The 70,551-nt window shown below is 39.9% G+C and overlaps 5 protein-coding genes, 1 long non-coding RNA gene and 1 pseudogene across 9 annotated transcripts; 6 read left to right on the top strand and 1 right to left on the bottom strand.

Moving 5' to 3' along the window:
* Window positions 1-4,390: 4,390 nt before the first annotated feature.
* Window positions 4,391-5,342, top strand: LOC121758515 (probable calcium-binding protein CML18). The gene has a single exon (XM_042153905.1). It carries the CDS (start codon window positions 4,709-4,711, stop codon window positions 5,201-5,203), a length of 495 nt encoding a protein of 164 aa, XP_042009839.1. The 5' UTR covers window positions 4,391-4,708; the 3' UTR covers window positions 5,204-5,342.
* A 1,069-nt stretch (window positions 5,343-6,411) lies between these two features.
* Window positions 6,412-9,440, top strand: LOC121757632. 2 transcript variants are annotated; one of them, XR_006041254.1, is made up of 5 exons: window positions 6,412-6,799; window positions 6,879-6,948; window positions 8,011-8,075; window positions 8,918-9,065; window positions 9,199-9,440. It is a non-coding gene; the product is annotated as an uncharacterized LOC121757632 (long non-coding RNA). The 2 variants fall into 2 exon arrangements; XR_006041253.1 differs by having other exon boundaries at window positions 8,918-9,440.
* A 3,891-nt stretch (window positions 9,441-13,331) lies between these two features.
* On the top strand, window positions 13,332-15,963 carry LOC121759661. The gene is made up of 2 exons (XM_042155322.1): window positions 13,332-13,678; window positions 15,543-15,963. The coding sequence occupies exons 1-2, from the start codon at window positions 13,478-13,480 to the stop codon at window positions 15,771-15,773; spliced, it is 432 nt and encodes a 143-aa protein (XP_042011256.1). The 5' UTR covers window positions 13,332-13,477; the 3' UTR covers window positions 15,774-15,963.
* Window positions 15,964-35,386: 19,423 nt separating this feature from the next.
* On the top strand, window positions 35,387-36,318 carry LOC121758054. The gene is made up of 3 exons (XM_042153492.1): window positions 35,387-35,730; window positions 35,835-35,870; window positions 35,958-36,318. The coding sequence occupies exons 1-3, from the start codon at window positions 35,505-35,507 to the stop codon at window positions 36,083-36,085; spliced, it is 390 nt and encodes a 129-aa protein (XP_042009426.1). The 5' UTR covers window positions 35,387-35,504; the 3' UTR covers window positions 36,086-36,318.
* Window positions 36,319-36,999: 681 nt separating this feature from the next.
* LOC121757316 (binding partner of ACD11 1-like) lies at window positions 37,000-43,283 on the bottom strand. Of its 3 annotated transcripts, XM_042152861.1 has the most exons (5): window positions 43,092-43,283; window positions 38,372-38,475; window positions 38,197-38,272; window positions 37,875-37,958; window positions 37,000-37,797 (listed from the first exon to the last, which is right to left on the bottom strand). In XM_042152861.1, exons 1-5 carry the CDS (start codon window positions 43,095-43,097, stop codon window positions 37,219-37,221), a joined length of 849 nt encoding a protein of 282 aa, XP_042008795.1. In that variant the 5' UTR covers window positions 43,098-43,283; the 3' UTR covers window positions 37,000-37,218. The 3 variants fall into 3 exon arrangements, with proteins under 3 accessions (XP_042008795.1, XP_042008793.1, XP_042008794.1); XM_042152859.1 differs by lacking the exon at window positions 43,092-43,283 and having other exon boundaries at window positions 38,372-38,514; XM_042152860.1 differs by lacking the exon at window positions 43,092-43,283 and having other exon boundaries at window positions 37,000-37,794; window positions 38,372-38,514.
* Window positions 43,284-56,234: 12,951 nt separating this feature from the next.
* LOC121758205 (vacuolar protein-sorting-associated protein 33 homolog) lies at window positions 56,235-65,526 on the top strand. Its single transcript, XM_042153624.1, has 22 exons — window positions 56,235-56,366; window positions 56,457-56,496; window positions 56,606-56,686; window positions 56,990-57,184; window positions 57,268-57,378; window positions 57,475-57,540; window positions 58,289-58,396; window positions 58,488-58,538; window positions 59,229-59,285; window positions 59,691-59,785; window positions 60,247-60,298; window positions 60,416-60,472; window positions 61,366-61,428; window positions 61,513-61,619; window positions 63,007-63,129; window positions 63,217-63,298; window positions 63,390-63,460; window positions 64,107-64,187; window positions 64,626-64,683; window positions 64,771-64,832; window positions 64,964-65,057; window positions 65,137-65,526. The coding sequence occupies exons 1-22, from the start codon at window positions 56,314-56,316 to the stop codon at window positions 65,227-65,229; spliced, it is 1,800 nt and encodes a 599-aa protein (XP_042009558.1). The 5' UTR covers window positions 56,235-56,313; the 3' UTR covers window positions 65,230-65,526.
* Window positions 65,527-65,866: 340 nt separating this feature from the next.
* Window positions 65,867-69,727, top strand: LOC121758206 (annotated as a pseudogene).
* The last annotated feature ends 824 nt before the right edge of the window (window positions 69,728-70,551 follow it).

Raw genomic sequence — 70,551 nt, 5'->3', positions numbered from 1 at the left:
TTGATTGAGGAATTGTTAGAGGAACTTCATGGAGCTGCGGTTTTTTCTAAAATTGATATGAGGGCAGGCTATCATCAAATTCGAATGAGGCCTGAGGATATACATAAAACCGCATTCAAGACACATGATGGGCATTATGAGTTCACCGTGATGCCCTTTGGCCTCACCAATGCTCCAGCTACGTTTCAGAGTTTAATGAATGATATATTCAGACCATACTTGAGGAGATTTGTTCTTGTCTTTTTTGATGACATATTGGTGTATAGCAAGGATGAGTCTTCACATATGGACCATTTGAAGCTGGTATTTGGCAAGCTCAGAGAGAATTCTCTATTTGCAAAGAAGATCAAGTGTGATTTTGCAAGGAATCAAATAGAATATCTGGGGCATATCATATCCAAGGCTGGGGTAGCCACAGATCCTAAGAAACTGAAGGCTATGCAAGATTGGCCAGTGCCTTCTGATGTTTCCAAGCTGAGAGGGTTCTTGGGACTCACTGGCTATTATAGGAGGTTTATCAGAAATTATGGAATTATTTGTAGACCACTTACTGACTTATTGAAAAAGGATGCCTTCAAGTGGAGTGAGAAGGCAGAGGCAGCCTTTCTGGAACTCAAGAAGGTGATGATGAGCCCTCCAGTTTTGGCCTTACCTGACTTTTCTTTGCCTTTTGTTGTAGAAACTGATGCCTCCAGCTATGGCATTGGGGCTGTTTTGATGCAGAATGGGCATCCAATTGCCTTCATCAGCAAGACCTTGTCTCCAAAACACAAACAAATGTCTGTTTATGACAAGGAGCTGCTTGCTGTGGTTTTTGCTGTTACCTATTGGAGCCATTGCTTGAGTAACCAGCCTTTTGAAGTTCATACGGATCACAAAACACTAGCTCATCTGATGAAACAGAAGCTTACCACCCCGGGGCAGCTGCATTGGTTATCTAAACTGATGGCATTTGATTTTGTTATAACTTACAGGAAGGGAGTTGAGAATGTGGTAGCGGATGCCCTCTCCAGGGTCCACTCTTCTGATATCTTATGTATGGCTATCACCTCTGTCTCGACTGATCTCTATCCCTTGATTCAAGCTACATGGCACTCTGACCCTCAGCTCAGTGCAATGATTCTAGAGCTCCAACAGAATCCTCAAAAGAACTCGAAGTTTTCATGGATTGGTGATCAGTTACGAAGGAAGGGAAGGCTAGTTGTGGGCAATGATGAGAATTTAAGGCAGCAAATCATCCACCTCTTCCATAACTCCAGCTCTGGTGGACACTCGGGAATTTTGGCTACTTACAAGAGACTCTCTTCTTTATTTTTCTGGCCTAACATGGAGAAACATATCAGAAACTACATCAGGGAATGTGATATATGTCAGCGTTTTAAGTATGATAACTCTGCTCTTCCGGGGTTGCTACAGCCTTTACCCATTCCTGATGCAGCTTGGTCTCAAGTTAGTTTGGATTTCATTGAAGGACTTCCTCTATCGGGTGGCAAGTCAACCGTTCTGGTTGTGGTGGATCGCCTCACTAAATATGCTCACTTCATGAGCTTAACCCACCCTTATACAGCCTTGACTGTGGCTCAGGTTTTTCTAGATCATGTATTCAAGCTTCATGGCCTTCCCACCATCTTGATTAGTGATCGGGATAAGGTGTTCTTGAGCAACTTCTGGTCCGATTTCTTCAAGCTCCAAGGGGTTGAACTACACATGTCCACTGCATACCACCCTCAATCGGATGGGCAGACCGAGGTTGTTAACCGTTGCCTTGAAACGTATCTCAGGTGTATGTGTGGCGACCAACCGACCACTTGGAGTAAGTGGCTGAGCCTTGCTGAGTTTTGGTATAACACATCTTATCACTCGGCTATTGAAACTACACCTTTTGAGGCTTTATATGGCTACCCACCGCCTATACACATCCCTTATTTCAAGGGTGATTCTTTGGTTCATGATGTCAACGAGAGCTTGATTGCACGTGAGGCTATGATTGAGGTTCTTAAGCACCATCTGAGGCGTGCTCAGCTCCGAATGAAGTCTCAACATGACAAGCACCGCTCGGAGAGAAAGTTTGCTTTGGGAGATTGGGTTTACTTGAAGCTCCAACCTTATAGGCAGAACACACTTCGTGATAGGCAGTTTCAAAAGCTAAGTCCTCGTTACTTTGGTCCTTTTAAGGTTGTTGACAAGTTTGGAGAGGTTGCTTACAAGCTTCAGCTTCCTCCGGATAGTAAAATTCATCCGGTGTTCCACGTTTCTCAGCTCAAAAAGAAGATGGGACCCCTGACTCAGCTTCACGGTTCTCTACCGACTGTGGGCAATTCCACCTTCCTGGAGCCGGTCCAATATCTGGAGCGTCGCATGGTCAAGCGGGGGAACAGGGCCGCTACTCAGGTTCTGGTGCATTGGGCTAATTCATTCCCAGAGGATGCTACGTGGGAGTTTCTTCACGACATGGAAGAGCGTTTTCCGCATTTCAAACCTTGAGGACAAGGTTTATCTAAAGGGGGGAGATTTGATACGTGATAGTGAAGTGAATAAGCGCGGGAGATGGGAATCTTAATAACGTGATGCGTGGATGCATGCAACACGAGGAAAGAGAGGAGCAAATCAGCCATGTGCGCGGAGCGTGAGAGAATATAGTTAGTTAGATTGTTGTGATGTTGTTAATTTCATACTTGCAGCGTGTATATAAGCTGCCCTTCCTATTTTGTAAGTTTCATTATTGAATTAATGCAAAATAGCTCTTCCCCCTCGTCCTCTCGTAGTGCATTGCGTATTGGTACTCTCTCGGTTGCCGTTCTGATCACCGGCGACCCTGACTTCGTACCACTTGATTAGAACAAAAAAAAGAAAGACCTCTGTATGGAGTACTAACCTTAGTAAGAGAACATCCTGTTGGTGGTCAAATCTTCATAGTACTTGACGCCATCCTGATTTCTCATGTGTTTGTTATTTCTGGTTTTATAAGCATGGGAATTGGGAAGGAGACTCGGTGGAAATTTTCCTTATTCAAAGGAAAAGATTTTGGAAGATGATTCTATGCCTAAATTAGGGAGATTTTGTCTTGTCTGAAGAATCTTTAATGACAATTAATTCAAACTCTTCATAGTACTAACACGTTAATTGATTTACTAATGAATACTAAGTCGTTTGATTCCTTTGACTCATTAGAATATGATTATCCATCTAATATTACGTTCTCAAATTATATTAGTTACTATATTATCTATGATTGTGTTGTGAGATTATTATATTTAGATGAATGGCTAGCTATGACTCATTATTATATTTGGATGGAGTAGGATTTAATCTCACAGACCAATATAATATATATTCAATTGTGAGATATAATCTTCCAAATTGAATGAGCTCTTAAAAGATTGAACTAGACTAATCACTTAACTAAACTTGAACTATGTTAATAGTGCATCCGGATATTTATTGGCGGACGAAGGGAGTAATATTCTGTCATTGTTAAAATTTCAAGAATGCTCCTTATTTCACTTTTACTCCCTCATTTTCATTGAAGATGACACACTTTCATTTTTTGTTTATCCCAACCAAAATGACAAATTACTTAAAATAGAAACACATTTATCTTTACTTTATTCTCTCTTACTTTACTCTCTCCTTTTAACACTTTTCTACATAAAGCCAAACAATTTCTTAAGACTCGTGCCGATCAATTATGAGACATTTAATCACGGATAGAGGAGTATTGATACGTTTTTAGTTAGATATTTAGGGAGTGCATATCTTTTTCATATCTTTTGTCTTGCTCATTAAGTTAGTATTCACTATTATAAATAGTGGACATTATTATTCATTTCAATCGATCAAGAAATATCAATTATCCTTCTATTTTATTCTCACACTCTCTTTTCTTTTTCATCGTGCCCAAACGCACAAACCCTAATTTTGACGTCGGATTGATCGACGGGTTGAACGACGGGAATCTATCGTTGAGGAACCTCTTCCTTAACAAGTATTCTCTATTTGTATTAGCATGTGTCCAGCCAATTAACATAATCAAATAAATATTCTCTCCTTTTCTTTTGTCCTTTTCCTATTGTGATTGATTAATCACGCCGCGTAATTATATTTCCGAATCATTAAATTTTGGAAACATTACAAGGATTGTTACTTGCAGATTTATGGATATTTTTACACCTAATTAAGTTAGCGTGAATAATATGAGGAGAGAGCGTCTCATAACGAAGTGAGAGGAGAAAGATTTACTGAAATAATCTTATATTCAAAATTATGAAGACATGACTATATATAGGTCTACTTAAACCGATTATTGGGCATTTCTTAATTTCTTTTCCGTAACCCAACAAAAAAAACAAGAAAACAACAAAAACAAAAAAGATGTTGAATTTAGATCCGATTCATCAGCTTCATTGTTAATTTCTTCTACCAGCAATTCTGTCTTACCCCTCGAATGTGGTGGATCATTAACAGAAACAAAAAAAAGAAAAAGAAAAAAATATCTGTTGTGGAAGATTGACAATTTGTTGGATCATCTGCTGCATCAAAAAATTTTAAATACTTCCAATCTGCATGATTTTGGAGATGAACAATCTACGCAGCTTCGCTCACCGATTCTTTTCCAACCCTAATTCCTCTCTTCATCCATCCAAACATTTCCTACGCTTTTTCACTCTTTAGTTTTTTTTCCTTAATTAATTTCGGAGGGAAAATTGAGATGAACTGTAAAGCTCCGGCCGTGAAATTGGACGACGAGCAGTTGGCGGAGCTGCGGGAGATATTCCGATCATTCGACCGGAACAATGACGGTAGCCTGACGGAGCTGGAGCTTGGCTCGCTGCTGCGGTCGCTCGGTTTGAAGCCGAGCCCCGATCAGATCGACGCGCTGATCCAGAAGGCCGACACGAACAGCAACGGATTGATAGAGTTCTCGGAGTTCGTGTCGCTGGTGGCGCCGGAGCTCCTGCCGTCGAAGTCGCCTTACACGGAGGAGCAGCTCAGGCAGCTCTTCGAGATGTTTGATCGGGACGGAAACGGTTACATCACGGCAGCGGAGCTGGCGCACTCCATGGCCAAGCTCGGCCATGCCCTGACTGCGGAAGAGCTCACCGGGATGATCAGGGAGGCCGACACCGACGGCGACGGCAGGATCAATTTTCAGGAGTTCTCGCAAGCAATCACCTCTGCCGCCTTTGATAATTCTTGGGCTTGATTATTCCATTTTCTCTTACCATCAATTTCTTGTTTAGGTAAGAGTGTTGATTTTGGGGAAAAATAATGCCTTGGTGCTAATTCTCTAGTAGAAATTCAAGTATGCATTTTTGAATGGTATTTCACTATGCATCTATCTATACTCTGCCCTATACTGGAAAGAAAATTTAATTGTTGAAAAATGATTTGTCTATACAAAAAAACAAAGGCGTAGGATGTAGTATCTTTTAGATGCAGTTATGTTCTCTTCCAACTTGAGTACCCTTGGTAGATTCTTGTTGGTGGTAGTCGTTTTATTTCATTTTGGTTGCAGACAGTAATAGGAGTAAGTAGAATTTGTGTCCCTTAACTTTTGTATATGCACCTGCAGCCCCATGCATAACAATGGACAAAGGTTGTGCTAATAGTTACTTGTATGTCTGTTATTGCTTTCATTATATAACTCCTGCCGAGTTGGGTTGTCCATCTCATCAGCTGAACAGGGCACAATGAAGATCAAAGAATTCTAGTTTAGTCATTTGCGGACACGTGTAGCTGAATCTAGCATTAGCTTTGTAAAACTGATTTGCGTAAATTTTATACTTCAATGATTCAATCTCATTGGATTGTCTGGCTTTAGCATATGATGTACTCCATTTTACAATAAATGTGTCAAGAATCTGTAGATCTGATCTATGTCAGTAGAAATGCTATGATTCTACCCCTTCACACCCCTAACTATCTTATGTCAAAGAGATGTCTGAAAAGAATTTTCAAGACATGATTGCACTGTTGTGACATATACAAGGGCATCTGCTGAAGGTACCTTAGCTTTGCTATGGTAGTATGGTAGGACTTCTAACTGGCTTCCCGTCTGAGATTCTTTGTCGTGGCCTTTTTCATCTTCTTGGGGGGATGAAGTGGAAGGGGATATAGGACAAGGGAAATGTTAACTCTCCGCTTTCTGAACCCTAATTTTCAAACCTTTGCATTTAATGCTTTTAATGCCTTAAAATTTGTGGATTAAATAACGAGTGAAATAATTAGTTGATATTCTTGTGACCTAATTGATTTAGGGTTATGACTGTGCGTTGACCGAGTCGACTTCGTTGATTACGTGACGTGTCTTTTGAACAACAGGTGCTTGGTGAATTTATTTGCTCGAATTGGTGATGGAGTAATCACAAATTGTTTTTAAATAATTTCCTTTTGTGAGTAATATTTATTGGACTCAATTTCATGTTGAGTACAATAAATTAAATAAATAAAAAGATATCTCCTCTTCCTTTTCACGGATTGCCTTCTTCCTCCCATTCAAATTTTTTTTCCAAATTAATAACTGTGAAATCAATTACCCTTTTTACACCCTCTCTCCTCACGCTCCTGCCGTTCCTCCACTCTTCAGTCTGTTCCAAAATGAAACCACCAATCAGCCATTAATTCCAATTATTGGAGAATCAATTACCACAATTACTCGGCCTTTCTACCCTAATCTCCCACCGCCGCTCCCACAATCTCTTCACAAACCTTAAACACTCCAACTGTGAGGAATACGACAGAGAGCAGCGAAGAAGACGTACCATTCAACACCTTCATCTCCTTCAGACTCTATATTCCGGTATATCCTCGATCACGAATCTCTTTGCAAAATCTCTGTTATTGCTAAACCAACTCATGAAAATGACTCCACACAACAGAAACTGAGAGCGCAGGGAACCGAAGCCGAAATCTCCTTAGTTCAAGCCAATTCGTTCACAATCTACGAAGGTACATCACATACCCAACATCAACTCCCCTCTGCAATTGCCTCAATTTTTTGCATCTCATGAAATCTGAAATCAATCTCTAATCGGATAACCGAAGCAACCGAATTAAGAACCGGACTTAAATAAATCAAGATCGTACCTTTAATGGGGAAACGGGACTAATCGGGGTGGATCGAGGTCGCCAGTGAGCCGACGAAGGGAGCAGCGGCGGAGCTCTAATTTTTTTTAGTGTTGTGTTCTTGGGGGATATTCCAGTAGAAAGAGTGAAGAAGAGGGGAGTTTCTGTTTTGTTTATTTCTTCTGATGAGGGAGTATTTTAAGGTGGCGTTCGGTTGCCATAACTAATATTATGAGACTATCCATCTAAGATTAAGTTGTGAGATTATTTTAGTTGGAGGAGAGGCTATGACTAATTATCATGAGACTATTCATCTAGGATTAAGTTGATAGGTTTAATCTTATGAACCAAATATGATACATATTTAATCATGAAATTTAATCTTATCAACGAATATCCCTAATTGTATAACTCCTTTAATATTTTAGTCTTTGTTTTTAAAAAAAAGGGGGAATGGCAGTGGGTTACCAGTACTATTTTATTTATTTTAGTGATTGATTAAAACAGAAAAAGTGAAGTCAGTGTGTACGTGTTTTAAATTGGGAATACACATGTCTTTTTGTTTCTTGTTGGACCAACTCTTTTAGTATTTGTTTTGGGCTTCAGAGTTTTGTTTTGTCTTGTTATTGTGGACTAATTTGGTGTTTATTCTTTGGATTGTTTTATTAGAGTTGGGTTGTTTAAAATAATTACTTTTGGCTGGAATGGAATTAATTAATTTCTCGTGGACCGAGTTGCCTCTTTCGCAAAATTTGTTGGGGGACGTGAGTGGCCAGCCGGCATCGCTGCGATGCCTTGGTGATCGAACTTAATCCAAATATTTAAGTTTCTAATCGGATAAATTTCATAATCAACCGATAAATATAATCGAAGTCATAAGATGCATGCATCTTATTTATTTGCTTGATTCTTTGGGTTGATTTATGTGTTTTTTAAATGCTAAAGGTGATATCTCGCAAGTGAATCGTGATCGCAAGGGAAAGAATATATTAGTGGATTAAGCACTTGAGGTGGGCTTTCTTTTAAATAAGAACAATGTCCTAACTATTTTATCAATGAGAATGAAAGGCGAATATGTTTATCATGCCGTATTTTGGTTTTTAACGCACCTATCTGAAATGACTTTGACATTTATTATTTAAATCGAATTCGGGTCCTTGTAGGGCCTCAAGCCCTACTTGGATTAGTGTACACCTATGGTAGACCGTGTGCCAGCGTACGGGTTGGCCGGTCTAGTGACTTGGTTTGTGGCCACATTCCAAGTCATGTATGAACAGATATGGTTGACGTCTATGGGAAAATGACTACGCAGTCGTGATTTTGAACAATGGAATATTTTGGTGCCTTGGACCTTTCAAAAGCTAAAACCCCGATGATTGCCTAACAACGGCATGATAAAATATAAATATTTTTTATAACTTTTTTTCGGCATGAGTCCACTGAGTATTTTATAGTACTCAGTCCTGCATGTGTTTTCTCTATGTGCAAGTTGAGCGGCGACGAGCTTGGGGTGGTGTTGAGTCGAACCTGAATTATTGTTGGATTTTATTTTGAACTCCGAGGGTCGTCGTGTCTTCATACACGGCGTCACTCTTACTCGTGGATGCTTCTGCTGAGATAATACTATTTTTCGCAATTATATTTTGAACCCCTTTTTCTCTTGGATCATAAATTATGAAATAGTAACCGTTTGTCGTTGGATATAAGACATTGCTCTGATTTTCCCTCTGATATTTGAATATTAATTATTTGGTCATACTTTTTATTGAAACCCTAGATTGTTTCCCTTTTCTTAAAGTCTTTAGTTGCGACCACCCGTATTTATTAACCCTAAAAAGGACGGTCGTGACAGTATTCTACAGCCGCTGCAGTTCAGAATATTGGAAAAAAGATAGTTCATGTGTTTCATTCGCCCATGCTGGTAATAACCTGTGCAACTGCTAAGGGCGGCTGGTAAATTGATATGACTACATAAATACTAGTAATTCTATAAGCTATGGGTAAGTGCTAGTACTTTTCTTGTAACTAAAGTAATTCAGGAAATTATGCTTTCGTGTGTGCTGACAAGCTCTATTTCCTCTGGTTTTGCTCGAGAACAAATTAAATTTGACTTGTTTCATTCAATTTGAGTAGGTTTATCCTGAATGAGTGCAGCATATGTAACTAGGTAGATGATCAAATATTCAGATCGTTGGCAAACAACAACCTGCAGCATGTAGCGTATGTATGATTTGATTTAATTTGTGCTGCACTAATATGTGGTGTTTTAGCTCAAAGCAGTAGCACTTGTTAGTTGAAGAACAAGACCCCCACAACCACTCTTGTTTCCATACTCTGATTTTCCTTTACTATAAATGACAAACGTGATTACCTCATATCTTCCTAATATTACTAGTTAGTAGTATCAATTGTTTTTTGCGACGGTTAACTAATTACATATACTACACAACAATTTTCAAGAATTTTGATGACATGTGTGTGTGCAAACAAATTTTTTTCCATTTTGTTGAGAGCCTATGGTTTTTGGCTTTTTATTTCAAATTTCGAGTAGATCATTCCCGTTAATGATCTCCCGATTGTTGCACATGTATTAAAAGATATAACCAAGTCCAAATTATGTATGGAAACTAAAATCTCAATTCAAACTGAAAATAAATCTTAAGCAAATAGCTGGTATCAGCTCCAATGCTGCAATTGGAGTAGGGGGAAACAGATAAATAGGTTCCAATAATAAGGATAATAGATTTGGCAGAAAAAAAAAAGTTAAGATGTGTAAATGAGGAAAGCTTTATGATGGCTGTATTTAATAGTGGAGTACGTATTTTATTTTTGGAGAAAAAGATGGAGAATAAATCAACCTCTTATCCTTTAATTGACTTCATGTTTACGTGTAGTAATGAACAACTGATTTATCACGAGAATCGAATCATGATTACATTCATGGTGAGACTTTTTTTAATACGTGCTACTAACAATCATTCATAGCAAGCAAAAAAGATGATTCCGTCGCCTTGACAGTCTCCACACTTTGGTCCGACATCACGTGAGGGGTTAAATTAAAATACGCAGTAGCTCGTTAAGGGGGAGGTCTTAACCCACTGGGTGACGCAAGCAAAAAAAATGATTTCGTCGCCTTGGCAGCCCCCCCGGCCCGACATCATGTGAGGGGTTAAATCAAGATACGCAGTAGCCCATTAAGGGGAGGCCTTAACCCACTGGGTGGCCCATCTCCCAAGGCCTCACACTTGTGCCTGAGAGATGGAAGCAACTACACGACCGCAGTGAAATTTGAACCCAGGCTTATTGCAGCAAGATCTGCCCCTCCGTTGCCAACTACGCTACGCCCCTGCGGGCAATAATTCATGATGAGACTTAGGCCATCCACAACGCTGTCTCTATACCGTCTCTTAAACCGTCTCTTAACTACTATTTGAGCACTATTTGAGGGCCCCACTGTCCTTTTTTCCTCCATCTCTTAACTAAGAGACGGAGGCTGCAACGCTCCGTCTCTTAACCGTCTCTATACCGTCTCTTAATTACTATTCATTCAATTTAATTTATAATTTTTTTTAAAACCCAATTCAATTTAAACAAACACACTTTATTAAAATTAAAACAATATTACAACTTAACATTAAAAAAGCGAAGACATAATTAAAATTCTAAAAAAATAAAAATGACATAATTTAATATTCTCCGCCAAAGTTTTCCCAAATGTGCTCAATTAGATCCTCTTGGAGTTGGGTGTGGGCGCTAGAGTCGCGTGTCCTTGCCCGAATAGCCAACCGTTCTTGTATAGATGGATGCGCTCCACTTCGCGGCGGACTACTTGCAGTTGAGCTTCCGGGGGATTCGGGGTCGAACCAATTTCCGGCATCGGGTCCTTTGTCTCGGACAATCATGTTGTGCAAGATTATGCACGTATACATGATGTCGACCATGCTCTCCATGAACCACGAACGAGCCGGGGCTTTGATGATGTTGAAGCGCGCTTGGAGAACCCCGAACGCCCTCTCCACATCCTTGCGCGCAGCCTCCTGCTTCTGCGCAAAAAGAGCCTGCTTTGGGTTCGCTGGCCTGCCGCACGTCTTCACGAAGGTCGGCCACTTTGGGTAGATGCCGTCGGCGAGATAGTACCCCATTTTATACCGTCGGTTGTTGGCGACGAAGTTGATGGCCGGCGCTTTACCATCCAAAACTTCGGTAAAGAGGTCGGACTGTTGGAGCACGTTTACGTCGTTGTTCGAGCCAGGGACCCCGAAGTACGCGTGCCAGATCCAAAGTCGGTAGTCGGCAACGGCCTCGAGTACAACGGTTGGGTGGGTGCCTTTGTGGCCGCTCGTGTAGGAACCCCTCCAAGCCACCGGGCAATTCTTCCATTGCCAGTGCATGCAATCGACACTGCCAAGCATCCCGGGGAATCCGTGCACTTGTTCGTGCAGGTTGAGGAGGAACTGACAATCCTCCGTGGTTGGCCTCCGGAGAAATTCGTCACTGAAGGCTGCCCGGACGCCTCTGCAGAAGTTGAGCAAGCACAAGCGCCCAGTACTGTCTCCGATGTGCAGGTATTCGTCGAATATGTCGGCCGTTTGTCCAGTCGCAAGCTGCCGGATGGCTGCAGTACATTTCTGCAGCGTCGTGTGGCTGGGACGACCGACCGCGTCGAACCCTTCTCGGAAGAACTCCTCCCTGGCCGCCAAAGTATTCGCTATGTGGAGAAATAGCGGTTTCCGCATGCGGAAACGGCGACGGAAATAGGTATCTCCCCAAATCGGGTTATCGCAGAAGTAGTCGCGTACTAACCGTGCGGCGGCTTCCTCCCGGTTCCGATTGATGTACTTCCGGGAGCGTCGTGGGGGTGGTGCGGCTTCCTCCGCCTCTCGTCGTCGATCTTCTTCGAGTGATTGTTCCATTAATTGACGCATTTGCTCAAAAGGATCCATTTGTTTGAGTTGATTGAAGATGGAAATTGGAGTGATAGAGAGGATTTGAGAGGAATAGATGTGTGTTTGTGTTTGAAATGAGTATGGAATAGAATTATTTATAGAGTAAAAAAATTAAAAATTTAAAAAATGAAAATAAATATTTAACGGTAATATTACCGTTTGAAAAAAAAAATTTTTTTTTTTTTATTAAAAATCGATTTTTTTTTAAAAAAAATGAATTATTGCGTCATCAGTGACGACGCCCACTCGCGGGCCAGCGAGTGGGCGTCACGCACGCATGGGGACGTGCCACGTGTCTCGGGCGCGTGGCGAGACAGCTCGTCTCGTGTCTCTCCGAGACGAGCTACGCGACGAGCCGGTCGCGAGCTGGAGACGAGACGGCCGCTGCAATGCGTCTCGCGGGGGTCTCGTCTCTCCGAGACGAGACGCGAGCCCGGCGCGAGACGCGTTGTGGATGGTCTTAGTCTTGTGCTAATCCTAAGCTTTGAACGCTTCCATACTACTCCATCTGTCTTTTAGTAGATGTTACGCTTTCCTTTTTAGTTTGTCCCACAAAAGATGTCACATTTCATTTTTTTAGAAAAAACTCTCTCTCACATTAATATAAATATATTATCTTCTCTCTCCATCTAACATACAAAATAACACCTCCTAAAATTACGTGTCAATTCCCAAGTGTGACATCTACTATGGGACATAGGGGTACTTAACTTTCAAATCCAAAGAAAAGAAGCGGTAAATGATAGTACTCCTTCCGTCCCACAATAAAAGTCACATTTTGTCATTTTGGTCCGTCCCACAATAGAGTCACACTTTTTTTAATATAAATGGTAAATAGGTCTCACATTCAACTAACTCATTTCACTCATATTTTATTATAAAATCAATATAAAAAAGTGGATCTCATATCCCACTAACTTTTCTAACTCACTATTCTTTACATTTCTTAAAACTTGTGCCCATAATAAGAGGGACTCCTATTATAGGACGGAGGGATTATCTACTTTACATCATTTTATAATCATCATAAAAGATGACGTCTCTACAAATGAGTAGCGATCTAAATTCTCAAAAGTCAATTAAAAAATAAATTTATCTTTTCAATTAGTTTTGGATTACGAACTAAAAAATTTGGCAGGAGACAAATTTTCAAGACAAGGAGAAAAAATTTTCACCATTCTTTTTTTTTTTGGTGTGTTTGGCTGATGTATCAAATATTTATAATATTTTTTATAGTATTATTTTTTAAAATAACGGGTTATGAAGAGAACAGAAATCGGCTATGTTAAATTGTTAATATATAAAATGAGAAAATGGGCGTACAGAAAATAGAAACACAAAATGGGCTTGGTTGCATAGTGAATATCAGAGTCTCCACTCAGGATTTATGCAGGGTTTTTAATTTCATTGTAGAGAGGGAGAAAGCAGTAGTATCTGTTTGCTGTGATCTGGACAACTGATCAAGGATGTGGAACGGCAACGGAAATGCGGTGATGCAGACGGCGATGAGGTATTTCTCCACGAGCTCGCGGAAGCGTGCCCCCAATTTGAGGAAGATAAATCCTAGGGTTCCATTTCAGGAGGCCGCCTACATTGCCGAAGGTCTCTACGACGTCATCAAGGCTAATGGCCCTCTCACCATCGGAAACGCGTGGAATCACGTCAAGGTCTTCTGTTTTCCTGCTTATTTTCCAATTTATCGTTTGATTGCATCCGGATTAATTTATGAATCGGTAATTTGTATATCGCTGCAGCATTTAGACTATCGATTAGGAGGTCTAAATGGCTAGGTTTTGGCGGTGGGGAGTGTGTAGAGGATGATAATCAAAATCTAGCTTCTCTTTGGAGCCCAAAATGAAAATGGTTCTGAGTGATATCAATATTTATGGAATTTGCAGATTTAAAGAATTGAATACAGGGTCAATGTCCGATTATTTTATCAGAACAGCGATGCAACTCTGGAGTCTTAACCACATATACTGGTGATCTTGTTTCGGGGGAATGAATCAAACAATTCACAAGGATTCTCTATTGTCCATAGAATTTTGCTTCAGGGTTCGATGTGTGAGATGAGTATACGTCCCCATCCTGTAGGCTTTTATTAGTCTGACCTGTTCTGCTTCAGCCATCACTCATAGAAGTAAAGATTGAGCTGAACTGGAATACGTTTTCTTTGTTAAGTTGTACTTCTGGAAGAACCCTAAGTTCCAGTTTCTCTTACACGTTTACACCTATTTAAGTATGCAATTTGGAAAACGTTCATCAAGTATATGAAACATTTACATGACTTCGGCATTATGTGAGAAAGTTTATCCGGATTAAAGTCGCAAATGTCCCTCCTTTTTTTCTTGTGGAAAGAAATTTCTACCCTTCCGTTAGTTTGCCCTCTCTCATGGTGACTCCTGCATTGTAGGAAATGATGGATGCTATAAAAAAGGGTGTTTAGACCTTATTGTGTAGGATTCTCCTCAATTGCTATGCTCTTTATTATTATTTCTTCAGTTGCCAGATGCGTCTTGTGGATTTTTAGTGAGTTTTTACTTAGGCTTGGCATTTAGTAGATCTGGTATTCTTATTAAGAGTTTACCATGTTATAGAAAGAAAACTCTCGTCTGAAATTTGTTCTCCTTTCTTAATAAGTTTGATAAGTTGAATGATATTTGGGAAATTTTCTAGAACTAAGATAAAGTGAATTTAAATCTGCCTTTACAGGAGGCTCTTTGTCAATAAGTACATGAGATTGCTGTAAAGATGTAAATTTCACGAATTAGACAGCCTAAAGTAATTGGATGGCTTGAATTAATGTGATCCAGGTGTTATTGTCATCATCGTCATTAAAGATCAGTATCTATCGCCATGATCATCAATAAAGATGATTGGCAGCCCAGTTCGTATAGTTATGATTATAAGCAGAATTGAATTCATTGCCATTAGGTTTAGCTTGTCAAACAACAGTCTTGTGCTCCTTACCTCTTCGCATCTCAGTACTAATTGTTGGTACAAAATCATTTCCAGAGTTTAGATACCTTAATGATGTTTTGTCCAGGTGCCTATCTTGACACTGATATTGATTAAGTTGCTGTTCTCAACTTCAGTATTGTTACTAATTGTTCTCAAGTCATTGATGATTTTGAGATTATTAAGAATAATCAATTAAATGCTTATTGTTTAAATTAAAATATCTGTGTACAATGACTGTTGATCTATCCTCACTTCCCTTACCCACCTGCTTGAAATGGTAGAAAAAAAATTGTCCACATAAGAAAATGGAGAGCAGATCAGCCATGTCACTCTATCAGCTTGAAATACATTTATATATCTTTTTCCTGATATGAATACAACATTGCATACTTTGGCTGCTATGATTATGCACAAAATGCCTTCTCCTTTGAATTTCTATCATGCTGAGCGTATTCAAAACAAACAAAACACCTGTTGTATGTCTTGTAAACCTTATCAAATATCAATTAACATGTACTTTATATCAAGATAAAGTTTCATGGAGTATAAGATACTTAATGCATTATGCAGGAAGCTGGTATCAGTGGACTAAATAGCAAAACACACATGAAGATTATGCTGAAGTGGATGAGAGGTAGGAGTATGCTCAAACAAATCTGTAACCAAGTTGGATCTAACAAGAAATTTCTGGTCACAACATATCCAGAAGAACCTTTGACGGCAGACCAGGTGATCAACTCCCCCGAAGTGAAGCCAAAGACTCTGAAACCTTCAAAGTCTGATAGAAAACCAGTACAATAATGTGTGTGTCTGTGCTGCTTGCTTTTTCCTTATTTCCTCCCCCTCTTCTAGCCTTCAGTGAAAATGTCGGTGTTGTTGAACACAAAAATTTCCCATTCAAGGTATGAATGTGCTTTAGTTCCCTTTTTGACATGCCCTTAGATTTGTTTGGAACATAAATTTGCTACTTTTGGTCTAAGTAAAGACGATATGATGTCCTCCCTCTCCAAAAGAAAAAAAAAAATCCTTGGCTGCAATAACTGCTGTAACTTATGGGTTTTGATTGATTAATAACTAAGATTTGTGGTATTTGGGATTCAATTCGAAGGATTACATGATCAAAATAAAAAAAAATTGTTAAAGAGTCTAAAAAAAAGCAAGCTATTTGAAGTTTGCATCTGAAAAAGCTCGTCAGGAATTGGATTGTTCAATAAACTAGACCACCTGAGCTGGACAAAATTTTCAAGCCTGAGAGTGCTCAACTCGAGAGGTTCACGGACATTTTCAAGCTCAACCATGTTAGCAAGCCTCATAAGGGTGAGTAAAATAATTTCAAATGTGAATATACTGTGTACATTTAAACACACACATTCATAATAAAAAAAAAGTTCAAAGAATCACTTTCAGGTTGTAACTGAAAGGGCTCTCTAGCTGTCTAGCATCCGGGTGAATATTTTACGAGCCAAGTTCGAGTAACATCTTATCAAAACAAACCAAGTTCAAGTAACATCTTATCGAAACAAACCTTTTACGAAGTCTAACACAATGTAGTTGATTACTTGACAAGGCAAGCTCGAGATAGTTTATTAGAGTATTTGTCAATGTAGCGCAAGTCTGAAAAGGGAAAGGCATTTGGTGACTTGTTTACATCCCTACTAAAAAGTGGACAGAAGTATTAAATTAAAGACAAACACACACATACATGATAGAACATGAGTTTATGCACAACCAGTGGGATATAATTGAGCAATAAACGACTTTCAGCATAAACATATTCTCCAATCTCCGAAGTTCGCTTGAGATATACAATGGCCAAGCATGTTCAAATCAGTGGCATGATTATCCAGGCACAACAAGGTTGCCACTCAAAGGCAGTATGATTCAAACAAGATTGTCTTAGATATGCAAACTACAGTAGATCACTAAGATGCTTCGGAATTAATCTATTTTGCGTTTGCCACTTCAGTTTTCAATAGACTAGTTTTTTTGTTTCTTTTCACACAGTTTTTTATTTACCTTTGAATTTTTCTATTTATTTCTCTGTCAAAAATAAATAAAGAAATGATATCATTCCAGTTGTGCATAGTTTTACTCCAACATAATTGTCATAGTGAGGAAATAAGACTTTGATATTTGGTCATAACTAGTTTTCTCTCCCATGCAATATACTAATAATAGTTAGCAAGAAATTAAAAGCCACAATTAATCAATCATAGATTTCATAAATATAAGTAAACATTAGTATGATTTGCTCTTTTGTTGTGACACATGACTAAAGCTGAAGGTTTGGGGTTCAATCGAGTAACCAACTAAACAACCAAACCTAAATTTGTTAGGGATGAGTCCATAGTTTGGGCTCCTATCCACAATTCATAACTAAATCAATTTTCCAAGAACATAAATATCATATTTTTTTACTAATAAATATGGTTCAAAAAAATCTGTAAAAGGAAAATAAAATGCTCAGACAAGAAAGAGACCAATTCTGCTACTGTCAAGCCAAGGCAATCAAACTGAAAATTCTGTCATTTTTTTTTCTTGTTATTAACATCGAATTCGGTATCTAGAAATGCATGTGGTTCTTTTATTGACTGAAAATATTTTCAATCCTCGCAATAAGTAATTAAAGGTTTACGTTGAGAACCATTATTAATATGATTTAGAAAACCATTTTTTAGTCCTTAAAATGCGAAGACTCTGAAGTAATATAACTAGGTAAAAAGAGATGGATGGAAACTCTCGCTGTGTGATTAATTTAAATTTATTTTCTGCATTACTTTTTACCTTATTAACTAAAAATGTGTTAATTATATGTGATGGGGTACGAACTAAACAACTAAACCCTAGTTGCGAGCCCAATAACAGTGACGGCCCATCAGCCCAAAACCCAAGAAAGAGTATCAGTTCGGCATGACCAAAGAGTTCGGTTCGGCACAACCAAAGAGTTCGGTCGCAGCCTACAGCTCGGTAAAAGCCAACCAATCAAGCTCTACTCTCAAAACCCAAGAAAGAGTATCAGTTCGGCATGACCAAAGAGTTCGGTTCGGCACAACCAAAGAGTTCGGTCGCAACCTACAGCTCGGTAAAAGCCAACCAATCAAGCTCTACTCTCAGATCGGCAAAAGAACCAATCAAGCTCTACTCTCAGATCGGCAAAAGCTAATCGGCAAAGTTCAGCAGTTCGGTCTCAGTGTTCGACCGAACAAGGAGATAGTGGACCCATGCAGGATCTCCACGACCTCCATTACACCCACGATCTATTTAGTGGTGTTAAGCAGTTATCAACCATCCACGATCTAGTGAGTGGTGCTGCAAACCACGATCTTAGTTCAATGTATAAATAGAACCTAGATCAGATAGACAAGGGTTAAGCTCTCTAGATCCTGAATCTTATAGCAAATCAGTATTGTAATCTGTAAGCGAGACCAAGCAATACAAATTTGCCCTCTCTTCTTCCCGTGGACGTAGATTTACCTCAGTAGATCGAACCACGTAATTTTCCGTGTTGTGATCATTTATTACTTGCATTTATTCCCATCAAAAATTCGCCACATCATCACTGGCGCCGTCTGTGGGAAACAGAGAACCAAAACTGTGATAAAAGCGAGTTTTTGATCCTTTTCCACCAAAAAAAAAAAAATGCATACCAGATCACATAATACCCATACTTCCGTCCGTGATGAACGTGAGGAAGCTAGTCCAGCCCGTAGGCCCGGAAAACAGCCTCGGGAGAAATCTGCCTCCAGTTCTCACGGTGAAAGAACAAACCACTCCAAAAGTCATCGCACCGAGCCTCCCCAGCAGCTCGCTTTGAATGAGGCTGTCAAGTCGTTCTTGGCTGAGAAGCAGGATGAGTTCTTAACATTCCTGCAAAAGAGCCAGAAGCCGGAGAAGCAAACGGCGGATTCTCCCTTCCCCTCCAGACATGAAAGTCACTACCGCAGTAGTGTCGTATCTTCCAGGAGAAAGAATCCTCACCACCGACATGTTCCTTCTCCTCCTCGGTACCGAAATCACAGGAGAACTCCATCTCCACCATACCGAAGAGATGTCGGATTCGCCATGTATGGAGCGCTGAAGACTCCATTTTCGGATGATATCACCCGAACTCCATTGCCACAGAATTACCGAACTCCGTCAATGACTTATGACGGGTTAGTGGATCCTCATGATTTCCTGGGACGCTATCAGTATAATATGGCGAACCAAGGTCTCAATGAGGTTCACATGTGTAAGCTGTTTCCCGAGCTGCTTATCGGGAACGCAAGAAGGTGGTTTGACAGCCTCCCTCAAGGGAGCATTAGATCTTACAGAGATCTAATGGATGCTTTTCACAGGAGATTCTTCCAGAAAGCGGAAGCCCGAATCACTTCGGCTCAGCTGCTTTCTATACGTCAAGGTCGCGATGAAAAAATTAGCGACTTCATGACGAGATTCCACAAGGAATGCCTACAAGTAGATGATCTCAATGATCTACTTGTCATTTCGGCATTCCAAAATGGAATTCTGCCCGGAGCTCTCTACAGAAAGCTCGTTGAGTGCAGTCCGCAAACAGCTCAAGAGATGTGGGACATTGCGGACTAGTTTTCTCGTGCCGATGAGGCGGACCGTCGAAAACGGTCTTTAGACAGCTCATCCAGAGGAGACAAAAAGAAGCCCGATCATAGCGATCAGGGGCTTCCTCGCCGAACTCCTTTTGAAAGAATTCAAAGGGCACCGGTACAAGGCAGATTGGGACCACGTCTCGATCTTGAGAAACCGCCCGCTCAGTTCGTACCATTGAACAAGTCGAGAGCAGAAATTTTCGAACTGCATTCTGATATGTTCGAAAAACCAAAGCGGATGACGAAATCAGCCACGCGCCGAAGTCAGGATACGTACTGCTCCTACCATAAAGACCACGGTCACGATACCGAGGAGTGCCGAAATTTGGCAGCAGGTATTGATGTTCTTGTGAAAGCAGGGACGTTAAAAAAATACCAAAGCAAGCTGCCGAAGAAGAATAAGAAACAGAGAGGTGCGAACTGCGCTCCTCAGGATCCTAAAAGGCAACAGGATCCCGAAGACGATGACGAGCCGCAATATGACGGAGTAATCCAGACTATTGACGCTCTCCCAGCCGGGAAGACTAAGTCGTCTCTAAAAGCAGAACGCAGAGGCGTCAATCGAGAGGAGCCTATGCATAAAAGGCTGAAGAAGGAGGAAGTAATCACGTTTTCAGATGCAGATCCCGTCCCGGCCATTTCTCCTCATCAAGACGCGATTGTCATTCAAGCCGGAGTGGCAAACAAACTGATCCACAGAGTGTTTGTGGATACAGGAGCGTCGGTTAGCATTCTTTTTAAAGAATGTTTTGATAAACTGGAAGTGGATCCAGCTCGGCTCAGTCCGGCCCCACTTCCTCTGAAAAGTTTCGCCCAGGAAGACACCCGCCCTGAAGGTACTATCAGCCTTCCGATTACGGTGGGAAGAGCGCCTACTAGCTCCAGTACGATGATCGAGTTTTTTGTGGTAAAAGCTCGGTCCCCGTATAACATCATCCTGGGAAGAGACTGGCTCAACACAGTTCGGGCCATTTGCTCTACTTATCACCTCACAATCAAGATCCCCACTAAAGGAGGGATTGCAGTCATCCGAGGTGATCAAAAGAGAGCAAAAGAATGTTTGCAGATTGCGCTTAAAAGTGCCGAGCAATCAGATCGGCACCATCAAGCATAGCAATCACAGCAGCCGGAGTCAGAGGCAGGCGAAATGACCGAACTCACACCGGAGCCGAGCTCGATGACAGTTCAGTTATACGAAGATGATCCATCCAGAACGGTCAAGATCGGTTTCGCGGGAACACCTCTGCTCCGGGAAAAGACCATCCAGCTCCTCAAAGAGTACAAAGATGTCTTTGCGTGGTCTCCGTTGGACATGACCGGAGTGTCTTCCGAGGTAATTACACATCGGTTAAATATTGATCCTTCAGTCCGGCCTATAAAACAGAAGCAAAGACTCTTTGCGGCAGAAAGAAATCAAGTCATCCATGACGAAGTCCGCCAATTACTGAAAGCGGATGTATTATTCGAAGTAAAATATCCTTCTTAGGTAGCCAATCCTGTGATGATCAAGAAAAAAGAAGGAGGATGGCGGATGTGCATAGATTTTACCGATCTAAATAAGCACTGTCCTAAAGATTGCTACCCCCTTCCGAACATAGATAAAAAAGTAGAAGCTTTGATAGGCTTCGAAATTTTCTGTTTCTTGATTTGTATAAAGGATACCACCAAGTTTTAATGGATGAGAATGATGCTTCAAAAACGGCTTTCATTACTGACTTCGGCATTTTTGCTTATAAAAAGATGCCATTCGGTTTAAAGAATGCCGGAGCCACATATCAAAGGATGGTAGACAAGCTATTTCGGCACCTGATCGGAAAAGAGGTTGAAGTCTATGTTGACGACATAGTTGTTAAAAGTAGAAGCACTTCGGATTACGAAGACAATCTCAAATCAACTCTCGACGTGCTCAAAAAAGCCAACCTCAAACTCAATCCCCAAAAATGTACCTTTTTGGTAGATTCGGGAAAGTTTCTGGGTTGTTGGGTTTCAAAGGACGGACTCAAGGCAAATCCCCTAAAGGTTCAAGTTGTTCAGAACATGGCAATGCCGAAGTCCATACATGATGTGCAAAGGCTAACTGGATGTCTAGCCGCACTGAATAGATTCCTTTCCCAAGCAGCCGAAAAGCAACTGCCGTTCTTCAATGTTTTGAAGAAGGCACCAAAGTTTGAGTGGGGAGCCGAACAGAAAAAGGCTTTTGACGAACTCAAAAGTTATTTAGCCGAACTCCCTATTCTCTCTGCTCCAACAGATGCCGAAGTGATATTCTTATATTTAGCGGCATCAGATCAAACCATTAGCGCGGTACTTGTACGAGAAGAAGGCCTAAAGCAGCGTCCTATCTACTTTACAAGCCGAGCATTAAGAGGTCCCGAAACAAGGTATCAACCTCTGGAAAAAATTGCTCTGGCATTAGTAAATGCAGCAAGGAGACTGCGGCCATATTTCTATGCTCACAAGGTATGCGTCTTAACCGATCTTCCACTTCGGCAAGTTTTGACTAAGCCTGAAGCATCAGGCAGAATTGCCAAGTGGGCCATAGAGTTGGGAGAACATTCAATAGAATATCTACCTCGGAAAGCCATCAAGGGACAAGCCTTGGCGGATTTTCTGGTAGAGGCAAAGTTCGATCAAGCAATCCCTATTATTGCCGAACAGAAAAGCCCTACCCATGATGAACCAACACAGCCCCAGGAACCCGAAGTAGAGCCGCCGGACTGTTGGATTGGATTCGTAGATGGAGCTTCGAATAAGACGGGGAGTGGAGCTGGTATTCTACTTATCGCTCCCGACGGACACGAGGTAACTTATTCACTTCGGTTCTTATTCCCAACCACTAATAACGAAGCCGAATACGAAGCCCTTCTTGCCGGACTTCGGTTAGCGCAAAGTCTATTTATCAAATCTCTCAAAATCCATTGTGATTCACAAGTCATAGTGAATCACATGTTGGGTACAAGTGAAGCCCGAGATGAAAGGATGAAAAAATACTTGGACAAAGCGCAAAGCATTAGCCGAAGTTTCTCTTATTTTCGGATAATCCGCATTCCCAGAGCGGAAAATGGCCGAGCAGATACTTTAAGCAAGTTGGCCTCATATCCGAGCTCAAAAGTGGAGGAATTACCGCACAGAAGCATTGATGATGCTGAGGTACTTTCAGTAACCAGCTCGCCGAACTGGATGACGCCAATATCAAAGTATCTAGATCAAGGACAACTGCCCGAGGATAAGAGAGAAGCTCGGAAAATCACATGCCGAGCACTTCGGTATGAACTTCATGAAGGAGTCCTATATAGAAAGTCCTACCTTCAACCGTTATTGCGATGTGTAGGACCAGAAGAGACGGACTACATCCTTAGAGAAGTTCATGAAGGATCGTGCGGCAGCCACATCGGAGCTAGAGCTTTAGCTAAAAAAGTTCTGAGATGGGGATATTATTGGCCAACTTTGGTACAAGAAGCAGCACAGCTCGTTAAGAAATGTACGAAGTGCCAAATCCATGCAAATATCCCAAGGATGCCGCAGACCGATCTATGTGCTATGCAAAGCCCTTGGCCTTTTATGCAATGGGGCATAGACATAGTAGGACCACTACCACAAGCTCCTCGGCAAATGAAATTCTTGATCGTTGCCGTGGACTACTTCACAAAGTGGGTGGAGGCTGAACCATTAGCTACGATAACGAGCTCGAAGGCATTGGATTTTGTTTGGAAGAACATAGTTTGCCGATTTGGCATACCCCATATCCTCATTTCGGATAATGGGACTCAGTTCACCGACAAGACATTCAAGAATTGGTGCCAAGAGTTGAATATTCAACAGCGGTTCACTTCGGTCTCTCACCCACAAGCAAACGGACAAACGGAAGTAACAAACCGTATTTTGGTGAAAGGATTAAAAGCTCGGTTAGAACAAGCCAAAGGACAATGGGTAGAAAATCTTCCTCAAGTCCTATGGTCTTACCGAACTACACCAAAAACCTCCAACGGTGAAACTCCGTACAGTCTAGTGTACGGCACTGAAGCCGTAATTCCGGTTGAGATCGGCATACCCAGCCCCCGAACACTCAATTTCTCAACAGAACTGAATGATGACGGACTGAGAGCCGAACTAGATCTTGCCGAAGAAAGAAGAGAACTGGCCTGCATAAAAGCAGCCAAGTACAAGGAGCAAGTAACCCGGTATTATAACCAAAGGGTGAAAAAGCTGCAGTTTCAAGTGGGAGATCTCGTATTGAGAAACAATGAAGTAAGCCGAGCAGAAAAGCTGGGCAAACTTGAACCCACATGGGAAGGTCCGTATCGGGTGTCAGAAGTCCTGGGAAAAGGGTCTTATAAATTGACTCACATGTCAGGAGAACAAGTACCCCGAACATGGCATATTTCCAACCTCAAGAAGTTCCATTTGTAAGAGACAAGGTCCGGTCAGTCTTGTATCTAGTTCGGTCCTAGGGATATGTGCTTTCATGTTTCTATTTGTCCTTTATGCTGGTCGTTTTATAAAAGTTTAAAATCTTTTTCGTCTTTTTTATTTGTCTTTATGTGCGTTTAGTCTCTATGTGCGTTTTGTCTCTTATAAATATTACTGAGGTATATTGATCTTTAAAGGCTGATCCCCTTTTTAGATCATGTATTAAAGACAATTGTGAGTCCAAGCTTCTAAGGAAGATACAAGACCACAATTCAGCTTAAGAAACAAGCAGTTCGTCTGAAACGGACTGCAATAAGCCGAAAACCACTTCGGTCAACCAGGGAAAGTCCAATCCAAGCGATAAAACTCGCCAAATTAGGACACAAAGGGAAAGTCCAATCCAAGCGATAAAACTCGCCAAATTAGGACACAAAAGGAAAGTCCAATCCAAGCGATAAAACTCGCCAAATTAGGACACAAAGGGAAAGTCCAATCCAAGCGATAAAACTCGCCAAATTAGGACACAAAAGGAAAGTCCAATCCAAGCGATAAAACTCGCCAAATTAGGACACAAAGGGAAAGTCCAATCCAAGCGATAAAACTCGCCAAATAAGGACACAAACTAAGTCCGGTCAAAGAAGAGTTTACTTCATAAGACCAAGGACGAGTCCGGTCAAAGAAGAGTTTACTTCATAAGACCAAGGACGAGTCCGGTCAAAGAAGAATTTACTTCATAAGACCGAAGACGAGTCCGGTCAAAGAAGAGTTTTCTTCATAAGACCGAAGACGAGTCCGGTTAAAGAAGAGTTTTCTTCATAAGACTGAGGACGAGTCCGGCCAAAGAAGAGTTTTTTTCATAAGACCGCGGACGAGTACAATAAATGAAATAAAAAATCGCTGAACTGTAAATACGCAGTGATAGAAGCGAAATGAAAAAATTTCATTTATTAAGTCTTGTTCGGCATACAATTTCGCTGCCCTACGAGAAGGCGTTACACCATTACAAAGGACTATTCTACTGTCCACGGTTGCTAAAGTTGAGCCACCTATCCAAAAAATCCTCATGATGCTGAGTTCGGGTGTTCCGAACAGTTGAAGAATAAGTAGGTCGACGAGATGCTCTGATCGACCTACCGCCCCTTCCCTGAGTCCGGGAAGTTCTAGCACCTCGGCGGCGAAGAGTCTCTTCACGAAGCATCCGCTGATCTTGCTCACTCATAATCACAACTCCTCTACGAACTTCAGGGCGTTCTCGTCTTGACATTTCCGGTTGCTCCGGAGTCCGTTGCTGACTTGGAGTACGTTCTCGTCTTGACGTTTCCGGTTCATCCTGAGTTCGTTGTTGGTTTGGAGTAGAATCTTGAGCAAGTGGATTAGAGGTTTGAGTTGGAGTGTGAGCATCTGTTGGCGGGAAACGCCTAAGGAATCTCTCGATTGAGGGACGCCGGGAAAGAATGATGTCGTACCGAGAAGCCAAGCGCCGCAATGACTTCACAACTTGTTGGCAAGCCGAGCTCTCCAGCGCATTGTTCTTCCGGAGTACATGAAGCTCCTCCCACAATTCATCAACTTGATTCTGAACTTCAGATATGGTCATTCCCCCGCGCCCGCAGATGAAATCCTCATATGCAGTCCTCTCAGCGATGACAGTGTTCAGCTCGGCCTCCAGATCTTTCTTTATGGACTTTAAGTCCTTATTGTTGGACTCCAGCTCCACTAACCGAGCCAAGAGTTCGTCATACTTCACCTGGTCATCTATGGCTTTTTTCTCAGCTTCGTTTAAAGCCGAAGAGTATAGCCGCTTCCAGTGAAGTACCTCCAGCTCCTTAAGAGTTAAGAATACAAAGCAGCTATGTCAGTTCGGCATTTCAGTTTACCGAGCAGGCAGTAAACCACAACAGGAGTACAAGAGATTACGAAAAGCTATGAAGAAGACACGAGTGTAGAAAGAAGAATTTTTTCATTCACAAGAAAAATTTTTTACACAAGGAGGGCTTCAAGGCCATTTTACAAGGAGAGAAAGAAACTAAACTAAGAGAAGGGAGACGAAATCATACTCCGCCAGTTTCGTCTCCGGCTCCTCTGTGGGTTTCAGCCTCCTTCTCCTTGTCTACTTCGGCTTCAGCCTCGGCCTCCCTACTCCCTCCAGCCTGCTCGGTGCCCCCATCGCCGATCTGCTGCACCTCCTGCTCGGCATGCCCGTCGCCGGCCTGCTGATCCGTCTGCTCGGTCTCCTTGCCGGCCTCGTTTTCCTGCCCACCCTCTTCGTTAAAGATTGAAGCGGGTGAAACAGGTCCCAAGGAGGCAAAGATGGCCTCCATGTTCTCGTCCCGGTCAGCGCGGCAGTTACGGACTCTTTCAGCAGAGAGCAGGACCGAGGAAGAAGCAAGCTCCTCAAGGAGCGGCAGACTCTGGAGACGAGCTGAAATCTCTCGGCCATACAGCGGCAGGACGACTTCGGGTTCCTGCTCAGCGTTATCGGTCATCAATTTCAGCAGATCACCGATAAAGGCCGAAAATTGATTGCTCAAAAAGAGTTTCTCCGCGAAAACACGGAGAGCCTCCCCCTGAGCAACCACGGCGGCAGCCTCCCTCTGTTTAGATTGCTCTCTCTGGATGATGAGCTGGTTTTTGGCACGCTGAGCTTCATCCTGAGCCGAGATCCTAGCGGCCCTTGCCTTCTCAAAGTCTGCCCGAGCCTGTTCGGCCTGGTGACGAGCAGCATTCAACTTCCTCTGCATCTCAGCATAATCGTTGGACGCTTTGGAGAGTTCAACGGCGACGAGCTTGGAGAGCATATTGTTCCTCTGAAAATGGAAAAAGGAAAAAGTCAACAGAGGGGCCACAAAAAATATAGGAAAAAAGCAAGGCCAGAAAATCAAGAAGAGAATTCACCTCTACAAAGTCCGTTGGCCATGCAAAAGGCTCACAGACATGTTCCGAAGGGGCCGCCAAGACAATGTCTTTCTCCGGCGCTCTTGGGGGTTTCTGAATCTTCCCCTTCCCCTTTGCCGAAGTCGACTCCGGCTTTTTTGGATCCGAAGAAGAGGTCTTCTGCCTTTTCGGATTCTTCTCGGCATCAGACGCCGAGCCGGTGGCTTTCTGTCTCTCCGGCTCATTAGATTCGGAGGATTTGCGACCGAGCTTGTTTAGCATGTTCACTGCCAAAAAGCAAGAAAACAAGGTTAGTCTTCGTCGTTAAAGCAGTAAAGCATAAAAAAGAAATCCTCACCCTCAGTCTCTTCGTCCGAAGACGAGATATCGAACACGAAGTCACCCTTGACGAGCTCAGATTCCGAGTACTGTTTCCTAATCATAGGAATCTTATTGAGCTCGCCCTCGAGCTCGTTCAACGGTTCTAACCGAGGATGAGGAATTACGGACTTCGGCCCTCTCCAGGGAAAGCCCGGAGCCGCTGTCCTATTGTAAAAAAAGAAACGATTTTGCCATTTCGGCCATTTGGTTTTACAAAAGGCTCTAAAGGGCTGTAAAGGGATCAAGTAAAACCAGGATCCCTTCCTCTTAAACTGAAAGAAATTAAGGATTGCCCTCAGAGACAGATCCTTTCCTAATCTACGCAGTTCGGCAGCAAAGGCCGATAAGTGCCTCCAAGAATTCGGAGTCACTTGACCTAAAGGGAGTTGAAAAAAATCAAGAAGCTCTACAAAGGCAGGGGGAAGAGGGAAACGAAGCCCGCATTCCAAGCAGGCTTCGTAAACGGTGGCGTAACCCTCCGGCGGCGAATCAGCCCTATGAAGGTCGTCGGGAATTACCACTAAACCCCCAGGTAGAAAATATTTTCCGTGTAAGGATATCACAGTATCCTTACTCAAAATGCTCGGAAAATATTCTACCGTCTTCTCCCCGGACTTCTTCCGGCCAGAAGACCCCTTACCCCCCTTCCTACCGCTACCTGATTCAGAAACAGATTCAGAAGAAGAAGACATGATTCTTACTCTCTGATGGTCGAAAGTCTGAAGAAAGTCTTGAAGAAGCGGAAGAAAATTTTTCGAAAAAGGGAGAGAATACAGAAGAAATAATCGCAAAAGTGTTTCCAATGATGAAGAAAGGAAATATTTATCGGATTCGCAAAGGCATTTCAAATCCGTCGCGCCGTTTCAAATCCCACTTTTTCTGGATTCAACGGCCGGATTTACTGTCACATTTAATGCAGACACGCGCATGGCACGTCCCCTGACGTCAGCCTCCCCCTTACATTTATCCAAAATGCCGAAGTGATTCACTTCGCTTTTCGGGGGGGGTGGTGATGGGGTACGAACTAAACAACTAAACCCTAGTTGCGAGCCCAATAACAGTGACGGCCCATCAGCCCAAAACCCAAGAAAGAGTATCAGTTCGGCATGACCAAAGAGTTCGGTTCGGCACAACCAAAGAGTTCGGTCGCAACCTACAGCTCGGTAAAAGCCAACCAATCAAGCTCTACTCTCAGATCGGCAAAAGAACCAATCAAGCTCTACTCTCAGATCGGCAAAAGCTAATCGGCAAAGTTCAGCAGTTCGGTCTCAGTGTTCGACCGAACAAGGAGATAGTGGACCCATGCAGGATCTCCACGACCTCCATTACACCCACGATCTATTTAGTGGTGTTAAGCAGTTATCAACCATCCACGATCTAGTGAGTGGTGCTGCAAACCACGATCTTAGTTCAATGTATAAATAGAACCTAGATCAGATAGACAAGGGTTAAGCTCTCTAGATCCTGAATCTTATAGCAAATCAGTATTGTAATCTGTAAGCGAGACCAAGCAATACAAATTTGCCCTCTCTTCTTCCCGTGGACGTAGATTTACCTCAGTAGATCGAACCACGTAATTTTCCGTGTTGTGATCATTTATTACTTGCATTTATTCCCATCAAAAATTCGCCACATCATCAATATGTGATTTATTATAACTTCATTATTGTGAAGAAAGTATAGCGATCTATACATACAATTAGTAGAGAAATTAATTTATAGAAGAAAACGTAGAAAATGGCATGGATTAAATTTACGTGAATAAGCGCATCGTAGATTCCCAAGCGACAATATCAATATTTGATTGTGTTTACAGTAGTTTCTCTGAAGACAGAATCATTAACTGATTCCATACAATTTATTTGAATAATTGACAATATTCCTTGATCAACTAGATGTCAAACGTCATTTTTATATATTCACTTTATTTCTATATATACGTGAGTTTTAAGATTAATTAATTGTTAATTAGCTCATCAACTTTAGGTCAGTTTGCTATTAATATCTATCTTTCAACATTGCATGAATGTCACTAATCACTAGTGTAATTAGTCGTGTGTGAATCTTGAACACAACCGAGGTCAATCCGGAACAAGAATTGAGCTACGCAATTTGTATGAAAATGAGTAAAACAAGAACTTAGAGTATATGAGAATCAATGGAGATTGTTTATTCAATATGTGGAAGAACTTGAGCTCTCACGGATGAAAATTTCTTTCTCTCTCTCAGCTCAAAATGATGAAGATGTAACTAACTAACAAACACTCTCACCTTTTAACACTCCCGGAAATTGGGAGGGAAATTCAAAACTGAAATTAACAAATATTGCATAACAGTCCCTCAACTTTGCTAATTGTTCAGTTGTGCCCCAATTTCATAACATATCTCCACCTTGGGACATAACTGGACAATTCTCATACCATCTCCAACTCCTTCTTCAACTTTAGCTGGATCAGATTCACCAATTCCATGCAATACTTCAGTTTTGATCCGGGCAGAACCTTTGTGAGCATATCTGATGCATTGTGCTCCGTTGCAACTTTCTCAATCTTCACTAAGCCCTTTTTCCACTTCATCCCTTATAAAATGTAGCTTAACATCAACATGTTTGCTCCTTTCATGAAATGTCTGATGCTTTGATAAACATATGGCACTATTCGAGTCACACAACACTGTCACAACTTCTTGATCAACTCCAAAGTCAGAGCATATCCCTTTCAACCATATCCTTTCTTTCATTGCCTCAGACAAAGAAATATATTCAGCTTCATTGGTTGAGAGTGCCACTACTGATTGAAGACTTGATTTCCAGCTTACTGCAGCACCATACAAGCAGAACACATAACCAGATTGGGACTTTCTTGTGTCAATGCTTGTTGCAAAATCAGAATCACAAAATCCCATCAGAGGCTGCCCCACAACTTCCTTTTTCCCATCAAACAGAATTCCACAATCTTGAGTACCATTTAGATACCTCAGTATCCACTTTAGAGCTTGCCAATGTTCCAGACCAGGGTCTGCCATGTATCTACTCACAACACTTATAGCATGGCTGATATCTGGTCTTGTACACACCATGGTGTACATGATACTTCCCACTATGTTAGCATATGGGATCTTATCCATCTCTCTTCTTTGATCATCATCTTTTGGGCTCTGATTCGCACTGGGCTTAAACTGTTGACTCAATGGTATAGACACTGATCTGCTGTGATTCATCTGAAATTTCTCAACAACATTTTTAATGTAGTCTTTCTGAGTTAACCATATCCTTTTCTGATCTCTATCCCTCATGATCTCCATACCAAGAATCTTCTTTGCATCTCCAAGATCCTTCATATCAAACTCAGATTTCAGATCTGACTTCACCAGCTCCACCTCTTCCTTATGCTTGGCAGAAATTAACATGTCATCTACATACAACAGTAAGTAGGCCACAGCAACTCCATCTCTTCTCTTAATGAAAACACAGTGATCATATAAAGACTTCTCAAATCCAATTTTCTGCATAAAATCATTGAATCTTAGATACCACTGTCTTGAGCTTTGCTTAAGGCCATAGAGGCTTCTTTTCAACAAACACACTTTCCCCTCATCCCCTGGCTGTATAAATCCAGGTGGTTGTTCCATGTAAATCTTTTCCTCAAGTTCCCCATGGAGGAAAACAGTTTTCACATCAAGTTGTTGTAATTCTCAGTCTCTATGTGCAACAATAGCAAGCAAAACTCTGATAGAACTGTGTTTCACTACCGGGGAGAAAATTTCATTGTAATCCACCCCCTCCTTTTGTGTTAAGCCTTTAGCTACTAGCCTAGCCTTGAACCTGATTTGGTTGTTGTTAAAAGCCTCAATTTTCTTCTTGAAAATCCATTTGCATCCCACTGTTTTCTAATCAGTTGGTCTCAATACCAGAATTCATGTGTGGTTCTTGTACAAGCTATCAATCTCTTCTTGCATAGCCAACAACCATTTATCCTTCTCTGGACTCCTTATTGCTTCTTTATATGTTGAAGGCTCATGATATTCCATTTCTTCAGCTACAGCCAGAGCACAGTGCATCATGTCATAATCATTGAATCTGGAGGGAAGCATGATGTTTCTTCTTGATCTATCTTTAGCAATCACTCTATCTGGAGTTTTAGTGTCAGTCTCATGCTCAGCAAATCTATCAGCATTGATTCCCCTTACACCATTCAGAGTATCTGATGAAGATTGTTTCTGATTCTCCACCTCAAAGTGAACTCTCTGAGCTTCTCTGCTAAGAAAAGGCATCTCAGACTCTCTGAAATCACATCTCTGCTGATTATAACTTTCTTGTTACCCTCCTCACAGCACCATAGCCTGTAGCCTCTAACTCCCTTCTGATAACCAATCATCACACACCTGAGTGCTCTGGGTTCCAGCTTTCCCTGTTTGATATGAGCATAAGCTCTACAACCAAATGGCCTCAGTCTTGAATAGTCTCCACAAGAACCATACCACCTACTATCAGGTGTTTCATTTTCAATTGCAGCAGAGGGGCATTTGTTGATCAAAACAGCAGCAGTGGCTGCTTCAGCCCAGAATGGCTTTGACATTCCTGAGGATATCAACATGCATCTTACTCTCTCAAGAATGGTTCTATTTGCTCTCTCAGCAACTCCATTTTGTTGTGGATTGTGAGGAACTGTCCTATGTCTTTTCACTCCCTTGTTCTTACAGAATTCATCAAATTCATGTGACAAGAATTCCAGCCCATTGTCAGTTCTCAGACACCTCAATGGCTTTTCTTTCTCCAACTCAACCTCTGAGCACCACTCTTGAAATTTCTTAAATGTTTCTGACTTCTCTTTCTTGATTACTACCCACAGCTTTCTAGAAAAGTCATCAACAAAAGATAAGAACTACCTGTCTCCTCCAATGTTCTCAACTGGTGCAGGGCCCCATATATCACTATGTACATATTGGAGAGGCTCTGTAGAGGTATGCTTGCCCACTCCATATGGTAGTTTTCTGCTCTTTCCAAGAATGCATTCTTCACAAAGTCCAATGTCCTTATGTATTTCAGATTCTTGCATCTGAATCATGCCCAGTTTCACCAGCTCCTTCAATCCAGAATCTCCAACATGGCCAAGTCTTGCATGCCAATTTATGGATTGTTGTGTGGAGTTTACAGATCCCTCAACCGCCTCAGCTTGCAGGTAATAGAGGACATTGTTTCTGATAGCTGTCATCATCATCTGGTCATCTTTTGTGACAAGCATCTCTCCACCAAAGAGGGTCAATCTGTACCCCTTTTTCTCAAGAAGACCTAATGAGATCAGGTTTCTTTTAATGGATGGGATGTACCTTACATCAGTGAGTGTTCTCAAGGTTTCATCGTCCATCCTCAAGCATATGTTCCCCACTCCCTTGACTTCACAGACATGGTCATCTCCTAGTAAAACTGAGCCATCTGATTCTCTCAAGTTCCAGAACCACTCAAGATTTGAGGACATGTGGAAGCTGCAGCCAGAGTCCATGATCCACAGCTTGGATATTGGGTTGTTCTTCATCACATTGAGGGCTCTAGCTTCTTCAACTTCCTCAGTGAGAGCTGCTGTTCCCTCTTCCTTTTCACCATCTGCTTGTTTCTTTTTCCAAACATAGCAATTTTGTTTTATATGCCCAGGTTTCTTGCACCAGAAACAACTCTTAGATTCTTTCTGATCACCTTCCTTTGTTGTTCGGGGCTTCCACTTATCAGATGAAGGCTTCTTGAACTTGAAGGGTTTCTTTGATGTTGCTTTCACATTCAGGCTCTCAGCAGCTTGATCAATCGGTTTGCTAACTGATTTCTGCATCCCCTTTAATTTTAATGCCGAATACACCTCTTCTAAGGTCACTTTTGAGTCTCTTCCCAAAAGTATAGAGTCCTTGAACTGTTCAAAACTCTGAGGCAAAGCATTCAGTAACATTAATGCTTTATCCTCATCCTTCATGGCATCATCCACACTCTCAAGATCATCAATACACTTTCGAAATTCCTCCAGCGGATCTGCAAGATTCTTGGAGTCAGAGAATCTAAAATTGAACAATCTTTGCTTGAGATGCAACCTATTGGAAATCGACTTTTCCATATAGATTCTTTCTAATTTCTCCCAAACTCCTACATCATCATCTTCTTTCTGGACCTCTCTCAAAACTCTGTCACTGAGGCACAATACAATGGAGCTATACGCCTTATATTCCAGCTCCTGCGATTTCGCCGCATCCACTCCTTGAACCTCATTCTTATCTGTCTTGGATTTCACATAATCCCAGACACCTTGCTGCATAAGAACAGCTCTCATTTTCAACCTCCACAGGCCGAAATCGTTATCGCCGGTGAACCGCTCAACGTCAAACTTCGTGGTAGACATAGCCGAATGCGTCGCTCTTCTTCGATTCCCACAGACGGCGCCAATTTGTAATTAGTCGTGTGTGAATCTTGAACACAACCGGGGTCAATCCGGAACAAGAATTGAGCTACGCAATTTGTATGAAAATGAGTAAAACAAGAACTTAGAGTATATGAGAATCAATGGAGATTGTTTATTCAATATGTGGAAGAACTTGAGCTCTCACGGATGAAAATTTCTTTCTCTCTCAGCTCAAAATGATGAAGATGTAACTAACTAACAAACTCTCTCACCTTTTAACACTCCCAAAAATTGGAAGGGAAATTCAAAACTGAAATTAACAAATATTGCATAACAGTCCCTCAACTTTGCTAATTGTTCAGTTGTGCCCCAATTTCATAACAACTAGTATATTACTACTATATTTCCGTCTCATTTAGATTACATGAGAATTTTAAGAAATGCGAGACTTTTAACATCAAACGTTGTGAAATTGCAAAATGTAACATATACCATAGATAAAGGTAATAATTTTTCAAATTATTATTATTATACCAAAAAACTTAGCATATCAAGCATATTTTTGCGCAAATAAAAATATTAAGATGTAATCGTTATTCAAGTGCAACGACTTTGATGGGGCATACTACATGAGCATTCCGCTATTTCTTAGAAATTTGACGGCATTAAGTTTGCATTACATTAAAATGTGATCATATTAGTACTATATGGTGGCGTTCGGTTGCCATGACTAATATCATGAGACTATTCATTTAGAATTAAGTTGTGGGATTATTTTAGTTGAAGGGGAGAGGCTATGACTAATTATCATGAGACTATCCATCTAGGATTAAGTTGTAGGGTTCAATCTTATGAACCAAACATGATACATATTTAATCATGAGATTTAATTTTGGCAACCGAACACCCCCTATATGGAATAAAGTTACCCTCTAATTCCAAGAGTTACACCATAATTGGAAGTTAAGAAGAGACGTATGTTTTTTCTGCTTGATTCGACACTATAACAAATGAACAAAGAGCGAATCGTTCTTTAAAAAATACTAGCTACCTCGTTTTGAGCAACATGTATTACAATTATAAAAATAGTTAAAATTTCATGCATTGAAAAAATGGTGTAGAAATTAGCCGCTGTTGTGCGCGCATTTTATGTAGAGTCACACGGTTGCATTTAATTAAACTACGATTTGGTTCATTTTATTTAAAACTTTCAGCCTAATACTCGTTGTTTTACTCTATAATGCATTCACTAGTGACATTGTCACTCATTGAATTTAGCTTAGACCATAAGCTAAGGAATTTCTTATATGGACCCTCGTTTTACCCTTATTGATTACGCCTCTTTTTGCCTTTTTAACAGAGAAATAAAAAACAGTTCGAACTGCCCAATGTCGCATTTTATTTTCAAGACAAAGAATTGTTTGCATCCAATGTAGACATAATATTCTAAATTTCTAAGCCATGTTAAATTTAATTAGGATTTGTTAATACATAAATTTGAATTATTAATTTAATACTGCATATAATTAAAGTACTTTGGTCCGATTTTCAGTTAATAGAGTAACCCTAGATAAAAGCTCAATTTTGTTATACTCCATTTACATTTAGTTCTTTAATTCACACTTGATTTATTAAGTTGTTACTCATAACAACTATACCGACATCCAACTAAATTTATTGATTGGCAATTTATAACAAGACAATGTATGCAGAATATATAGGTATATATCGATAACATTTTATGGGACGAATTAAATACATTGGGTTACAGCAATTCCCTACCAAAAACAAATATAGCTCTCACAACAAAAACAAGAACAACCTCTCTCTCTCTCTCTCTCTCTCTCTCTCTCTCTCTCTCTCTCTCTCTCTCACTCTAAAACATGCAGAGGCAATCACTGGGTTCTTCTCCCTCTTCGAAGCTCCTGAAAGATGAATCCCAATCTTCTTCAATTTCACCACAAACTGCTGTCTACGGAGAGGAATGCGAGCTCAAGAAGCTCAACCCCAAAACCGCCGCGCCTCACTCCTACATTCACCTCATTCCTCTTCTCACCCTCCTCTGTTTCCTCATTCTCTATCTCTCTTCCCACAACCCCTCTCTCAACGGTATTACTCTTCTTCCTTCCTAATTTTTTACATTTTCAATTAACATTTCATCAATTTGCTTTTTCTTTTTTTTTTTGATACACTTTTGTTTTTGTTTGGTTCAGAATTCAATGGCGTGAAGACCATTTCTGACCCTGCTGGTAGGCATCAATTCCTTATTTCTCCTTCCATGGTCGATCGATTTTGCTAGTTTGCTCAAAGCTGAATAATTTTGTTGATTTGTGTAGAAAATATTTCGGAATTGCTACGAATATTGGAGATTCAGAAAGGAGATACATTGGCCGTGCGGAGCTTGAAGAACTTGAAGCAGGAGGCCAAGCAGCGGCGCCTCCACCGCAAAATCCCTCATTTTTAGCCGTGACAAATTTACAACATGTGGATTTTGATTTTGACTACCGTCGGTGGCATTTTTTTGTCGTCTTAATTTCTACTGTGAATTTATTGGCGATTATAACTATTTGTACACGTGTAATTATTCGTTGTGCCTATCTAGTATGAACAGTAAATTTTCTATGCAGGTGGATATAATTTGAGAGCAACATTATATGAAAAGACAAGGGAAATACTAGTTGTTTAATATTGGAATCTCTTTTCTGCTTATTGATTGATGATCAATAATGTGATCTGTTTTATTCATTAGGTATAACGACAGCAATTGTTTTATTGGACTCATGGTGTCAATTTTTCATTGTTTGAATTAAGTACTTATATTTAATCCGGATTATAGAACTCCGGATAAAGTATTTTAGCTTAGGAAAGTGAAATTTATGATATGATAACGTGTCTTTCGGAAGAAGCTGCTGGAAAGAGATAAAGAAATATTCAGATAATATTATGATTTGTTCTTTTACAAAAGCATAGTCAAACATGAAAATAAAGAGGATAGGGTTTGAAAATGGAAAACAGCTGGAATAGGACCGTTACTCAGTAGCAGAACCTCGTGGTGCGGTTGGACTTTGCCAGTTGTAATTATAAATACAAATGGAGTAGTATTTATCATAGAATCATATCTGGGCCTTTGACTCGATTTTTAAATATAGATTTGACTTTCAAAAATTGCAATATACTACTAGTAAATAAATCAATCTTGATTTTTCGGTGAATCTTATAAATTTCGAGGGAGCACAAGTTAGGTACCAAAATGCTGAGTAGTGCATTGTTTTCTCTTTTTTTCGTAATTACTTTTATTTTATGAAATGGCTTCTGGTAGTTGCACCAAAATCACAACCAACAAATCAATTCAAGAAATAAAATGAACCAACAGATCAATTCAAGAATCAACTAGTCCATGCATCAACTATTGATATTTTCAATTTTGACTTGATGTGTATATATGTATGAAGCAACAAACAAGACACGGATCAGAGTTCTTTCGACATATAAAATGAAGCAAAATCCTTCAAGAATGAAGATCACCATTTCAGCCTATTCTCAGAATCAGAACCAGAAGGCACAACAAAAGGATCACGAAAGTGTTTAGGACGCCAATCAGAGAATCAAACCTTGTACAGGAGCAGGCTTGGAAGGATGTAGCTCTGCTGAATCAGAAGCTTTAGGAGATTCTGATAAATGAACCTGCGTGAAGTCATCCACCATTTTCCTTCTCTGCTCGTCTTCAACAATCCCAACTTTCTCCTTTGTCTTTTGGCCAACTTCCCCAGCAGCCTTGGTCACTTTGCTAAAAGCACCAGTTACCCATGTAGTGCCGGTAAGAACATATCTGTTCTTCATAATAGCAGATCCAGCATTACTAACTGTTTGCTCAGCTGCAGCTAATGCTGATTTTGCTTTCTCGGAAACCTGCAGTTTCTCATCCACTTCCCGCACTTTATCATTCACAATGGAAGTTCCAATCACTATCTTCTCAGTCAGCCCCATCTTTTTGTCGATTGACGAAACTTTGGCACTTGCTGTGGAGGTCAATTGGTGCTTCTCATCAAAAGATTTTGCTTGGTTAACAGCATCTTTACCTAAGATGAAACCCTTTGCAAGCATGCTGCTCACAACATCCTCTGCCTTTTGCAATGCAGATTCAGACCCCCCTCCAGTTTTTTTGTCTGATTGCTGCTATTTGTGGGAGGTTAAAAAAGGCTTTATGTAATGTAGTTACAGAGTACACAAGTTGCAAATGCATTAGTCATTACCAGCGGTGGTGCACAAGCAGCAGGAGGAAGCTTGTAATCCGGCTCTGGATTAATTTCCACAGTCATGTCTATGATTGTTGCACCCTGATAATCAAGAAAGAAGATATAACAAATAAAAGGGCATGCTTGTGGAAGAAATTGATGGATAAAAATAGCTTGTTCCTGTGTTTACTGGTTAGTCTAGATACAACATTATGGAAAGATAGAGAAAGTACAAAGGTCACAAGGGGAGAGAGAGAGAGAGAGAGAGAGAGAGAGAGAGAGAGAGAGAGAGAGAGAGAGAGAGAGAGAGAGAGAGAGAGAGAGAGAGAGAGAGAATCACCGAGAGAAGGATTGCAGTCTCTGCTCCCTGCACATCCTTGAAGGTAACAAATGCAATTTGAGATCGCTCAGTATCACTGCATAAGTGTAGGCCATTTAAGTCAATGAGTATTTTTTAACACATTAGAACACCACATACATATAGGTATGAAAGCACTAGATTAAACTAATGTAACCTTCGCATCTCGACGTATTCAATATCACCAGAAAAAGAAAAGAACTCGTGAACATCACGCTCTGATGCTCCAAGAGACAGATTGCTGACCTTGACGGTTTTTATCTGGGACATAAAAATGTAAACCATATTAGTAAATTGGTTCTAGAGAAACATGTGATCCCAAATTGCAGGAAAGTAATACCCAAGAGCTGACCATCCATATAGCATGTCACATTGGCATTGGAGTTACCTATTCTAGGTCACATTTACGTTGGGTCACAAGCAATATTTCATTAAACCAAGGATATATATTGTTTAATGAATATTTATCATTAATGGCTTATAAAACAGTGACTAGTTGGGCTTTTCCATTGACTTGTTTGAGCAGTTCATTGTGGATTCCTATACATGAATGGTTAATCATTTAAGAAATTTTTTACCAACTCAAAGATTGTGGAGTACTTAATTCCCAATACTTTTACGATAGGAAGCTATAGTTTTATATACTCGCCATCTTCAGCTGATAACTAACAAGTAGTAATATGAAAAGGACCATATGCATTACATCTATGAAACTGACTGAAAAGGCCAAACAGCCTTTCAATGAGCTATTGCCAGCTTTTTTATTCTTAAAGTGGTAAAATTCTGTCATGGGTCACCTTATAGAAGTACAGAGCATTCTGATGAAACACTAGTTTATATTTAAAAAAGCTACAGCATAGAAATGTAGTTCAAAACTTTGTGTGTACTTTTGCATATACATTTTTGTCCATCACCCAATGCTCTGTTCCTGCTCAAGTTTTTAAGTATCCTATACCTGTGTTACCGTGTAATATTTTTTTCATAACTAAAATTGGTCTTACCAAAGGACACTCATGACTGATAGGTGCCATGAATGAATAATAATATAAGTCATAATGCTAACGAGAAGCAAATTTTACATTTGCGCAACCATTGGTTATCAACTAAAACCAAAATTATAATTGCTGATGATTCTCATTGGTCCATCACAGCATAAGATACAAAGAAAACTGTTAGAACATGCTTTCAGAAGAATTAGGAGAGGGTGCAGAAATACTAGAGAATACAGCATTACTAGAGGTGTAAAAGAGTCAATCTGCACCGTGTTGAAAATTTGAAGGACTTGAATCTGAACTATCTAAAAACTTTTCAAGGTTTTGAAAGATAATCTGCTTGGTAACATCTTTCCCAATTCCCATCCCATTAATAATGGCTTGATGGTTCTGCCTAAATTAATTCACATGGTAACATCTATGTTGTGCCCATCCAATGAATAATACAACCTTTGATAACACTGCCTTATCAAGTATTTTAATTTGGACTAATTTCTTTTCATATCATGACCACTAGCTTCTAACTAGTTACTTTCTTTGGGCCCTAGGAAACCTTACACATAATTCAGTCAGCTGATACCTTCCCTGTTTTGGGAATGCAAGTTAAGAACAAATCTCCCTAACTATCATCAATTTAGTGCTGGTTGGTTTATAGTTGGCACAACAGTTGTCTAAATGAATTATTAACCAATGCTGAAAGGTATGGAGGCAATACAAAAACTCCAGAATGGGCAGCAGTGTCTGAATTTAGAAAGGCAATTAATCGTAATTCAGAATCTAAAATTTTCTGCTAGGGTATCCATCCTGAAAAATATAACTGCACATTCATTTTCATCAACCCTAAAAGAGCAACATATCCCAGATTCTCACATCCAAAAAAGAGGGCTTCACTTGCTAAAATGCACATCTAATTGAGTCATTTCAGTGAAACTCAAGCAATAAGGTCAAGGAATTTTCCGTCAAAGCATGAATCCGAAAATGACATAAAACACATTACATCCAGTTCCCTAGCAGATCGAAGTTATTATTAGCAGATCCATATATCATCGTAGAATACAGCCAAATGACGACCACAATCGCATCAAATGAACTCAAATTAATCTACATTACTGTTAGGAGTTTTGTGATGATAACAAGCACCAAGCTCGGCAAGTTCATCAAGCTCGGCAAGCGTCAAGCTCGTCAAGTTCGGCAAGTTCGGCAAGCTCGTCAAGCTCGGCAGCTCGGCAGCTCGGCTGTTATGACAACTCGTTTCCGGCAGCTGTTAGATCTGTTTTGTTAGTCAAGTTTTAATCCTAGCCGTAGGATTGAGGGTGCATCGGAACCGAGCGTGGAGTGTGCGACACGTGATCAAGAAGTTTGAGTTCAAAATTCTGTTATGCAACGGCCATTAGAGAAGAGCAGTTTGAGTTTACTTGCACGGCAGTTTCAACTGCATAGTTGATTCCTATAAGAGCAGTTGCAGCTCCATATCAGAGATTTGAGAAGAACCGAGAGAGAAAACTCAGCTGAGAGATCATAACAACAATCAATAGCTAGAGTGAGAGATACACACTATCTTTGTGAGGAACTAGCTTGTATAGTCTTCGGTTTGATGTGAGTTCATATGCGAAGAGAGAGTAGCTTGTTCTTGAGTGTGTGATCTTGTTGTATGATTGTAGTTCTTGATCGTGATTGAAGTAAATCGATTCGTTATTCTCCCGTGGACGTAGGCTTACGCCGAACCACGTATATCCTCGTGTTCTTGTTTACAGTTTGTTATTGCTCCGATCTCCAATTCCAACAAGTGGCGCCGTCTGTGGGAACGAGGAGAATCGTTGGAAGAAGTCGGAGATCAGTTCGAAAAGGGATGCGCAGCGGTCTTGGAGAAGCCCGATCCCGAGAGCAAAGGGAAGGCACCTGTTCTGAATGAGAAGGCACAGGCGAAGCTGGCTGAGATGCAGCTCAAGGCCTATCGTGCGGTGATCTTGAACCTTGGTGATAAGGTTTTGAGACAAATTCAGGAACAGAAGACTGCTGCTGAGATTCTTGAAAGGATCATCGCGGTGGAGGCAAAGGCGGAGGATCCCGTGAACCTCGCTGCGATGGAGGCGGTGGTTACGGACGTTGTGAAAGCACTGATGGATGAGATGTCGGAGATTGTGAAGATGGTGCGGCAGAGAGTGCCAATCCAGGATCGCATAAAGAAGATAAAATTCGTCAAGAATTGCTTCTCCGACGCGGAGCTCGTGGAGGAGCTCATCCACCAATTGGATTGCGACCGGAAGTATCATTCTTGGTTCTACAAACTATCATTCTTGGAGCTACGTGCTGAGCTGGGTTCAAAGGTTGAAATGCGTGTTCAACATGCAGAGGCGGAGAAAAAGCGTTTGAGTGTACTAGAAGCCGAGAAGAGGCGAGCTCATACTAGAGGCAGAAGAAGGGAGTTCGGTTTTGAGCCGAGAAGGGAGCTCGGTCTTGAGCCGAGAAGGAAGAAGCAACAACGGTGACCCATTTGGGAGGTGAGGATTTCTATCAGAGGTTTCGTGACGAAAGCCGTAGGAGCTGTGTGTAACCAGGAGATATTTGAGGGATGCGAAGAAGCATGAGAGCAGTGTCGACGACGCGTGCTCGTTAGCGGTCCAGGCATCGATCCTAAGCGATGAAAATGGCATAATCTTGACAGAAATTCGGTTATCACTTATGAGAGATGTGTGATATCTCTAGGGATCAGCAACTCCAATTCTGAACAGGGAAGATTCAGATTAGGTGGAGGTTTTATCGTCCGGTGGAGGCGATCGTCCGGTGGGGGCGTTGTGGCTGATCAAGGAAGTGATAAAGGAGGATCTGGGGATGATTCTCGGAGTCAGGATACTGACAAGAAAAGTCAAGATTGGCGCTACTCGGACATGAGATCGACAAAGAACAAGGTGATCGAAAGAAGTGTTGTATCATCTCAAAAGGTGGAGGATTGTTAGGAGTTTTGTGATGATAACAAGCACCAAGCTCGGCAAGTTCATCAAGCTCGGCAAGCGTCAAGCTCGTCAAGTTCGGCAAGTTCGGCAAGCTCGTCAAGCTCGGCAGCTCGGCAGCTCGGCTGTTATGACAACTCGTTTCCGGCAGCTGTTAGATCTGTTTTGTTAGTCAAGTTTTAATCCTAGCCGTAGGATTGAGGGTGCATCGGAACCGAGCGTGGAGTGTGCGACACGTGATCAAGAAGTTTGAGTTCAAAATTCTGTTATGCAACGGCCATTAGAGAAGAGCAGTTTGAGTTTACTTGCACGGCAGTTTCAACTGCATAGTTGATTCCTATAAGAGCAGTTGCAGCTCCATATCAGAGATTTGAGAAGAACCGAGAGAGAAAACTCAGCTGAGAGATCATAACAACAATCAATAGCTAGAGTGAGAGATACACACTATCTTTGTGAGGAACTAGCTTGTATAGTCTTCGGTTTGATGTGAGTTCATATGCGAAGAGAGAGTAGCTTGTTCTTGAGTGTGTGATCTTGTTGTATGATTGTAGTTCTTGATCGTGATTGAAGTAAATCGATTCGTTATTCTCCCGTGGACGTAGGCTTACGCCGAACCACGTATATCCTCGTGTTCTTGTTTACAGTTTGCTATTGCTCCGATCTCCAATTCCAACAATTACAATCGCAATTACATCAAATTTATCCAAAATACAACCACAGTCGCATAAAAATGACTTCCGATGAACACCTCACTAATATCAGCACCTGATTTACATATTACAAGTTCCTAACACATTCCACCTAAACCAGACGAACAGATCGACCGATTCTACATACAATCCAACAGAAATAACCACGAAATGCAAGCAACCGATCCGGAAAAAAAACATTAAGAGAAGAATAGCAAGACGAAGAAGCTGATGCGCGAACTTACCGACATGATGGTATTGGTGCTGCGAGAGAGAGAGATGAATCGAAGTAATGAGAAGAAAAATGTGAAGCTGAGTTGAAGAGGGATTTAAGCAGAGATGCCGGCGACAGCTGAATTGATGGGGGCGTTGACGGGAGCTGAATTGCAACTCAAAATTCGTTGATTCGTTAGTGTAAATAAAGACTGAGGCCCGCGTGTTCGAAAATCAGTAATCTTTTTAATTGCCCAAAATGTACGTATCTACATTGCATATATCTGATTGTGTTCAATAGTTAACCAACAAAATAGGTTCATAATTCAATTGATTTGATATTTGATTACCAATCAGACCAAAATATTGTAATAAACCTTCAATACTATCTAAACAGTACAGTAATCAAATATAATTCAAATTTAGTGGATGATATAATTTAATATATATTCTATATAATAAAACACAAACATGTGGTCTTGCCGTACACTAAGGGCCTGTTCACTCTCATGGTTTTTTTAATGGCCATGAGATAAATATGTGGCTGAATTAGGTGTGGGCCCCACCTGAACAGAATTTAGTTTGCATGTTCAGTGAACAAGAAATGGTGACTAGTTTAAAAACTGTTGCCTCTTCCAACATGTAATCTGACCAAATAGCCCCCACCATCTCTTCAAAATTCCCTGCTCAACACTTCCGAAAAACTTAGCAGCGGGCTTGGATGTGATTGCTTCAAGAATTGGCTACGAGTTTGATATTGGGAAGGCGAGGCAAGAGGTCTTCGACAAGCTCTGTGATGTGGATGGATTAACTCTGGCTCAGAGGTACAAGCTGTGTAATATATTAGCTGACAAACCACAACGTATGGAGGTTTTCATGGGCATGAAGGAACATGCTAAACTGGGGTACTTACTAGTTTGAAGCAGTTCTGAAAAGATGTGTATGATTTGGTTAAGCAATGGAGTGATGTATGTAACAGATGTAATTTTCGCGCCCGGTCATGGCGGCCACTCCTCCGGCGTCGATCGCAGAGAGGCGTGCGCGAGAGAGAGAGAGTTAGGGATGGATTGAGGGGGTGACGATGATAATTTGGGGGAATTCAAATTTGGGGGAAATCAAGTTTGGTGGGGTAAAGTAGTCAAATGCTGAAATAATCTGAAGGAGTCAGAAATTAATAACACCTTCTGTGGAAGATTTACATCCAGTCAAATGCTGGTGAATAGTGACGGGCCATGTTGTAATAGAGGGCTGACATGTTTAAAAACATGTCCACTGAACAGTACGAAATATTTGGATTTGGGCTGTTAATGGTATTCTAAACATTATGGTGGTTTATTATTCTCTTAAAAAAATTGTATTCATTTTTTAGAGTATAGTATAAATCAATTAGTAGTTGATTAGAATGCTATTTGCTACAAAATCACATTATTATTTATCGTAATTAGGATTAATAGGATAATATGATATTTACAGTATTTTAGATTTTGTGGGGTGTGTGTGTGACAAAGTTGATGCTATTTTATCCCTTGAGTCACCATTTATAATGTATGTAAACAAATATTTAAAGTTTATAATTGTAATAATGGAGTGCTCATTTCAGTTGGAAGAAGAAGGCAGAAGAAGGAAGCTCGGCTTTGAGCTGGAACTAGCCGAGAAGGCAGAAGAAGGAAGCTCGGCTTTGAGCTGGAACTAGCCGAGAAGGGAGTTCGGTTAGTTAGCCGAGAAGGGAGTTCGGTTAATTAGCCGAGAAGGGAGTTCGGTTAGTTAGCCGAGAAGGGAGTTCGGTTAGTTAGCCGAGAAGGGAGTTCGGTTTTGAGCCGAGAAGGGAGTTCGGTCTTGAGCCGAGAAGGAAGAAGCAACCCAGAGAAACTAGCCGTTGGAGCAGCAGTTAGTTAGCTGAGATGTAGCGGTTATTCTTCTTGTTTTCTTGATTCTTGTTGTAGTTAGTTAGTAGCAGTTGCTACTTGGTTGTAGAGCTTTAAATAGCTCATAAACCGTGTATGTAGTAGTAGTTTTATCAATAAAGAGTTTTCCAGTTTCTCTCCAAGATTATCATCTTCAATACTCAAAGTGTGAGTGTGTGTGTTTCTGCATTGTGTGATCTCATACAACAGTGAGTGTGTGTGTGATCTTCTTGAGTGTGTGAAAGCCTTGTGTGGCTAAAACCCAACAAGTGGCGCCGTCTGTGGGAAGGGATATTGAAGCTGATTTGCAGAGGATCAAACGGTTTCAGAGATGGCAACAAGGCTTGATGCAGAAAAGTTCACAGGCAAGAATGATTATAGCCTGTGGAAGATGAAGATGAAGGCGGTTTTGATTCAACAAGGCTTGGCCGCAGTTCTTGCAAAACCAGAGGAGAAAGGAAAGGCTCCAGTGCTTGATGATAAAGCTCAGGCAAAGATGGAGGAGATGCAGCTCAAGGCACATTCTGCAGTGATTCTGTGCCTTGGAGATAAGGTCTTGAGGGATGTTCAAGAAGCCAAGACTGCGGTGGAGATCTTGGACAAGTTGGATGAAGTTTACTTGGCCAAATCCTTGGCTAACCGGCTGTATCTCAAGAAGAGGCTGTATGCCTATAGTTTTTCTGGAGATAGGTCCATCATTGAGCAGCTAGAGGAGTTCAACAAGATCATTGATGACCTGGGATCTGTTGATGTCAAGATTTCAGATGAGGATAAGGCCATTCTCACATTGAATGCCTTGCCTAGCTCGTATGACCAGTTAAGTGATGCAATTATCTATGGAAGAGATAAACCTATCACCTATGCAGAAGTCTATTCAGCCTTGATGGCCAAAGAACTCCAGAAGACAGCCAACAGAGGCTCTGCAAGCTCCAATGTTCAAGCTGCAGAGGCCTTGAATGTGAAGAAGTTCAAGAAGCAGAACTTCAAGAAGAAGTTTGAGGGCCCTAAACCCTCAAGTTCTGATGCTCAGAAGGAAACCAGAGCTTGCTATTGGTGCAAGAAACCTGGACATTTGAAGAAAGATTGTCATGCATGGAAGAGAAAGATGGCCTCTGAGGGACACAACCAATCTGATTGTGTGGAGAGTGCTGATCCCCCGGCTCAACTTATGAATATTAGTGACAGTGGGGTCAGTCACAGGTGGATAATGGACTCGGGGTGCAGCTTCCATATGTGCCCCAATAGAAGCTGGTTTCATGATCTTCAAGAAGCATCGGGTACGGTTGTTCTTGGAAATAATCATACTTGTCAGATAAAAGGGATAGGGAAGGTGAAGCTAAGCCTACAAGATGGCTCTGTGAAGATCCTGACTGGGGTGAGGTATATTCCAGAAGTGAAGAGGAACCTCATCTCATTGGGAATGCTGGAGCAGAGGGGGTTCACTATATTAATGAGTCAAGGAAAATTGTTTGTGAAATCTGGAGATGCAGTGATGATGGAGGCTGACAGAGAGCATATTCTCTATTATTTGAAGGCTAAGGCTGTTGATGGAGAAAGCAATGCTGTGTCAGATGATTCCCTAATGCTATGGCACAAGAGGCTAGGCCATCCAGCAGAAGGAAGCTTGAAAGAACTCATCAAGAAGGGCCTGATCTCTGGAGATTTCAACAAGATGGACCCCTGTGAGCAGTGTATACTTGGAAAAGCAAAGAAGGCACCCTATCCTACAGGTATTCACTCTTCTACAGCCCCTTTAGACTACATACATAGTGATCTTTGGGGGCCTTCACCGGTGTGTTCAATTGGTGGAGGAAAGTATTATCTAGCTATCATTGATGACTATACAAGGAAGTTGTGGGTATATATTCTTAAGGAAAAATCTGAAACACTCACTAAGTTCAAGATATGGTGTAAGGAGGTGGAGCTAGAGAAAGGAAGGAGTGTTAAATGTTTAAGAACTGACAATGGCTTGGAATTCTTGTCTGCTGAATTTGATATATTTTGCAAAGAGAAGGGTATGAAGAGGCACCGTACTGTTCCTGGTAATCCCCAGCAAAATGGTGTTGTGGAGAGGATGAATAGGACTATCCTAGAGAGGGTGAGGTGCCTGTTTCTTGGCTCTGGTTTGAGCAGCAGGTTCTGGGGAGAGGCGGTGTATACAGCAGCCTATCTCATAAATAAATGCCCATCTACTGCCCTGAAATCTGAAACTCCTGATTACATGTGGTATGGAGCTCATAGTGACTACTCAAAATACAAGGTGTTTGGGTGTGCAGCCTATGCTCATGCTAGGCAAAGTAAGCTTGAAGCTAGGGCTCTGAAATGTATCTTGCTGGGATATCAGAGGGGTGTTAAGGGGTATAGGCTCTGGTGTATTGAGCCTGGTAGGCAGGAGGTGGTGGTGAGTAGGGATGTGGTGTTCTTGGAGGATCAGATGCCCTACTTGAAAGATAAGCTGGACTCCAGTGACTCCAGTGAAGTTGAGAGTGATTTCTTCAAGGTGGAGCCTATGGGAGGTGTCCTAGGAGCAGGTGGAGTCACTGACTCAGAAAATGAACCTGATCCAGAGGGTGATGGTGCTCCAGCTCAAGGTAGAAGAAATGATGAGCCCACAGCAGATCCTACCAGAGAGTACCAGATTGCAAGAGATAGGGGAAGGAGAAATGCAAAGCCTCCTGAGAAATTTGCAGATATGGTCTATTATGCACTGTGTGCTGCTGAGAGTATTGATATTGCTGATCCTCTCACCTATAAAGAGGCCATGAGAAGCAAAGACAGAGAGAGATGGATAGAGGCCATGAATGAAGAAATAGAGTCTTTACTCAAGAACAAAACCTGGATTTTGGTGGACAAATCCACCAAAATACAGATGGAAAGGAGAGGAAGCTGATCAGTTGCAAGTGGTTGTTTAAAAAGAAGGTAGAGACCACTGATAAAGACAGAATCAGGTTCAAAGCAAGGCTGGTGGCAAGGGGATTTACACAGCAAGAAGGAGTTGACTTCAATGAGGTGTTTGCTCCGGTTGTTAAGCACACTTCTATTAGGATTTTGTTGGCTGTGGTGAATCAGCTAGATTGGGAATTGCAGCAGCTTGATGTGAAGACTGCCTTCCTAAATGGAGACCTAGAGGAGACTATCTTCATGGATCAGCCAGAGGGCTATGTGAAGAGTGGTGAAGAAAGCAAGGTGTGCTTGCTACAAAAGAGTCTTTATGGTCTTAAGCAAAGTCCTAGACAGTGGAACAAGAAGTTTGATGCACAAATGAAGAAGATTGGCTTCATTAGATCAGAGTTTGATGATTGCATCTACATCAAGAGGAAGGGCAAAACACCTATTGCCTATCTATTGCTCTATGTGGATGATATGCTACTTGCAGGACCTTCTATGACAGAAATTCAGCAAGTCAAGGAGGATCTGAAGTCTAGCTTTGAAATGAAGGATCTAGGAGAGTCAAGGAAGATCCTAGGCATACACATTCAGAGAGACAGAGGCTGCAAGAAGCTGTGGATGTTTCAAACTGACTATATTGAGAAAGTTTTGCAGAGATTCAAAATGGAAAATGCAAAAGCTGCATCAACTCCTCTGTCCCAGAGTTTTAAGCTTTCAAAGGAGCAGGCCCCTAAATCTAAGCAAGAGGCTGAGGAGATGGAGTCTATTCCTTATGCTAGTGTGGTTGGAAGTGTTATGTATACTATGATCTGTACCAGACCAGATCTGGCACATGCTATCTCAGTGACTAGCAGATACATGGCTGACCCGGGAAAGGAGCATTGGAATGCTCTTAAGTGGATATTGAGGTACATGAAGTCAACCAGTGGCTGGGGAATTGTCTTCAATGGCTGGGAAGATGAATCTGAGGAGGTTGTGCAGGGCTATTGTGATGCAGACTATGCTGCAAACCTGGACAACAGAAAGTCCCAAACAGGTTATCTTTTCACCATGTTTGGAACTGTAATCAGCTGGAAATCAGGTTTGCAAAGTGTTGTTGCTCTCTCAACAACAGAATCAGAGTATATAGCTCTCACTGCAGCTGTACAGGAGAGCTTTTGGATTCAGGGAGTGATTTCTGACTTTGGTTTTGACCAAAAGACAATGGTGATTCATTGTGACAGCAGCTCAGCTATGTGCTTGGCTAAACATCCGGGTTTTCATGAAAGGAGCAAGCACATAGACATAAAGTTGCACTTTATTAGGGATGAGATTGAGAAGGGGAGAGTGAAGGTGATTAAGATTAACACCTTGCACAATCCGGCTGACATGCTAACAAAGTCTCTAGGTAGAGACAAGTTTGATCATTGCAAGAAGTTGATCAATGTTTGTGCAAGAACTGAGATGAGCCCTCAGGTGGAGAATTGTAATAATGGAGTGCTCATTTCAGTTGGAAGAAGAAGGCAGAAGAAGGAAGCTCGGCTTTGAGCTGGAACTAGCCGAGAAGGCAGAAGAAGGAAGCTCGGCTTTGAGCTGGAACTAGCCGAGAAGGGAGTTCGGTTAGTTAGCCGAGAAGGGAGTTCGGTTAGTTAGCCGAGAAGGGAGTTCGGTTAGTTAGCCGAGAAGGGAGTTCGGTTTTGAGCCGAGAAGGGAGTTCGGTCTTGAGCCGAGAAGGAAGAAGCAACCCAGAGAAACTAGCCGTTGGAGCAGCAGTTAGTTAGCTGAGATGTAGCGGTTATTCTTCTTGTTTTCTTGATTCTTGTTGTAGTTAGTTAGTAGCAGTTGCTACTTGGTTGTAGAGCTTTAAATAGCTCATAAACCGTGTATGTAGTAGTAGTTTTATCAATAAAGAGTTTTCCAGTTTCTCTCCAAGATTATCATCTTCAATACTCAAAGTGTGAGTGTGTGTGTTTCTGCATTGTGTGATCTCATACAACAGTGAGTGTGTGTGTGATCTTCTTGAGTGTGTGAAAGCCTTGTGTGGCTAAAACCCAACAATAATGTTACAAAATGTTTATGCTGAAGTGGTTGAGGTGGTTCAAATATTGTCTGTGGTTAATAGATTAAATTTATTTGGCATAAATTATTTTTTTAGAAAATTATTTTTAAAAAATGGTTGAATCAAACTAACGATTCACAATCAAATTGGTCAATTTTTTAGTTCATATCAATTCATTTCTCTACTATTTTTATACATGAATTGGATCGAAATAAGGATCAATTTGCGATTGAACCGATCGAACCGACTGATCCGATCCAATTATGAAAACATAATTTCCCATCAAATTATAATGTAATCTCTCATTCTAAAAAATAGTAATTGGACCCTCTCATTCGCCTTTAATTTCATCTTTTTCTTATTTAATTTTTACAATACCAAATTTGATATTTTGATGTAATTGATATTTTCCATTATTTATCATGAAAAAAACACTGATGACTACTATTGTTTCTTCATTATTGAAAATTGCATAAAACGAGGTGTTTGAAACATCCAAAACAATCCTTCCATCTTCACCATTAATCCTTCCATAGATGCATGTAGTTGATACTCCATTTGGGATTGGTAATTTGAGTATGATGGGTGATGGATGAATTTGTGTGAATTTGGATTATTTATGTGATTTGGTTGAATACCTCTATGAAGGTTTGTTGTTGATGATTAACGTTAATTGGTCGGATTAATTTGGTTTTTGTGTATGCTTAACTGTAGAAAATTATTTCCTTTAAATTGTTAGACTAAATTTTTGAGAAATTAGACTTAGTATTCTTTTGAGTTTAATTATAACATATTATGATACTATGGCGATTTCATGACCGAACTAGAAATGGATCATCATATGAAAAAGTCATATGAACTGGAGGTAGAAAGACAGCATGAAAATGCTGCAATGGATGGTTGGAAAGATAAATTGAGGTCTCCCAAGTATGTTGGGAAAAGAATGCGTGGAGTCCCAACTTGTTGGGAAGAGAATAACATTTATAATGTGGAGTTCTAATAAGTATAGTTTCTAGGTATATTATATCTGGAGTCCTATAAATGCCTATGTACTATGTAATAACAACAAAAAAAATCAATCACAATATAGTCTTTAAAAGTTCTTTAATATTTTATTTTCCACATTTTACTTTTTAACATGGTATCAGAGCAAGTTTGATCCCTCGTATGGATCAATCTGTCTCCATAGTAAAAAAAAACAAAACCCTTCCAAATATACAGCCGAGAATCTGCCCAAGTATACCAAACGGCTATGAAAATTTTGGGTTCAAACCAAAAAGTCATCTGCACGATGAGGACGTCGAGGGAGCAAGAGCATGCCATCCAGAAATTAAAGGTTGTGGCCATCGTCAACGGAGAAGAGCCGGAGACGGGGGCGCACAATGGCCGGCGAAGCACCGACTGATGATCAAGCAAATGCCTAAAACTTGGGCGGCAACAACTCGATGTAGTCGGAGGAAATAAAAAAAAATGAACAGACTGCTGGCTGAATTTATGCCCAACAGGAGGTTCTTCACCAACAAAGTGACGGCATAGCAAGGCACGACGGAAACCCGCGTCAGCTCTGTGTCAGAAGCAGCGGGTGGCGGTGGTAGCCAAGGCGATGACAACGGCGGCGGAACCCCGACAGCGATGAGTAGACGTTGGCGACGATGAGGCTGCTGCTCTACGAACGAACGACCTGGGGATGGCAGCTGCGAGAAGCGGCAGTGAATCGTTTGCCCGCTGAGTGAAAAAGCGACGGCGCTAGACGCCTGAAGCGAACCACGCGAAGCACAGTGTTGTCACCATGAAATCGATGGGAGAAAGGCGATGGGAAAATCAGAGGGGTGACCTCACAAGGCCACTGTTTTGACGAATTGAGGAAAAAAATATAGAAGATGAGTAGAAGAGACGCTACTCGTATGGCTTATTAGACTCCAATTTTTGGATTTTAATTTCTCAAAGAATTGGGAGTAAAACTTGGAAATGAGGCTGTTACTTGGAAGAGGGGTTGTGGAGATGGTTGCTGACAGGAGAAGCTCCGAGAAAGCAAGCCTGGAGAGCCATGGTGGCCAAGCTGAAGACTAAGGGCTGGCCGAAGTTTACACCTATGAGTCAACGGAGGAACCGCCACGGATGGAGAAGAAGGTTACAGATGAGCAGTCATGGAAGAGAACTTACACAATATTACAAACACAAAAAAATGGAAGAAGAGAATTCGATGAATCGTCCGATGAGGGGAAGGGGAAGTATCCGACCGAACGATTCCTCTTAACTCTATGTTGGCCAAGAAGGCCAAAGATCTGATGAGAGGGCGAGAAACCTACAGATGACGAACCCACACGCCGATGATGGAGGCCAAAAGATGGATGCATAATGAATTAAGCTAATTGATTGTCATAAAAGGAGCCGTGGTGAGAAACGTTCCAGAGACAGCTTGTGTCGGCTTCAAAAGTGGAATCCGTCACAGGGGAGAGCTATAGAAATAGTAACCGAGCAGAGAACCAACGACGGATGATTGTGTTAGTTGGTCAGAGAAGAGAGTGTTGGTTCTAAGGATTACAAGAGATAAAAGCCGGGCGTAATACAACCCAAAAGAAGGAATACAAGAAACGAAACTGAACTGAATTACAATGAAACAAATAAACCGTGAATGTTTAGCCGAGTCGAGGAGGCCTCTTCCCGCAAGACGAGATACGCCCCGGTAGTGCTCTTCGGTTTGGCGTTTCGTCCCCAAAGGTAAAACGACTACGTCTCTTTTGATGCAGCACCGCAATCAGTAGAGCTCCGGCGAACTGGATGGAGGAGAGGGCAGAGCTTCGACAGAAAGACAATGCAGAGAGGGAGAGAGCTTATGATGCAGAGAATGCTTAGAATTGTGTGTCCTAATGCAGTGGTATGACTAGCCTATTTATAGGCCAAGCCACCATGCAGGGTCAACCGAGCCATGAAGGCTCATCATGGCAGATTCGTAACCGACGTCGGTTACGAGCGTGTGGCAGGCGTGTGCCTTTCACATGTGGAGCGTGTGGATTTCTCACGTGGCAGCCGTGACTGTGCCTCGCTTGACGACGTGTCAAGCCACTTGGATTGCTGACTCGGCGGTGGTCCAAAAAGAATAGTTTGGGCCAAGCCCCAAGCCCACCCAAAGACCAATTGCCAAGATCCAAGTCCAAGTCCAAGTCCAAGTCCAAGTCCAAGATCGGGATCGGGATCGGGATCGGGCCCGGGCCCGGGCCCGCGACCGCGAGCACGGGCACGGGCGGGCGGCGGCGGCGCGCGCGTGTGCGCGCGTGTGGGCTCTTTCACCCATCTTGGTCCACTATAATTATTAAGTAACATAAAGTCACTTAATTTATACACATTAAAAGATGTGTTAATCCTTCAATGTGGGATAATTAACACTAGTTAATTATTCCCTAAGTTCCAACTCCAAGCTTTAATAAAAGCTAATTATGCCCAACTTTAAACCACTATTTCTCACTCACCGGAAATCGGATTTGAGAAAGTGAATATACTACATTTATCTACGTAAAATGTAGATCGACGCTATGTCATTTAATTTCACAAAATTAAATGTCTCGTCACATTTATTATTTGGTCAAAATCCATTGACCGGGCATATTTAATACCATGATTTCTACAGAGAGCAATCACTAATGCAGGCGTGACGCACAACCCAGTTGGAAGGAAAAGCTAACTGGAGCAATGAGCATAGAGTTTATGTTCACATGGAAAAGATGAGAGATTGATTGGAAGAAGAGGCCAGGTCGGCCCAATTGGATAAGGTCGAGGAGAAAGGTGACACCATGCCTATCACATCTCCTCGATCAGGAGAAGTTGCTGATGAAGTTGGAGGAACAAAAGAGAATGCTGATGGAGTTGGAGCAAAGCCTTCCCATGAAGGAAGAAGTCTGTTACTAGAATGATGAGGTTGTGAAGGAGCAGATGGGCCAAGATTGGCCTTCCAAAATGAAGCTTTGGACTGCAAATTAAATTCAGTCCAAAGACGAGTAAGCTCCTCGACATGAATAAAAACTGTCAATCAGAAAAAAAAATTAAGAGGCTCCTAGATACGAGCTCAAACTGTCTAAGATGGCTCCCGGACATGAGTAAAAACTGTTTAAACTGGCTCCTAGATACGAGCTAAAACTAACTAAGATGGCTTCTAGATACGAGTTAAAACTGTCTAAAATGGCTCCTGGATACGAGCAAAAACTATCTAAGAAGGCTTATTGACACGAGTTAAAACTGTCAACTAAAAATTGAAGAGCTCTATGACAAAAGTTAAAACTGTCAACAAAAAATTGAAGAACTCCTTGAAACGAGTCTAAACTTTTAATGATGAATGAAGAGCTTCTTGATAAGAGCCTAAACTTTCAATGAAGAAAAATGAAGAAGCTACTTGAAACGAGTCTAAACTTCAATGAAAAAAAAATAACTCCTTGATACGAGTAAAAACTATCAATGATGAATTGAAGAAGCTCCATGATACGAGTATAAACTATCAATCAAAATTGAAGGACTCCTGAATACGAGTATAAACTATTTATCAAAGTGAAGATCGTGCAAGTTAAGTGTCGAAAAAACTCGATACTTAACTTGACGGGGAGTGTTGAAAAGATAAATTGAAGTGTCCCAGGTATGTTAGGAAGATAATGTGTGGAGTCCCAACTTGTTGGGAAGAGAATAACATTTATAATGTGGAGTTCTAATAAGTATAGTTTCTATGTATATTATATCTAGAGTCCTATAAATACCTATGTACTATGTGTCAACAATAAAAAAAAAGCAATCACAATATAGTCTTCAAAAGTTCTTTAGTCTTTTATTTTCAGCATTTTATTTTTCAACATGGATACCATCGGCATAGCTCAAAATCAATCTATTGAACCAGATCCTAAGCTACCAAGGACGAAGTTACGTCTGTAAATTTTTGTCTACGAGTAATACAGTTGCAAGAATGTGGAAATTGACATATTGCTATCTAACTCCATATTACATGATAATATTTTTTTTTCTTGCTTAAAACTATCTCTTGAATTAACATTCAAGAGATATTTTGTTCATATACAAAATTCCTTTGTGGAAAGTCATTGGATTAGTTGTTGAGGGTGCTAGTCATTCAGATCGTGGTTTGTGGATGTACGCAGTGATGGAGCCGGTCATTTTATCCCAGAGCCCTAAGAAAATATCTTAAAACTTTTTCGGTAAAAATTCATATGAAATCAAAATAAAGTTAAATGCACACTTTAATTTTGTTCACAAATATTGCAAAATTCCATTTCTATGATTTTTTTTGATGCGGGACAAAATGCTCAAGCCAATAATATGAAAATATAGAATCAATTCTTAATATAAGCAAAAATATGCAATAAATAAGTGAGTTGGTTTATCTAAAATAATCATAAAAACAATAAAATAGAAGTAAACAAGTAGCACAATACAGACTCAGAGGAGGCTAGTCATGGATCACCATCTCCGACGAGGATCGAGTCGCCGCCTAGGCTGGAGCAGGCGGCAACTACAGCAACCACGAGCCGACCGCAAAGGACGCGTGGCCCTCCCAAAAGATATGGAGATTTTGTTTAGTTAATTTTTGAGTCGGTTAGTTCTATTGCATATATTTTAATTCCTTTTTGTGTTATTTCCTTTTGAGATGTTTCCTTGCGAGTTGAGCACCAATACGAGCTCCTTTTCAGGTTTTCTTGACAGTTCTTTTCCGGATCATATTAGGAGTCGAATCGCTTAGAGTCCTATATATTTTTTTTGTTTTTATCATAATGGCAAAAGAAAGAATAAGGATTCATATTTCTTTCTCTTTACTTTCTACGAAAGTTTGAAAATTGCAAAGCTCTAGTCATCTACAACAGCTGCAACTCCAAAATTTGTCCAACCTCTCGCTACTCTCTGTTCCTTCCTGTGCGTTGAGGATACCTCGGCATATCATAGCACATGCGGGGGTCCACTTTCCACTAACTCACTTTTCCATTTCTTTTTTCACAAAGTTAAATAATTTTTTAAAATTCGTACCGAGTCAAAATGAGACTATAAATGGCGGACGAAGTTAATAAATTAGAATCGATCTACTGTATATCGAGATCAACTACCGAAGTAATTTAATTTATGTACTAATATTCTAGTACTTCTGTGTATCATTTTGTTAGAATAATTTGTTGTCTCAATACCATCTCTTTTTATTTTTCATTCTAAGTGAGTATATTTTTCTAATATAGATGTTGGACTCTATTTGACATATTTTTTAAATTAGAAACATTATTAATAAATCTTCATAAAATCATGAACATAATAAAAATTGAGTAATACGTATATTTAAATACTATATTACAAAAATGGTTTAACCTGGTTTTGGATCAACTAAGCTCGAGAATCAGTCTTTGTAAGGAGGCGGGATTGGAGAAAGAGCGAAAACGATTAACAATGTCGCAGATTCCCAATTTAGAGAATGCCCCCATAAATCTCACTGAGATACGGTATGGTATTCGGTTTTTCTGTTCAATGCTTCAATCAAATATCTTTTCGATTTTGATCAGTGATTTGTTGTGGTTGTTCTTGGAATTCAGAACACGAGCTCAAACGGAGCTGCTAAATATCCTCAGAGATGTGAGTTTTTATGCACTACAGATATATTTCAATCATTGTGCAACGGTTTTCTTTTACGGATTTGTTTATGATATATGTATCAATTTTGCATTTTATTCTTCCTGTTTAGATAAAGGGAGATAAATGTTTGGTAATTGATCCGAAGCTTAGTGGAGCACTGTCACTGCTTGTCCAGAGCTCAGAACTAAAGGTATTTCGCGTTTGTTTGATTGTTATTTTCTTTGATTTTAAGAATTTGGCTCTTTTTTTGCATCTCCAAGACTGTAAGCTGTCGAAGGTTATGACTTGAATTCACTTTACTCATCCAGAGGATCAAATGGAATTGCTCTGCAGCTTTGGCTTTCTGAATTTGTTTTCATATGGTTAGAATATGGTGAATGAAAGCACTTGATGAAACCTTGAGAGTTGATAGCAATTGTGTGGTTGCTAATTAGAACATTGTCCCAATCAATTATTAGAAAATTGATGCAACGGTAACTATTATTATAATCAGGAAAATGGTGCTGAATTGCGGCATCTAACAGCTGAGCCAATTCAAACGGAAAGAACCAAAGTGGTCTTCCTTGTTCGAGCCCAACCCGATTTGATGAGATTCATCTGCTCCACCATTCACAACGATACCTCCAAAGGGCTCCACAGAGAATATTATCTTTACTTTGTTCCACGCAGACTGGTTTCTTGTGAAAATGTAAGCACCATTTATTAAAGCACTAAGTTTTAAGTATTATTTTCTTATGGCACTGGCCCTTATCTATATTTGATTGTCGATAGGTACTTGCAGAGGAAAAAGTACGCGAACTATTGAACATTGGGGAGTTTTCCTTATACATGCTCCCGCTTGACGAGGATGTTATATCATTTGAACTTGACCTTACTGAAAAAGTATGGGATTATGTCCAAAAATTTATAATTCGCAATAGTAGTCATTTCGTTCAACTATTGAATCCATGTCTTATATTACGAGTATATGCATAACAGGAGAGTTTGGTAGAAGGAGATGAAACTGCTTTTTGGAATATTGCCAAAGCCATTCACAATCTTGAGGTATTGTTGATTTAATGTTCTAAATGGTTTGTCGGTGTTGTAGAGCCTTCAAAACTTATGGGCATTACTAAGCCTCTTCAACTTTAGTTATTATCATCCTTACTGTTTGGTCACAAGAGCTTGTATCATGGGATGGTCTCACAGAACAAAATATTTAATATGAGAAATCTAAGTAATATTGTGCACAAAAGCAATAGTTTTGAACACAAAAATGATCCATAAAGTAATACTTTGAACACCAAATAATATTTTTGTGAAGGTAAGAGTATAATTTTTTCCAGTGTAAAATATAAGAATTTCGTTATTGGTAATACTTTCAAACATAAAAGTTGTAGTGGTATTACTTTCATATTCCCTAATATTACTATTCATTGAAAAGTACTCCCTCCGTCCCATTCAAGATGTCCACCTTTCCTTTTTAGTTGTCCCACTCAAGATGTCCACTTTATATATTTGGAAGTAAATCCCTCTCACCTCTCTCCTCATTAAAATACTCAACTACCTTATTTCTCACTACTTACTCTACCTAACAATTCCTAATATCCTGTGCCACTCAAGAATGTGGACATCTTGAGTGGGACGGAGGGAGTATTACTTTGAGCTTCAGTCTTTTTTGGATTATAGTTTGTGAGACTGTTTGTGTTTCTACTATCACCATAAATGTATATTTTTAACTTTGGTTAGGTGTTCTTTTCATTCTCTTTTGCTCTCCTATTTGTTTTGTGATTATACTTAAATGAAAATGCAGTTTTCTTGTGGAGTGATTCCAAATGTTAGGGCCAAAGGGAAAGGAGCTGCACGTGTTGCTGATATCTTGACTCGTATGCAAACTGAAGAACCTGTTTATACTTCAAATGTACTTTCCCTCTGTTTGTATGCCTCTTCAACAAAGTTGGTTGATCATACAACAGTAAACTACTACTGACTTTTCTTCTAAAAAACCACAGATGGGCATTCCACTTCCAGAAATTAATACTGTTGTACTTCTGGATAGAGAGGTACACCTTCTTTCCTCTGTTTGTTTATCCTTGTACTGGTGTACCCTCCTCCTCCTCCCAGTTTATGAACGAAAGTTAGAGTCTTGCAATTTTGCAATTCGGAGAAATTTTCTTATTCAACTGATTCAATGATGTCCAGAACATTCTTAGACTTCCTGCTAACTGTCTATTAGTTTGTACACTAAGAAACATATATTACTTGTTAAAAGGTGAGTTGCAAGTGAAGTTACTAATCTTGCTCCGAATAGTAACAGTTCAATGCAAAGTTTTTTTTTGCAAAAAAATCTTTGGGTAACTTATTATTACCTTTACTTCATCAGGCATGGAGAGTTTCAGTACCTATGTTTTTGTATTATACAAGGAGAGAACAACTTACAGCTCTCTTTCTTTCCTCTTCACTCTTCACATTTTTCGCATGCATCCATTCTGGATAGTTTGCCATATAGCTTTCCGTACTTAGCATAAGTAGGCTTGCGAGTGATAAACAATATCTTTTCATTTATTCAGTGGAAGTAGGCTTGCATCTTATATCTTGAAGCAACTTGTTATTGACTTTTCTAAACTGTCCCCTCGTGTTTTTATCAATTAATATCAGTTTAGATGAATTTATACAATGATAATTGATCGTGTTTTCTCAGTTCACACATATATGGGTTTTGAGATTTTGAATATGTTATTTTCTTCTTGCAGGTGGACATGATAACTCCTATGCTTACTCAATTAACATATGAGGGATTGATAGATGAGGTAATATGGCAAGTGTGAAGGAAATTAGCGACGATATTCAATTTTTTAGATCAAGAATAATACACTAGCCCCAGTCTTATATTAATGACCACAACTTGTTTAGTAATACCATACATAAAGTGAGGATGTTGATGTCTATAACTTTCATTTTGAATTTTGTAAGACCATGTAATCTGTAGCTTTCATTTTGAAAATTGCAAGTCTATGAAAAATCTTTTTGAAAACTATTTGTCCTTAAAATTTAGAAAGTTTATGACATATGATGTCTTTGAGTTAACTTGTTAACCTAAATGTAGAAAGCTTTCATGCTCTATGCGTTTGCTTATCAATAGCATAGCATAGTCATTTTTTCTATTTCCTTTCTTGTATTTTTTTTATAAACCATCTCTAATAGGTTTGCTGCAGTTTCTTGGTGTAAAAAATGGAGCTGTGGAGCTAGATGCATCCATTATGGGAAATCAGCAAGAAGGGAAGAAGGTGAAGGTTCCCCTGAATTCTAGGTAACCAACATTTTGTTGTTGATGATGCTCATGTTCTTGTTATAACATAATTTATTTGGAAATGAAGAATCTCAATTCAATTTGAAGGGAGATTTTTGGGTGTAGACCCTATCCGTATGCTTTTGATTGTTTTGATGTTATTTTCTCTAAGTCACGATGTCAATAGTTTAGCTGAACTTATTTCTATAATTTCTACAGTACGGATTTCTTATCCTGCTTTCCTTCTTCTAGTCAACTTCTATTCCTTTCCCACCCATACTCTGTAACACTGTAACTCTTTACATTTTCCATTGACTGATATATTAGGCCTAGGTTTGATCTTCTCTTTACCTGCTCCATATTTGTGCATAACTTCACTCTATTCATTTAAAATCTGTATCCATCATGATCTTTAGTGATATGTGATAGTAATAGTATTATTTTCAATAAACCTGTAAACCATCATGTTACCTTTGTTGCAGTGACAAATTATTCAGAGAGACACGGGATCTGAATTTTGAAGTTGTTGTCCAGGTTAAGCCATTTTTTATAGCATAGGGGCTTGTGTTTTCCAATTATTGCTCTGACAGCATTCTTTCCTATTACTTGTGGAGCTCTGCTGCTTAACTTGCAATGTTTAACATGTTTCAGGTTCTTCGTCAAAAGGCAACATCCATGAAGCAGGACTATACAGAGATTTCGACTACTGTAAGTTGCCAAAAAACCCCTGTTGACCTGGCTTTTGTCTAATTTGTTCACGTGAAGCAATTGTTAGCTTTTGTCCTAGAATTCTTATTGATAACTATTCAAGCACAAGAAATGGTTAATCTTTGTCCTAGATTTTAAATAATATCACATCAAGCTAAGATTGACATTACCTCTAACATCAAGCCAATTTTCCCTTAACTGTTTTTTCTTGAAGTAGCTTATGCTTATCCTATTCAGAATTAAAAATCTTTAAAAGTGTGAAAATATTTGCAGGTCACTGTTTCTCATGTGTATTAGATTGAATCTTTTTTGCTAACTTTCAAGTTTTATGTTTAATAAACTCTCTTACCGAGATTCAATGGCATTTCCTTCTCTTTTGGTAGTTTCAAAGTGCAGTTATGTAAAATTGGATATTTATGTATGTGAACTCACATAAGAAAATGACAGAGAATGCATGACATGAGAAATGGAGATATAGATGATTGTGAAATCATAAATCTTTCAGGAATAAATACAATTATGAGAAATGGGATATGTAACTCGAATAGCCAAGTGGCCCTCGAATTACAATGATTTTTAGGTCTTTTCTGCGTCAGACATCATTAGAGATTGGAGTTGAATTTGTAGTTCAATTGTTTTTGCGTTAGGGATTCCTCATTGCTATGTAATCTCCATTTTCTTTCTATTTTCAATAAAAAGTTGTTTTATAAGAAAGAGAAATATTGAGAGATGGGTGTGGACATACCATGACAATATGTATATTACTGACAGTGTATATGGTAATGTAGAAATTTATCACAACTTTTATCAAATTTGTAGATGTTGCCTTCCATTTTAACAAAGGACTGAGTACATTGCACGAGTTTTTACTAATTTCTGCTCACTGAATGCAGACACAGACTGTGTCTGAGTTGAAGGACTTTGTGAAGAAGCTTAACTCATTGCCGGAAATGACTGTGAGTTTCTTTCTGACAATCCAAGATTATGTTGAAAAGTCGTTGGATGCATTTGAACTAAAAAAAAATTCTTTGTCGATTCAGAGGCACATAAATCTTGCTCAGCATTTGACAACATTTACATCAAAATCGGTATTTGCCGAGAGACTTGATATGGAACAGACACTCGTGGAGGCTCAGAGCTATGACATGTATGCTATTACCTTTAACATGTTGTGGGCGCTTTTGTTGCTTTACTAAGTACATTTCATAGATATAATCTGGAGTATCAAATAGTGTACCAACAGAGTTCAATGATCTTGGGCAGATCAAGTGAAAAATAGACCATGACAAATGTCAGTTTATCACATTTGTACATACTTGCCATTTTGAATCAGCTACTTCCCACTGGTATAATTTGGCACTTTTGAAGCTCATTCCCAGTTTCCGATTGCTTACTGGCACAAAACACTAATCCAGTCAGCTAGGCCCATGAGCAACTATTAGATGTTGGGCATTTGCTTTCATTGAGTGCAATTAGTGGCCCTCTCTCATTAAGTTTTTTAAATCCAAGTCTCACTGGATCCCACCCCTATATTATACATATACATTAGTTAGTTCCTGATGTAGAGTCTTTTCTTTTATTTCAAGTGACTAGATCAGGGTAATATTATGCTCTAAGCCAGCAGACCTCTTAAGCCATTTAAATTTGTAAATCATGTAATTTTTTTCAAAAACTAGAAATCAACAATATAAATGCAAGAAACGTTTCATGTGATTAGTATTGTTTTATACTCCCTCCGTCCCATAAAAATATGGGCAATAGATATGGCACGGGAATTAAGACAAAATTGGAAAAGTAAGAGAGATGAAGAGAATGATATGGTAAAGTAAGAGAGAGAGGAGGAGAATGGTAGTTAAAGTAGTGTTAGTGAATAGTGGAACCTACATTATTAAATTGATATAACTTTCCAAAAATGGAATGCACATATTTTTGTGGGACGAACGAAAATGGAAAGTGCACATATTTTTATGGGACGGAGGGAGTATTACTAATATACTTCTATGATCTATTACGATCATTTGCTTCTTGTGGATGATTTTAGAATGAGACTTTGGTGACCCTTAGCTTTCTGCCCAATAATTCAAAGGCATCTCCGCCAGTTCTTCTCCACATCATGTGCAATTTCAAAGACCCTATATTCCAACTGATCTTACACGCGTGCTGTCCTCATAGTAGGTCTCGGCCTAAAGGTCATATGTCTAGTTCCTCCTAATTGCAGAATTTCTACAAAGACGCCTACTTTCAAAGGCATCTCTGCTAGTTCTTCTCCACATCATGTGCAATTTCAAAGACCCTATATTCAACTGATCTTACACGCCTGCTGTCCCCATAGTGGATCTCGGCCTGAAGTTCATATGTCTAGTTCCTCCTAATTGCAGAATCTCTACTATACACGCCTACTTTCATTTATCTTTCAAATTGCAGATTTCTACTATACATGCCTACTTCCATTTCTTGTTACCTGTGGTCAATGTGCTACCAATATCAATGTGCTACCAATATCTGATTAAACCAAAATAATGATCTCACTGCAGATGCTTTGATTACATTGAAGAATTGCTTTGTAAGCAGGAGCCTCTTGAGAAAGTCCTACGCCTTCTAATCTTATTTTCAATAACCAACTCAGGGTTGCCAAAAAAGCATTTTGACTATCTGAGGCAAGTGGTACATATAGAGTTTTTCATTTTATTTTAAACTTGTAAAGAAAGTAGAAATTGCTCTAAAATCTTAAACTTTTGGATCAGGAGAGAGCTGCTTATAAGCTATGGTCCTGAACATATAAATACACTGGATAGCTTGGAGAAAGCAGGGTTACTTAGGAAACAGGTTTAAATTCGGATTTCCTATCCACACACATATGACCTAGACTAATCCCTCAGTAGAATCTTAAAATAGTTTATTCTGTTGTGTCTTCCAGGACTCAAGAGGCAACTGGCTGACCATCAAACGTGCTTTGCAACTTCTAGTTGAGGACACAGATACCACTAAGTACTTTTCCTTCTATATGTGAAACTTCTTGCTTCCATATAAGAATGTGATGTTAGATGTTTGGTGCTGAGTAACAGCTTGTAATCCGCAAACTATGTTTGATGCCTCCTATTATGGACTCTTGCTAATTGATGGTATAGTAATTTAAGTGAGGCTTAAATACTGCTTGTTTTTTTAAAATATCTGACTATCAATTTACTGTCACCCTTTAGTTTCTTATTTTTGTGGTGAAGATAAGAAAACATCTTGCTATTTTGGGGCATTTGCGTACGTAGTTTCTAGCAAGCATGGTATACATTGCTCTGTGGCATGTGCAGTAGTATCTTTGACTATGTCATATAAGTCTTCAATTTTCTATTTTTAAAACCATCTTATGATTCCGTTGTTTTTATTTTCTTCGTTTCCATGTATCTCTAGGACACTTGCTATGTAGTAGTTCCTAGATGGCATGGTACCTTGCTCCATTGCATGTTTATATGTCTTCCATTTCTTATTTTTAACTGTGTCAAGGATCCTTTTTTAAAAATTTTCAAGTATGGATGCTGATAATTCTAAATGCTTAGCCAAGAGCAATATTGAACATAAGTGCAGTTTAGTGACTTTATTTCCTGACTCGTTCTTCTGACAGTTAACTTGTTTTTATCAGTCCGAATGATATTTCATATGTCTTCTCTGGATACGCACCTCTCAGCATTCGACTTGTACAGCACGCGATACGTTCTGGATGGTGAGCTTATATCCCAAGTTCTCCTATTTTAGAAAAACATTGGCATGTTATTATGCAGGCAATGTTTCTCTAATTGGTGGCTTTTCTCCCCCTCAGTTGAAATATGATAAGGAGTATAATAAGTATGTGCTTACTATGTTCATAGGGGAGTAGTACTCAATGAATATGATTTCTTATATTTACACTGTTGTTTTCTTCAGGATTCATTTGTCTATGTCTAGTTTCCTGAGGTTTCTGGTTCTTGTTATGATAAGTTGCTCGAATTTACTGCCACCTAGTTCATATCAAATGGTTTTTTTGAATACTTTCTATTTTTGAGTGAAGATGACAAGATTCTAACAATATCTATTCACTATGGAGTTATGTTGTACTCGGCACTAATTTATTTCCTGCCCAGTTTTTGTTCTTTAATATTCTCCTTGCAAAATTATCTTGTAGGCGCTCCTTAGAAGAAATACTGAAACTGCTGCCTGGTCCACAGTTGGAAACCAAGAGAGTGAGTCATCTTCTCGTATCCTCTTTGTCATCTCTCGGTTTTGCTATATCAAAAATAGCTTAAAGTGATTCCTCTTTACTTGTCCAGGGTGGATTTTCTAGCATCCCATCATATGATACACTACCTGGAACGCTGAACAGTTCGGAGAAGTATTCCTCAACCTCTATAACTAACAACATTATTTTTTGGCATAATAACCAAGTCGTTGGATAGTCAAATGGCAGAATGCAAATGCTCGATGTGCTTCTTTATAACTAACAACATTTTTTACCTCCTCCAGACTTGCAAATGGAAGACGTGATCTAGTCCTCGTAGTTTTCGTTGGTGGAGTAACATTCGCTGAGATATCTGCGCTCCGTTTCCTCGGTTCCCAGGTATGCCTCCTGCAAAATAAATATGTAGAGCTTCATCATATTTCAAAGTTTACACTTTGATTTGATTCATTTCCTGCAGGAAGGAATGGCGTATGACTTGATTATAGGAATAACCAAAGTTGTCAATGGACGCACCTTGATAGAGACCTTCATAAGTGACTGGGATAAGTAGTGCGACGTTCGAAACAGACACACCGGAGGAGTGTCTTCCATCTCAAGACGGCTTTGTTTGTTTATACAAGCTGAGGTTACATATTATGATGTGTGTGATTATCTATCGAGTTCTGCATATATGCTTCTTTGCCATTCTGCTTTGGCGTTTTAGATATCAAGGTTTTGGTACTATGATTATCAATAATCAATTATTTACTATGATACTTGCATTGATATCGTTTTAAAATAATAATAGATCTTGTAATTGTAAATTATGGGATATTGATGTCTAAAATCTCAAATATTTTGGACGGAATTTGGTATTTTTCACCGACTTGAAATTTGATGTAACCTTATACTGAATTTGAATTACTCCATTTACTCAAATTTGTGGGAAATGCATTCATTTGAAATGTTTTTTACTCTCTTCTTCCTCATATTTATAGATTATAAAGGATTATGGGCCAGACTAACGTTGGGCTCATTAACATTTAACAAAAGCTCAATCAAATATATTGGACCAATATAGAAATGATAAATTATTCAAACTAGTACACTATCTTACTATAATTAACTTTTTTTTTCTGTTTATTTTGGTTGATTGAATTATTTAATATACTTATTACAAGTGAGAACCCAATAGTAGAGATTTGTAGTAATTAAATTTACCCACATAAACTTACAAACTACAGAAACAGAGTTAGACTTGGCTTCGAGCCTGGCTTACGACGACTCCTCCTCGGTGAGCCATGAAAACCTAGCTAGGGTTACGTATTTCTTTGCCATTCCTAAATTTCCATTCTTCTACAACTACCATTCACAAATTCTTCTTGCCATGGCGAAGAAATCCAAAAATCCTCTAAAAAATGAGGAATCCAACGATGTTTGCGAGTCCAACGATGCTTCTAGTTCCTCCGCCGTTTTCAAGACCTTGTTCGGCGATGTTCCCGGGCCAGACCCAGCTGCAAATTCTCTCTTCTCCGACAACAATCCCTTCCACCGGAAATTTATGAAAACACAGCCGCCAATTGAAGACTCGAGATTAGGGCTTGCAGGAAAAGAACCTATAGACGCTGAGTACGAGGCGAATTTGGAGGATTCCGATTTTTCTGAGGCGAAGAAGCCAAAGAAAAGAAAGAAAGAAAAAGCTGAGGGAGAAATTTCAGGTATTGATGGTGAAGAGGTTGAGGAGAAGAGAAAGAATTTGAAGATGATGAAAGTAAGCTGTTAAGGTTTTGATGATGAAAGTAAGCTGAAAGAGGGTGAAAATAATGAGAACAGCAATTTGGTCTCTGAATCAGGAGAAATTGTGGAGAAGGATCATGAGGGAAATGGTGATAAAAATGAAAAGAAGAAAAGAAAGAGGAAGAGAGATGAGGTCGAGGCGGAGTATGAGGCGAAGCGATACGGTGTAAATGATGAGATTGATGAAAGTAAGGGTTTGAATAATGTGGTGGGAGAGAAGAGGAAGAAAATGGAAAATCCAGAGGATATGATGGTGTCAAAGGAAGGTTTTGATGATGAAAGTAAGCTGTTAAGGACTATATTTGTTGGAAACTTGCCGCTGAAGTTGAAGAAGAAGGAAATAGCCAAGGAGTTTAGCAAGTTTGGTGAAGTCGAGTCTGTAAGGATTCGATCAGTTCCCATTGTCGATGTTAGTCTGCTGCCTTGGCTTTGCTATGGTTTGTTTTCGGGATTGTTTTATGTGTAAAAGTGATGGTGGTCTTCGTTTGTAGGGAAAAATGCCGAGGAAGGGTGCTGTAATCCTGAAGAAAATCAATGAGAATGGAAACAGGTTCGCTTCTAAGTTGAACATATACTTATATTTGTCTGTTCATTTTTTGTATTTGAATGGTTGTAGTTGTATTGCATGTGTTAATGAAGATATTTATGTTCGTAGTATGAAATAAGACTTTAAAAGACAAAGAAAGAAAAAGGAAACATTGAAAGTGAGCTCACATATTTTATGTGTGGATTCTGACAGTATTAGCTCTCGATTCGGTCTTGTCATGTCTACCAAATCCGCCTCACATACATTTGCTATCTTAGTTGACACTGTGGAAACATGGTACTGGACTCTGGTCTCTGTTTGAGATCACCTGTTTAAATCAGTGTACCATTATGCCCATCAATGCAGCTGAGATTTATGGTCATGGCATGTGTATATGCTTTAATCCTATCTGTTAAAATGGAGTAGTAGAAATTCTTTCAAAATGTTAGTTTACTTCTCTTATTCCACAAGAAATTACCTGCTCATGTTTATGAGGGGAGAAGTGGTATTTGGTGCCGAATCCAAGTAACAAGCATAAAATGTCTATTTTTTTTGCAGTGTCAATGCTTATGTTGTTTTTAAAACAGAGGAGTCTGCTCAAGCATCATTGGCCCATAATATGGCCGTGGTATGTTCCATCTTCACATTCTTTCTGCAAACACACTTAATTTATACTACATGGTGGGCATCGGTTGTTAATTTGCTTGTGTTCAGGTTGGTGGAAATCATATACGTATTGACAGGGCATGCCCGCCACGCAAGAAATTGAAGGGAGATAATCCTCTATTATACGAAAACAAAAGGACTGTTTTCTTGGGAAATCTTCCTTTTGACGTCAAGGCAAGATATTTCATCTTCAAAATAACTGCTTCTTTTGTTTTTTTCATTGTTGAATATTGTTATGCATTTCTTCTTTTTCCAGGATGAAGAGATCTATCAGTTATTCTCTAATATAAAAAATCTTGAAACAAGCGTTGAAGCTGTACGGGTTATCAGGGATCCTGGGTCAAGCTTGGGGAAAGGAATTGCATATGTGTTGTTTAAAACTGCGGTAAGAACATTATACTAACTATTGATGCATTTTGTATTTCATAACTTAATCTTACTGATAATGCATATCTTTGATTGAAGTAAACACCATATCAATTTTACTGCATCCTCGTAGTTTGTATTTTCGATCAACTGCTGGATAGGGGTAAAGTTATAAGGCAAAACATGAATAGTGTATTGCAGATTTCTTATATGTTTTGCACCAGTTAGTATTTCTCAATGTATATTGGGTTTTGCTTTTATTAGTAGAATTTAACTTGTCTGTCATTTATTGGTACAACAGACTGTCTTGAGACAGTGTCTTAGATGCAAAACCATGAATATTCCTTTTAATTTACTGTGAAATAATATTTTTTGTTAAACGTCACTTAAAAGGAAGTCATTAAGAATAATTTACAGCCAGTATCTGCTATTCTCAGTCGTCTCTCTGAAAAGATAAAACTACAGAAATTGTACAGCGGTATTTGTGTGAAAATGGATAGATATGCGATTCTACATCTGCAATCAATTATGAAACTGCTTCGGTGCATGTTTTGGGCCATTTTCCTACCTCTGTTTTCCTATTATCTCACTGATTGCTGCTCTTTGTCCTTGTTGCCATATGTTTTTTCTGTGTCTTCGATATTTTTATGTTATCTAGGTAGAGTGATTAGGGGCGAATCTTGAAATTATGCTTATTAAGAATAACAAGATACGTATATCAGTAAAGTCGTAATAATGGATCTCTTGTACTGTGTATCTTTATCCAGTTATTTGCTCTGGATAGCTTTTAGTCGTAATAAGGGTTCCAACCTCTCTCATGCAATATGATTACACTTGATGAACTATGATATCTGTGTTAGTCTAAATCAGAGTATATATCACAAAAGAAATGATAGTCTTTCCAACTTCGTCTGCTTAGTGGTTACAGAATCATCTTTTGCCTTTCCATTCTAAAAATCATGTTCTATCTCACTCTCTTGATGTGTTGGTTCTCAACTATTTTATATGTTTTGCGCCTAATCATTAACTTGGTTACATGAAGGATGCTGCTAATATGGCCCTCAAGAAACGTAACTTGTGGATTCGGAACCGTGAACTTAGGCTCAGTCATGCTAAACCGGCCGACTCTTCTTCTAAGAGGGTGAACACTTCAGAACCACAGAGCAATAGTGCTACGAAGTCCAGAAAAAATGATGGTGGTTATAAGGAGCTAGCAAAGGCCAACGTCTCTTACCAGGGCTTGCATGCAAGCAAATCCGGTGGACAGAAGAAAGTCCTTACGAAGGTAAATATCCTTTCTGCCAAATCAAAGCCCCAACCTGCCAGAGAGAAGAGTTCTGGTACGAAGAAACGGCCAGCAGTGGCTGCAAGGAAGGAAAAGGCCCTACGGGCTGCAAGTGCTTCAAAAGTAGCTGGAACGAAGCGGAAGCTAGGTAATCCAAGCCCCCAGAGTGGTGGACAAAGGAAGAAAGCGAGGACGTCCAGGTAGAAAAATCTGGATGTGTTCTTATTCGAAGACAAGCCATGACATGCCCTTTTTTATTTTTTCTATTCTTCTTTAACTGAAAGTAAAAAAAATATATTAGGCATATGTGTCTGGTGACATGCCCCAGTTGTGTATTACTCCGGCTTTACTGCCGATTGAACAGTAGAAATATCAAAGGAATTACTACTTGTTTTAGTATTTATTCAAGGTATTTAATTATTCATTCAATTCCAATTCCAATTCCAAGGTTTCCTCAAAGGAACATCTTAATGCTGATAATAGTAACCATGCTAAATTCAGTAACGGTTTATGTATTGTGATCCTAATTTTCTTCATGGATGAACATTTATATCACCCACAATTGATAAGCTACATGTTCAAAACACCTACGTTCATAACAACATGCAAGAATACCCAAGTTGACTAAAATGGATTCATAGTATTATTTACAGGGTCAAATTATTTGTTCTTTTTCATTCACGCCGACGAAACAAGAACCAGAACCAAAGCAAGAAATCCGATAACTGAAGTCCACAACACAGACTGAATCAAAACAAAGAATTCAGCACAAAACCCCAAAACAAAAACATATCTACACTAATTCATATATTTAATAAAAAATCAAAACTAGATGAAACCGATAAAAACATAATGATCTTCGATCTTTCTGAATCCCTTGCCTTGAATGCTTGATATCTCCTAGGCTCCTCCCACATGGCAAAATGTAAAATTTAATAACTAACCTTTAATCCATATGTTTGAGTTTTATCAAGGAAACCTAGGTGTGGTGTGTTTTGGAAAAAAAGAGAACTATCTCTTATGGTCTAAAGCCAGGAGTAATATATAGTATACGTAGTACTATGACATAATATTGTCACTCATCTTGTAGCCAAATAAGTAAGTTGCAAGCCATAAAAGAGTTATGATTAAATCCATGTTCTCACACTCACATTTCATTTATGTGAATATTACAAACCAAAAAAAAAAAGAAGAAAAAGAAACTACACAAATGAAGCATATCAACAGATGGCTAGTTTGAACATATAATTACA

Source organism: Salvia splendens, chromosome 12 (genome assembly GCF_004379255.2).
Source record: "Salvia splendens isolate huo1 chromosome 12, SspV2, whole genome shotgun sequence".
NCBI classification, from domain to species: Eukaryota; Viridiplantae; Streptophyta; class Magnoliopsida; order Lamiales; family Lamiaceae; genus Salvia; species Salvia splendens.
This window is presented reverse-complemented; position numbering and strand designations above follow the sequence as displayed.

What these genes read in the sequence shown, in the direction of transcription:
- LOC121758515 (XM_042153905.1), top strand. Translation starts at nt 4,709, where the DNA reads ATGAACTGTAAAGCTCCGGCCGTGAAATTGGACGACGAGCAGTTGGCG.
- LOC121759661 (XM_042155322.1), top strand. Translation starts at nt 13,478, where the DNA reads ATGTGGAACGGCAACGGAAATGCGGTGATGCAGACGGCGATGAGGTAT. An exon ending in ACGCGTGGAATCACGTCAAG is followed by an intron (nt 13,679 to 15,542) that starts GTCTTCTGTTTT and finishes TGCATTATGCAG; the next exon opens with GAAGCTGGTATCAGTGGACT.
- LOC121758054 (XM_042153492.1), top strand. Translation starts at nt 35,505, where the DNA reads ATGCAGAGGCAATCACTGGGTTCTTCTCCCTCTTCGAAGCTCCTGAAA. An exon ending in CCACAACCCCTCTCTCAACG is followed by an intron (nt 35,731 to 35,834) that starts GTATTACTCTTC and finishes TGTTTGGTTCAG; the next exon opens with AATTCAATGGCGTGAAGACC. An exon ending in GACCATTTCTGACCCTGCTG is followed by an intron (nt 35,871 to 35,957) that starts GTAGGCATCAAT and finishes TGATTTGTGTAG; the next exon opens with AAAATATTTCGGAATTGCTA.
- LOC121757316 (XM_042152859.1), bottom strand. Translation starts at nt 38,499, where the DNA reads ATGGTTTACATTTTTATGTCCCAGATAAAAACCGTCAAGGTCAGCAAT. An exon ending in GAATACGTCGAGATGCGAAG is followed by an intron (nt 38,273 to 38,371) that starts GTTACATTAGTT and finishes ACACTTATGCAG; the next exon opens with TGATACTGAGCGATCTCAAA. An exon ending in CTGCTTGTGCACCACCGCTG is followed by an intron (nt 37,798 to 37,874) that starts GTAATGACTAAT and finishes TCCCACAAATAG; the next exon opens with CAGCAATCAGACAAAAAAAC.
- LOC121758205 (XM_042153624.1), top strand. Translation starts at nt 56,314, where the DNA reads ATGTCGCAGATTCCCAATTTAGAGAATGCCCCCATAAATCTCACTGAG. An exon ending in ATAAATCTCACTGAGATACG is followed by an intron (nt 56,367 to 56,456) that starts GTATGGTATTCG and finishes CTTGGAATTCAG; the next exon opens with AACACGAGCTCAAACGGAGC. An exon ending in GAGGACACAGATACCACTAA is followed by an intron (nt 63,461 to 64,106) that starts GTACTTTTCCTT and finishes TGTTTTTATCAG; the next exon opens with TCCGAATGATATTTCATATG.